Here is a 59,962-nt window from a genome sequence, read left to right on the forward strand (position 1 = left end):
AAGCCAGATCTATCTATCATAGATTAACTAAAAAGCTAGAATTATTAGAATGCAATGGGAATGTGCAAAACCATGCAGCTGCACTCATGTAATGAAGTATGAAGTAAACTCATATTTTTAGTTCAGGAATTCTCAAATGTTCATTTCAGACACATTAAAAATTTCCAATGGAAGGGCACAACCATGGGGAACAAATAGAAACCTAGTGATAGTAGATCTGCTCTTTAAATTACTTTTTGTGGATTCTTCAGAAGGCACCCACAAACCTCAAGTTGAAAGCCATTAATTTACTGCTTCTGACCTTGCAAAGACCTCTGCTCACCTCAAAACTTTATGCCACAAGCTTTGTATGGGTCTTCAAAAACCTAGTTTATTTTTAAAAACCACAATACATGAAAGCTGAAAAATATCCCTGCACGTTTACTGGTAAGCAGGTTTTACTTAATTTTTACCAATGCTAGCAGTCCACTGGATTGTATTACACTGATTTCTCAAGGACTACACAGCAATTCACAGGAAAAACTTCAGTCCGACATTTCAACCAAAGCCTCCAATAGAAACCCCAACATTATACTAAGAAAACGAAGTCAGCAAAAGTCCCACCTGAACAAATAACTCAAATCCAAAGAACTACTGAACGGATAGAAGGCCTGTATTCATTTACTAAGTGGTGAAATACAATAAAAATGTTAAATTAAGTACTTAAAACTACTAAATAGTCAGAATTGTTGTAGACCGAGGCTATTTTTTCAGTCTAAATACCATATGGGTGGATGTGTTTTTCTTTCATTTACTGGAAACAAAAGTCATGCTATGTCAGCATATGGGCTGCTAAATAAATCAAGGAGGTTAGTTAAATACATGTTAAAATGTTAGAGAGAAAAAGGACATTCCTTAACATATTTAGTCTTCCTGCAAAGTTGCTGAAAAAAAAAAACAACTAGTTTACAGAAAAAAAAAAATAAAGTAAGTAGATCTGATGAATTTATGAAGTCAAATAGTCAAATTGAAAAAATGCAATATGAAAACTAAAAGCAAACACTGAAATAAGAGGGAGAATTCAGAAAAAGAATGAAGAAAAAAAAAAGGTAACTATCCATGTACAAGTCTCCCTCAGTAAAGCATGCAAGGATGAACAGAATGACGATCATACAAAGAAAAACACTGAAAATATTAATTCTGCAGCTACCTCACTCAAGGGTGATTTTTTAAGTTAAACAGAGGTGCCACATTGTCTTATCAAGAAGTCTTCTACAAGAAACATGTTACTTCTGAAAAACCAAGTTGGGGCTAAATTGCAGAAGTGCAGAATTGCAAATTTGGCACATGTAAAAGAAAAATAACTCAAAGCAGAATTTACTGTCATTAAATCTGATGTTAGGTTGTCCTCTTCAACCATGAATTTGAAGGATTCGTGTCCTTTCTCGAATAAATGCTTCAGCATTTGTAAACCATCATGAAAAGTGAAATTACAGAAGTCTGAGGTCTATCAAGAATTAGTGTTCATTCCAGTGTAATGGTATCAGACATGAACCCATTTCTGAGTGAAAGCTCATCACAGCCCATCCTTAGTATGGACGTTCCTATGCAATGAGAAGAATGCACAGAGGATGTGCAAGTCTGTGAACTATTTCAGAAGCAGTTTGAAACTGCCATACTTGGGCCATAAGATTCTCTTCCTCCTTCTCTCCCATAGCTCAAGATACAAAAGATAAACAAAAATGCTACCTCTGCTTACTTCTTGCTTACTTGCTCTAAGAATGGTATTATGCTGGTAATAATTTTTAAAGAACACACACATGAGGAAAGGAAAGCTCAAGTCGTTCTTAAAAAAACTATGCAGAATTCAGGAGATCTCTGTCACCTCCTGAACTGTGTCCTTCATGAAAGGTGAAAGACTTTCCCAAAGCCTGGCCTTTGGAACTCTTTCCCCCCCCCCCCCCAGACCATACTCATTCAACTGGCGTCTGAAATGTGGTACTTTATTTTAAATTTGATTCCGTACCTTCTTACCTGGCTACAACTTATGAGTCAGAAATAAACAGCAGCTCAGAGACAGAGGATTAACTTCCTTAGAGCAATATTAGATTAAGTGACAGCGTTTAACAGACTCCAGAGGATAAATCAAGAACTTCAATACACCCAGTAAACATGGAAATGCCTAAAGCTCACAAAATGTGTGGACATTTCACAAACAAATCTGGACAAGCTTGGTTGCTGTTGCTATATAGCTGCTGTGACTGTGCAGTATACTCTATTGAGCAACCCGTATATCAGATGGCTCTCCTGTAGCCATCTCTCTTCTCCTTCTCTCTAGAAAGCAAATTTATGCAAAATAGAAAACTACAAAATTAGAATTGTAGCACTCAAGTGCTGCATTGGTACAAATGGTACAATTTATCTTGCATCACAAAACCTGTGGGGACATAATCTGTCTCAATGCAAAAAAAAAAAAAAAATTTGAAAGTCTGACTCCTAGAGAACTCTGACCTGTATTATTTTCAGACAGATCAAATTCTGTAATATTTCAGGAACGCATTACTCATTCAGCAATGTAGCAATTTTTTTGCTAAGATCTGGCAGGGCAAGGAAGGAATAAAACAAGTGATTCCCAAAACGCAAGTGATTCTACTAGAAGGCTTAAACAAAGATAATCTATAGATTTTTCTGAGTATTGAACAGCATGTGTAGCCTGACGGTTTCCTTCTTTTAGCTTCAGACTTACACTATAATTCTATTAAGCCAGTTCTCTAAGGCTTTCCTGTTTTTCAGAAGAAACAAATTTGTACTCTGAAGTAACATATCAACAAAATCATAATACGTTACCCTAGCAATTGGAAGTGTATCAACATAATAATCCATACTGTGATAACTGTAGTCACAGTTAAGTATTTAATCTTGTAAACTATCAAATGAACATAGCAAGCAATAGAAAAATTGAGGACAACCTGATAAGAAAATGCTTTCTCAGTTCCCCTTTGTAAATTAAAGCAAAAGACAGTCCAGCAAGGGGAGGTGGTGGAGCTGCTCTTTATGTGATGGAGTAACTGAAATATATCAAGTTCTGCCTAGGGGTGGATGAAAAATGTCAGAGGTTATGGTTAAGCATTAAGGGGTAGGCTAATATGGGTGCCACTCTTGTGGATGTTTACTACAGACCACTAGATCATGAAAAGGAAGTCAATGAGACCTTCTACAGATAGCTGGAAATAGCCCCACGATCACAGGCCCTGGTTCTCATGGGGGACTTCAACCACCCCGTTATTTGCTGGAAAGATAACAGAGCCAGGCTTACACACTCCAGGAGGTTTCCGCAGAGCATTGATGGTAACTTTTTGACACAGGTGGTGGAGGAGCCAACAAGGAGAGGTGTGCTACTGGACCTTGTACTAACAAAAAAAGGACTGGTTGGGAATGTGAAGGTTGGGGACAGCCTTGTCTGCAATGACCACAAGATGGTGGAATTCAAGATTCTCCATAGAAGAAATGGGGCGATAAGTAGGATTACAACCCTGGACTTCAGAAGAGTTAACTTTAGCCTCTTCAAAGACCTACTTGGAGGAATCCCATGGGTTAGGACTCTAAAAGGAGGTCCAAGAGAGCTGGTTAATATTTAAGCACCACTTCCTCCAAGCTCAAGATCTGCATCCTCATGAGTAAGAAATCAAGCAAAGGAGGCAGGAGACCTGCATGAATGACCAAGATGCTTCTGGAAAAACTCAAATGGAAGAAGAAATTTTACAGAATGTGGAAAAAGGCACTAGTCACTTGGAAAGAATATAGGAATGTTGTCAAGAGTATACAGGGATGCAACAAGGAAGGCTAAGGCCCTTAGAATTAAATCTGGCAAGGGATGTCAAGGACAGGAAGAAGGGCTTCTTCAAGTTCATCGGCAGTAAAAGGAAGACTAGGGAAAATGTGGGCCTGCTGCTGAATGAGGTGGGTGTCATGGTGATGGAGGATGCAGAGAAAGCAGAGCTACTAAATGCCTTCTTTGCTTCAGTGTTTACTGCTATGGCCAGCCCTCAGGAATACCACACCTTGGAGGTTAAGAGAAAAATTCTGGAGAAAAGAAGAGTTTCCCTCACTTGAGGAGGATCAGGTTAGAGATCATTTTAGCAAACTCAACACCCACAAATCCATAGGTCCCAATAGGATCCACACACAAGTTCTGAGGGAGCTGGCTGACGTTATTGCTAAGCCACTCTCCATCATCTTTGAAAGGTCATGGAAAACAGAAGAGATGCCTGAGGACTGGAGGAAAGCCAATATCATCCCAGTCTTCAAAAAGGGCAGGAAGGAGGACCCAGTAAACTACAGGCCAGTCTGTCTCCCTTTCATCCCTGGAAAGGTGATAGAACAGCTCATCCTGGATGTCAGCTCTAAGCATCTAGAAGAAAAAAAAAGTCATTGGGAGCAGTCAGCATGGACTCACCAAGGGGAATCATGCTTGACCAATCTGATAGCCTACTATGATGGCATGACTAGCTGGCTGGATGAGGGGAGAGCAGTGGACTTCGTCTACCTCAATTTCAGCAAAGCTTCTGACACAGTCTCCCATAACATCCTCACAGGTAAGATTAGGAAGAGTGGGTTAGATGAGTGGGCAGTGAGGTGGACTGAGAACTAGCTGAATGGTGGAGCTCAGATGGTTGTGATCAGCAACTCAGAGTCTAATTGGAGGCCTGTAACTAGTGGTGTTCCCCCAGGGTCAGTACCGAGTCTGGTCTTGTTCATCATATTCATCAATGACCTGGATGAGGGGACAGAGTGTACCTTCAGCAAGCTTGCTGATAACACAAAAACTGGGAGGTGTGGATGAGACACCAGAAGGCTGTGCCTCCATTCAGCAACACCTGGACAGGCTGGAGAGTTGGGCTGAGAGGAACTAGTGAAGCTCAACAAAGGAAAGCGTAAGGTTCTGCACCTAGGGAGTAATAACCCCATGCACCAGTACAGATTAGGGGTTGATCTGCTGGAAAGCAGGTCTGCAGAGAGGGACCTGAGAGTCACGGTGGACAAGTTGACCATGAGCCAGCAATGTGGCCGTGTGGCCAAGAAGGCCAATGGTATCCTGGGGTGCATGAAAAAAAGGCATGGCCAGTAGGTTGAGGCAGGTCATCCTCCTCCTCTACTCTGCCCTGGTGAAGCCACACCTGGAGTACTGTGAATAGTCCTGGGCCTCCCAGTTCAAGAAGGACAAGGAACTACAAGCAGAGGGCTACAAAGATGATCAAGGGACTGGAGCACATCTCTTACAAGGAAAGGCTGAGAGACCTAGGTCTATTTAGCCTGAAGAGAAGACTGAGAGGGGATCTCATCAATGCTTATAAATATCTACAGGGCAGCGACAGGACAAGAGGCAACAGGCACGAACTGGAACATGCGAAATTCCCATGAGGAAAAACTTCTTCACTTTGAGGGTGACAGAGCACTGGAACAGGCTGCCCAGAGAGGTTGTGGAGTCTCCATCTCCAGAGATATTCAAAATCTGCCTGCACACAATCCTGTGCAACCTGCTCTAGGTGAACCTGTTTTAGCAGGGGGTTTGACTAGATGATCTCCAGAGGTCCCTTCCAATCCCTACCATTCTGTGATTTTGTAATTTACTTTCCATTTCGCACTTCAGCCATGGAAACAGGAAATACAACACATTTCCTTATGTAATAAGGAGTACCAAAACTTCAGACCACTGTCTATCCCAGTTTAGGCCCCCAAATGTAAATAGCCAGAGCAAGAAACAGCCCTCTGCTTTAATTTAAAAGCATTCATAAATCTCTCCTTGCCTTGAGGACAGCACTTAGTACTCCCAAAGCTCAGGCCATCACATCATTAATTCTATCCTGCCGTCTGCAACAAATATTTCTGGAGTGACAGGTGGTAACTAAGTAGTACAAGCCCCAAAGCCTTTACCGCAGGCAGAATTGAGAAATTCAGTTTTACCTTTTAACAGGCAAATGATAATGCAACAGACAAATATATAGTCAAACACAAACAGATAGTTTGCAGGGAATTAGCAGAAAAAGTAACTTTAGTGAAAGCAGGCAGCAGACACACAGGTCAAAGCATTGCAAGGGAGATAAGTCACAATTCACTTGGTCAAAATCTTTTGCCTCCTCTTCTCCTTTATAATCATTCGGGGAAGGACTCTGCTTGATTAGCTAATTTCCGCTTTGTATGGTCTTTTTCAATAGAAATCATGCCAGGTTTCCATTGTCTGAGGTTCCAGTTTTATGGCCTTGGGATATTAAAGTAAACTCAGCCAGTTTAGATAAAGCCACTGTAGCCCTGTCCCATCACTGTGTAATAACACTTTAATCAATGTAGAAAGAGTTTAGTGCAATTTTACAAGATGCACTATGTTACACTGCAGTGAAAGGCTGAAAAAGATACCTTACCAGAAATCAGTACTCTTCAATACTTAACAGTCTCTATGTTTACAGCTGTGCCTTTCCATGCAAGGCTGAAACCATCTCTCCTTTGCAGACTCCAGAGTGGATACATTTGCCTCTTTCTTTTCCTGCTTTGTATATATTATCAGGATGTAACTATTCAACTGCTCCATATCAATTCCTCAGTGTAGATTTGTATTTTACACTCTCCTTCCTCCTCCCCTCCCATCAAAAAAAAAAAAAAAAAAGAAAAAAAGAGCCTGGGTACATGTGTAACTGAAGACTATACAACCCAAATATCTAACTTCTCTTCAAGTCACATACTATAGTCCAGCAAACATGCTTTCCCAATGCCTAATAAAATATCACAGGCTTTGTATTTACCTGAAATTGCAGGGTCTCAGCACTTCTCTTGGGCTGAGCTAATTTCAGTACTGGTAACGATTGCCTAGAAGTCAGGTGACAATTCCCTAGACTGTTTTAGCTGCATTCTATGGGTATCCTATATGCAAAGGTCTCTCAAGCTTACATAGTCACTGCTTAACAAACAGTCTGTATATTAACTGTGGCCAAGGGAGGCTAACTATGAACTTTGACTAACTGCTAATGGGTGAAAACAGGCAAACCTTACCTGGGAACCAAAAGACAGACCAACTAAGCAGACTGTTACAAAATAGAGTTCCACAACCACATTAGAAAAGAAAAATGTCATGGTAGTGCCAGTACCCCACTGCAAAACAGTATCAGCAAAAAGACAGGGACAGCTTGCTTCACTTTCAAGGAAAAGCCATGCAGCAATACCATGAGTTTGAGACCTTGTCAGATGGCGCTGCTCAGAAAAGTAGAGGGGGGAAAAAAGAAGCCTGATTGAAAACCTTCCTCCCAATCTAACCATAAATTAAATGGGGTCGAATCAGATTTAACCAAGCTAGCCAGACCAACTAGCTCTGGAATCAGAGACGGTCTTCATGACGCATTCAAGTAAGCAACTCTCACCCGTACCTTATCTAAGCTTTGAGCACACGGAAGTGGTGACACATCACTGCCAAGCAGGTGACTTTTGAAACCCTTCCTCAGAGAGGTTAGGAAAAATCATGGTCATTTGCAAAGGCTTATACCAATAACTGTTCTGTAAGAGCTCATTTTCTGCAGATTTATCTTTAGGTAACAAGTTAAATAAAAACACATTAATATAATCAAAGGCTGCACTTGTGTTAATGAATAAACAACTTGTTACATTTGCTTGATTTGTTACATTCATCTTTAAAAAAAAAACAAACACATTCAAGGCTGAGGTGTAAAACTGGTATCATCACCATACTCAATCCACATCAGTTTGATGTACACAGCATTATGCCTACTTGGCATACATAATGAAGACATTTGGGCACCACGGCTCATTTAAGAAGTCACTTGCACAGCACTTCCAACACCAATAACAAATGCTATGTAGGATCCAAAAGAATGCACATATTAAGTTCGCCAATTTGAGCATTTTAACTTCTACGTATATTCCCCTTAGCAGTAGTGAACCGTGTTTTATACCATCTTCCATATTAAAGTTTGCCACTTGTATAAAACTTTCTCATAATTTTTACTAACGACATTAAGCCATTTAACTACACCTTTCACTAACCTTTTGCACTTTCAGATAACCAGTGTACTTCAGCTATTTTAGTGAATACATGTCTCCAATCCTGGGGCTGTATTCATGTTAATCTTATCTTTAACAGGTGAAAGGAAAAGCTGAAAATTTCAGGACCAAACCAAACTAGATATTTAGAATTCTGTCTCTGGTGTAACTTCCAAGATTTTTGCTTCACGTCTTCTAGAATGTTTCAAATCATAGGCCCACACAGTGTCTATTCCCTCTCCAGTAGTATGATCCGGGATCCAAGAAGGGAAAGGAAAACGACAGGCAATGATTCTGGCATTGCATTCAAGTTCTTCTTCTAGCTTCTTCTTCAACTGTGGCATCTGTTGAGCAACAATAAAAAGCTTTCAGAAGCAGTAAAAGACAGGCATTCTCTTTAGAATCTAATTCAAGCGTTTAAGTCCCAAGATTTGAGGAATTTTTGGAAAAAAAATTAGGAAAGTACTTATATACTTTTTGGCTTTGATGCATTGACAAATAATATCTAAAACTAGAAAATGGTTATTGTGCCCTGACTGGTGAGATCAAGGAAAATGTAACTCTTAAGTTCTAAAAATTCAATCAAAACCCATAGATAATCCCTTACATTAAAAAAAACAACCCATAAATACTTTACATGTTCCAATTCATGATTCTCTCCAATAGGATTCTTCTCTACAGAGAATGAGAATTCACCCCCCTGAATTTATGCTATTTATGACAACCCAAGTCATATAAACTATTATGTGATAGTCAAAGGCCAATGCCTCTCATAATAACCAGCCTAACCCCAAAACAGATCCTGCAACACTCAAAACATCATATGACCAACAACTGAAAGCAAACATTCTGCTGTCACCATATGGTAAAGTTCTGCTATGTTACATACTATTGAAATTGACCTTTGTTGGTTCCAGTCTGTCAACATATGTGCGTCAATCCCTGCAATAGTACTATATGAAACAGCATACAGAATCATAGAACGGTTTGGGTTGGAAGGAACCTTTAAAGGCCATCTAGTCCAACCCCTCTGCAACAAGCAGGAACATCTTCAACTAGGTCAGGTTGCTCAGAGCTTCATCCAACCTGACCATGAATGTTTCCAGGGCTGAGGCATCTACCACTCCTCTGGGCAACCTGTTCCAGTGTTTTACCACCTTCATCCTAATAAATTTCTTCCTTGCATCTAGTCTGAATCTACCCTCTTTTAATTTAAAACCATTACCCCTTATCCTATCGCAACTGCTGTAAGCGCCCTTTAAGTACTGAAAGGCCACAATAAGGTCTCCCTAGAGCCTTCTCTTCTCCAGGCTGAACAACCCCAACTGTCTCAGCCTGTCTTCATAGGAGAGGTGCTCCAGTCCTCTGATCATTTTTGTGGCTGTCCTCTGGACCTGTTCCAACAGGTCCATGTCTCTCCTGTGCTGAGGGCTCCAATGCTGGATGCAGTACTCCAGGTGGGGTCTCACCAGAGCAGAGGGTCACCTCCCTTGACCTGATGGCCACGCTTCTATTGATGCAGCCCAAGATGTGGTTGGACTTCTGGGCTGTGAGCACACATTGTTGGCTCATGTCCAGCTTTTCACCCACCAGTACCCCCAAGTCCTTCTCTTGCAGAGCTGCTCACAATCCCTTCCCCAGCCTGTATTGATACCGGCGACTGCCCCAACCCAGGTGCAGGACCTTGTACTTGGCTTTGTTGAACCTCACGAGGTTCGCATGGGCCCACTTCTCAAGCCTGTCCAGGTCCCTCTGGATGGCATCCCATCCCTCAGGCATATCAACCACACCACTCAGCTTGGTGTCATCTGCAAATTTGCTAAGGGTGCACTCAATCAAGTGCACTATGTTATTGATGAAGAGATTAAACAGTACTAGTCCTAGCAGGGGCCCCTGAGGGACACAACTCATCACTAATCTCTATCTGGACATTGAGCCATTGACCACTATTCTCTGGATGCGACCATCCAGCCAATTCCTCATCCACCAAACAGTATGCCCATCAAATCCATACCTCTCCAATTTAGAGAGAAGGATATTGTGGGGGACCATGTCAAATACCACTACATAACTCTTCTTGGTTGAAGAGCTACAGTCTAGTTTTCCTCCATTTGAAAAAATGAGCAGATATTAAAGTCAAGAGAAACATCACTACTCTTGCAAAACAGAGCAACACCCTGCCAAGTCAGATACTCTATCTCCAATAAGTACTTTCAAATTCTGCTATGGATTAAATGAGAAATGAATTAACACATCTAGACTTCAAAGAAATTTCTTTCCCAACCCAGACAGTGATTAGGTTTTGGAAAAAAATGAAACTTGATAGATTTAGCCATTTTTGTCCTTTAGAAAAGTCTGATGTTACGCTTAAGTAGATCAGTGCACATCCATTTGGAATTCCTTTTATTCTTACATACTGTAGCTATCTCAGGGAGTAATTATAATAGCAATAGTTTACTTCTATTACACGTAAAAAATCTATTTACTTTGATATCATGACATAGCATTCAGCTACTAAAAAGTCAAAACAAATACAGCTCATTTAAGTCACAAAAGACACAAACTAAATTAAGAAAAAAAAAAACACAAAAAAGAAAACAAACCACAACAGAACTTTATTAGAAAACAAGAGCGACCTGGAAAATGTATTTCCAAAGGCTGCAGATAGCTTCCACTATCACATACATGCAGGGTGTGCCTTTGATGTAACATCCTATTATAGCTACATTTAAGCTCACAATGGAATATTTTAGGAAAATTATAGTCATAGATCTAATATATCAAAGAGTGACCACCGAATATTTTTAAGCATTCTATACTCTGATTTAATCCATACAGCAAATGCTTTTAAACATTTTTGCTACCACACCCTAAATAAACTAGAAAAATAAGCCCATTTTGGTATCTCAGACTGAGCTGAGACACCAGAAAAGGAAGGACTAAGCTGTTACAGAAATTACTAATATTAAAAATTAGGCTATGTCTATGAGTAATTATGAAAATTAATGGCAACTCATGTCTATATTAGCTCAAATTGGAAAACTTCATTAATAGTTCAGCCAAAAAGAATCATATCCTTGAACCAAACAGTCAAAATAGCTTTTAAGCTAAATGTCTCAGTAGCACTAAGTGTTATAATCATACTGTATTTTATATCACGCCAGGGTTGGGTTTTTTTGTATGTCTACACAGATAAACAGTTTAGTAAACCTTTTTTTACAGTATATAATCAGTTAAAATACACAGAAAATGAACATGAACACCTGCAAAGAATTCTGTCATCCCACCTTGAACAAGTAAAAGTCTCTCTGCAGTGACTCAGACTTTCCCCAGTTGTTGCAAGAACAGAGAACTCTTAGTCTTCCCTGAAGATCAATAAATCCCAGTTCTGTAAACTAATCTTGAATATGACATAAAAGCACTGTGTGACAGCATCAAATCAGACCAGTATTATTAAAAAAAGCTAAAGAGATCTATTGCCCTCAGTAAAAAAGACAAAATGCATTAAAGTTTCTAGAAAATCAATTTAGTCATTCAGGAGGCTAAGCATTCACAACTCTGGAAGTAAATTTAAAGGGCATCATGAGCAGAAAAAATGTTCAGGAAACACAGTAGTTCATATGTTTGGATCTGTTACACTTATGAGAGTTTTTTTATTGCAATAATTTAGCCTAGTATTTACTGAGTTTACTGAACTTACTCTGAGCCCTCTAGCTACTCTTTCTATCATAGCTGTTACTAATTTATCCCACTTTATACTATTACATTTAAAGTTAAGCCAGTATTTCTGCTAGGTTTACTCACATTTTCCCAGGGCATTTATTTCTAGTTTACTGAAATATCTTTCTTCACCTGGCCCTGAGTGCCACTACAGAACTTGTGACTGCAAATTCAAATATTTATACTGCCCCCTCCTGGAATTCAAGCTAGAGAGCACATAATACCCAAACTTGGCAACATCTGTAGCACAAGTATCATCATACCCACAAAAGTAAGGGGGGGGGGAATGCATTTTCACTTCAGTTTCCAACATGAATTACAATTTGAACCTCAAGTAGGTGTTTTATTCCAACGTTGTTAAAGACAAAGCAGAGAAAAAGGAAGTTATCTTATGGTTCTTGTTGCATCTTCCTGCTACTACTACAGAAATAGTGGTGTACATTGTATGGTATAGCATCACATAAAGCTCTTTACTCATTTCATGCCACATCTGCCTTAGCAGACGAAGAACCAATAAAAAAGCATTTATAGGATATTTCTGTTTCACTCCTCCACATGCATTCAACCTATGTAGAATATTTTAATAATAACATAAGAACATTTAAGATTTTTTTTCCTATTCCAGTAAAAACAGAAAAAGAAAACTAGATCAAGCTGAAACACAAAGTGAATGTAAAGTCTGACTGAACTTATCGATTATATCACTAAAGCAGTCACTATGCAACTCAATTTCTACACCAGTTTTGAAGAACACATTTTTCCCAGGCATACAATGAGCAAAGGCTACAAAACCTTCCTAAAAGACAAAGAATTTGTAGACCTGTACTTTAGCAATTATACTTGAAGTATTTGCCTCCCTTCCCAAACCTTCACAGTCTAATATGGGCAAAGGATTATTTCAATACGCCAGCTGCTGGCCTATTTGGGGTGACCCAGTTCTTGTAGAACTTAAGCAAAGCTCAATCCTCTAACAAAGCCCCCCAAATCAGCTGTAGCCCATTTCCTACTCCATGGTTTTTCAGTATGAAAACCAGAAATTTTCAAGAACCAATCTATCGCCTTCCCTCTAAGCAACTTGAGCACAGCAGTTTTCATTTTGGTTCTGAATCAATGCACAGAAAATACTTCTCAAAAAAATATTTCAGAGGTCCAGTCTGCATGTTGTCCCAAGTTTTATCATGGACATTAATAAGCAACAATGAAATATCAAAATATTAGTACCAACTAATCTATGAACTACATTCTGCAGGTTGATTCATTTTGCAGACAAATGTACTAACACTGAATGCCTTAGTATTAAAATAATTAAACAATGCAAAAATAGTAGACTTACCATTTGAGGTACCCCAAAAACAACAACATTCGTATAATGGGAAAAAGAAACCTAAAATAGAATTTGAGAACAAGTCGTAATGAAAATGGCATTTATATTTGGAGAAGTTCTCACCATTCTTTTCCCCTAATCCCTCTTGCTGCCCTCCTTTCAACAGGGATTTAGACCAAGATTAAGAAAGAAGATCCCATATCAACTTTGCATCACACTGATTTCCACATAAAGACAACTTTATACTGCTGAACAGCAAAAAACTTCTACCGCCTGACCAAGACTATGGCATCAATTCTAGTAGCACAGAAAATATTAAGAAAATACCAACATGATTTTACTCACAGCTGTTTTTCCACAACTCCTATATATGTTGAAATGAGGTATGTTTTCAAATCCCCCCCACTTTCATTAAATGTCAGCTAGCTATAAAGACTTGCCAGGCATTCCAACGCCTGGGTTCTTCCAGTCAGTGCCTGAAGTTTTGCTATGCTCCTCTCAGAAAAAAAATAAAAACAGTACATTCACACTTTTCCCCAAAATTACTGGTGCTCACTTTACCCATTAAAAAATGCCACTCTTAACCAAAACAAACCACCACCAAAAAAACCACAAACAACCAAACAACACAAACAAACAAAAAAAACCAACCACAGCTTTGACAGGAATAGCAGGGGAGAGGCCCACATAAATAGGACCCAAAAAAGTACCCCTCATTAAAGAAGCAATTGTGACTCAAATGACTGAAAATTGTGAAAAAATCTGTCACATGTAAGTTACCTTAAAGCAACACTCAAAACCAGGTAACACATTGCACAGCTAGAAAAGAACATGTCTAATGAAACGTCAGATGAGATTGTGGTCTTGCACATTAAGTGAATAAGAATCTTGTTACTGACTCTGCAGAATCAGCTGCCAGTGAAGCCTGACATCACAGCACCCCACACCATTCATCAAGCACAAGCATGATATTGCTTGAGGAGCCTGTACTGAAAAAGGACAGCACGTCACTGAAACACAAAACCAGCTAAGCAGTGTATTGTGCTGTGAGTCTAGTTTCTATGGGCTCAAGTACTCTTCTCAAAGCCCAAAACAGCACCTTGTGGCCAGACAGCATTCTGGTTCTTACAAGAAAGTATCACCAAATCATGGAAATCTCTCAAACATCCCAGATTCATTCTCACATACTTCACCACCTACCTTCCATAGGTCTGAAATATAGAATTTGGTATTCTGATGTACCCCATCTCTCCATGCACGGTATCTGGAGTACCAGACTAGCCAGGGATTTAATTCATAACCAACAGCTTTGAATCCCCTTTTTGCAGCTGCTATCACCTACAAGGAAGAAAATACATCTTCACTTAGAAACAGAGAAAGCGTATTCATCTAAATAGGAGCACAGAGTTAGTTTTATTTACAGTACAAATCAAAGGAATGCACTTTTTAAAGTCATTCAGGTTTTAATCTCCAACAGATCAGCAGTATAGTGAACGAAAACTCAAACTACATTTTACTGTTATGAGTAGTCCCATTGAAATTAATAGATATATTCAGATGAACAAAATGAGCCACTTAAACATTCACAGGGCAAAGCTGTAAGCTCGTAGTACCTCTATAATTTATATAAAAGTTTAATTTAACATATTCCTGACACTACCTTGGGATTAAAGAGTACCAAAATTGAACAGTGAAATACTCTTATTTGAAAAGCAGTGATGGGTAGGTGCTTGAGAGACCCCTGAGTCAGAGCCAAAGTGGCCTACCAATAGAATGAGTATGAATGTAGGTCAAGAATTTAAACGTGGGTTAAAAAAACGGGAAAAAAAAAAAACCCACATATAAATCTCACAGTACAGCTTTCATCTAATTGCTAAGCTTCATGTATTATTTTAAAAGGCAAAAGGTAATTCAGATAACAAATAGATTTTCAGACATTCCTCTAAATTAGGCACTAAGATTTAGAATTGTTAAACTGTATCGCAAGTCTCTTCAAACAAGATCAAAACATATTGATTTTTTAGAAAAAGAAAAAAATTAATGAAAATACAGAATGGCACCAGTTGTTAGAATTAAAGTTTAACTGATAATTTAAAAGGTTACTGCCAAGTTTCTATCAGAAAAAAAAAATTATGAACTATGAATTACAGAAAATCAGAAAGAAGCACACATTTCTTAATAGAACTTATCAAACAGCATTACCTGCACAGTGTTTCACTCTATTAAAATAATGTATCTTGCATCACACACACAGCATTTGCACAGATACTAAGAAAATCTCACATTTTTGCCATACTTGGAAATAAAAAGATTTATCCACCAATTGCACCCCAGTTAAGTGCTAAATATTTAAAAACATCACAACAGAAGCTCAACGTTTTTTAAGACAGATGCATTAAGGCAACACCAACCATTCAATTTCAGGCATCTCACTCTCCACATAGTCTTCAGTCTTCATTTAGGCACACAGACATATACAAAATCAGAAATAAATGTGCAGTACCTAGTCAAATTAGGTGCCTCAGATGAGGGTCAACAGCCAGATGCTGAGCAGAGAGGGCATCAAAAACTGCAGTTCCCTTGTACCTACATGCTTTTCTCCATTTCCTACTCGGGCACTATTCCTTCTAAGCCACCTTCAGAGATTTAGATTTCCAAATCAATTTTTTTAGTGTGGACAAATGGTTGACTCATTCATACGAAATACGGACAATGGTAGCATTCAAGAACTTACTTGCTTCCATCAAAAACTCACTTAGTGCACCATCCTGTCGCTAGAATGGACTTGAAGCAGACGTTTACTAAGTGGTACACAAAACACCACAACTACAAAAAACCCCACACCATGCTCTACTATACACCACCACATTTCACAAATAAGGGTTCAGACAATATCTGGGAAACACAGTATCACTTTGGCTTTGGTGATTCTCACCATTTCTCTTGGCAACTATTTAGTTTCACCGCACTCATTTTGAAGCGAGGCAGCCAGCACTGCACAAAGCCATATAGCCTTCAGTTCTAACAATACCAGGAATTTTATTTTTGTAATCCATTGCTCATCTCTCATTCTCTTTTGCTCTTCTATCACCTTTATACAATAAGCATAGAGCTGCAGCTCCAAAAGCACAGTGCTATTAAATCTCACAGCCTTATGTGCTGCAGCTATAGACCTATGGGGAATCAATTTCTTCTGAAGTATACCAATACTTCAATTGCATCTTTTCATGTGAATGCAGTACGATTCCGTCCAGCCAACAGGATGAGGTTATCATTTTGTATACTACCTTGTCAAGCTGCAGGTTAAGACTGGCACAAAAATATTGATTACTCACCTAAGCTGAATGTAAACCTTTCTCAGCTTCGAGCCTAAGACTCGAACAAAAACACTGGACACCAAAGACAAGACATTCGTATGTATAAAAAAAAACCCAGCAGCCACAGCTAGAGCATTTTACATGTGTTTGAGAGGTGATATAAAAAGAAGGTGATGTCCATAACTTACAATGCGGCCATCACCGCTACCAATGTCAACTAGGGAACCGCTTCTGTTTTCTAACATTTTCAGCACATTCTGGATCTGGGTGGAAGTTGCAGGAACGAAGGGCAGGCACACTCTCCTCAGCGCAGGCGTCACGAAGGGGGTGACCACAGCATACAGGGCCACCAAGGTCCCACCAACACCAGCAGTGACCATCAGCCCCCAGACCCTCCTTTGGGAGCTGGCCTCACACACCTCCTGTGGGTCTGCTGCCTGGCTGTCCTTCACCAGCGCCTTCGACATCACACCTGAAGACAGATATTAGAAAGACTGCTTTCTCCAATCTGTCTTTATTATGTACTCACTTAAAACAAAGCAGTGTATTGTATCATAGATCACGGAATTGTCAGAGTTGGAAAGGACCTCTAGAGATCATCTAGTCCCAACTCCCCTGCTGAAGCAGGATTGCCTAGAGCACATTACTCAGGACTGCATCAAGGTGGGTCTTGAAAATCTCTAGAGAAGGGGACCCCACAACCTCCCTGGGCAGCCTGTTCCAGTGCTCTGTCACCCTCACCGTAAAGAAGTTTCTCCTCATATTTAAATGGAACTTCCTATGTTCCAGCTTGTGCCCGTTGCCCCTTTTCCTGTCACTGGGAACCACTGAAAAGAGTCCAGCTCCATCATCCTTCAACCCACCCTTTAGGTACCTGTAAACATAGATAAGGTCTCCCCTCAGCCTTCTCTTCTCCAGGCTAAAGCCCCAGCTCTTTGAGCCTTTCCTCATAAGGTAGATGCTCCAATCCCTTAATCATCTTAGTTGCCCTACATTGGACTCTCTCGAGTAGTTCCCAGTAGATAGGACAGCAGGAAAAAAAAAATAAAAATCAACTTATATCCCTCTAACTATTCCTAGATCCTAGGGAAACGTTACCATTACTGCTTTTGAGGAGCTGAAGCACCAGGTTAGTTTTTCAGGGCAGTTTCCTTTTAGGCCTATAGCTCTCCCACCCCGGCCAGGCAGCAGCACGCCCGGAACAGCTGAGGGGCAGCGCAGACCGAGCCCTCCCCACCTGGGACTGGCCACAGCCCACGCTCAGGGAAGCGTCCCTCAGCAGTTATTGTCCTTGCCTTCTAGAGGAGCTTTTCTTCAGAGCACAACGTTCCCCAGCTGCAGGGCCGTCCTCCCACCCAACCCCCCACTTCCCACAGCGAGCTCCGTCAGAAGGAACGCACCGCTTCCCCCCCATATTTATAAGACAGGGCAAAACCAATTCGCCAAACGGGGGGGAGACGAAAACTTCCTGAAAGCGCTTATGAGAGGAGCGGCACACACCCTTTCGCCGTGCTTCTGTCCCTACTGCTTCGCGTCACCCCACACAGCCCGCTGCTGCCGCCGCGCTGGGCGTCTGTTTTCTACCTAATGTAGTATCCCCCGCCCCCTCGACTCCCCTCCCGCAGCTGTGGGAGGGCCCCGTCGCGCAAGGCCCACCCTGGCGGATGCTTCCAGAAAGGTCAGCCGGAGGCGCCGTATACGTCCCGCCCGCGAAATAGGTCGCGCGGCTGCCGGCTGCGCAGGCGCGGCGCTCGCGCGCCGGGCGAGCGTGCCGCGTCACGGGGCGGTGTCCGGCTCGTGCTTGGCCGGAGCGGGGAGCGGCGGCAGCCATGTCGGCCATGGGGACTCTGGCCTTTGACGAGTATGGGCGCCCCTTCCTCATCCTTAAGGACCAGGAGCGCAAGACGCGCCTTATGGGGCTTGAGGCGCTCAAGGTGAGCGGGGTGAAAGCGCCGCCGATCCGCCCGCGGGCCCTTGCTGGCCGGGCCGCGCCGCTCGCGCCATGCCATGCTGCCGTTAGGGGTGGGCGGGGAGCGGGCGCCGTTAGGCCTTGGCGGGAGGATGGAGCCCTTTGGGACAAGGTTTTCCTGGCCTTGATGGTCTTGTGCCCTGGTGTCAGGCGCGGTTCGCCTGAAGTCTGGTCTAGGCCTGTAGGCGCGGAAGGAACGGAGGGGGAGAAGCAGCCGTCGCTCATGGGGCTGGGAATCCGCCACCCGCGGCGTAGAGTCTGTGAGGTCTCCGTGCCCTGAGTCGTGTGACTTCGGGGTGGTCTGCCCCGCAGGTGGGGCGCCCTCTCGGTGGATCCTGGTCGCTGCGGGCAGGGAGGTTCCCCTCCTCCCCGAGCCCCCCTTTAGACCTCCCCCATCTGCAGCTCCGTCGTTGTTCTCAAGAAAGGCGGCGGCTGAGCGAGTAGGCAGCCTTGTGTGGATGCGTGTGATTTAAATACTGATGGAAGAGTGGAGCAAAATTAAACTGGCTTCTCGTTGCTTGATTTTGTTGTTTCCCCGCTTTAAACCTTGGGGCTGTCATTTTACCTGCTCCGCTTTTGTGTGTCTTGGCGGTGCAAGTGCAAGCCCTGCAAGAAAAGGCACGGGAGGTGTTTCTGGGGTAAAAGGAATGCACATATATTGATTTTGTTACTTTTTTAAATCCTAATATGCTGTTGTCAGTTAAATTACAATATTTGCGCTAGCTTTTTTCCCTCCTGTATTTTTCTTTAGCTTAATATTATGACTTTGGGATGCATGATAATGATTTAACTTATTTCTCCTTTGCTTTATAGTCTCACATAATGGCAGCCAAGGCTGTGGCAAGTACTCTGAGAACATCCCTTGGGCCTAATGGTAATTGTGGAATAATTTTAATCATTCTTTCTCAGTAATTGTTTTGGGGGATTTTCTAGATTTTCCTTCATGCTTTGAATGTTATTACCTCTAGGCTTGGATAAAATGATGGTGGACAAAGATGGTGAGGTAACTGTGACAAATGATGGTGCTACCATCCTGAATATGATGGATGTGGATCACCAGATAGCGAAACTTATGGTGGAGCTGTCTAAATCTCAAGATGATGAGATTGGGGATGGAACTACTGGAGTTGTTGGTAAGAAAAGATTTAAATTTAACTTGGCTTTTCCAGCTTTAAAATCAAGCTGCTTCAGCTGTTTTCAAAAATTTTGAAATTTTGTGTGAAGGAATAGTAGCTTTTCCATAGCACATTTTTAGAATACTTATTGCTTAAGTATTCTTGTCAGTTCTTGTATCAGAAGTCTTTTAAATAAAAGTATACTTTCGTGTCTTTTCTAAGTATGGTTACATTTGAAGTCAATGTTGAGACTCCTCTTTGTACTTTCAAAATTTTTCTGCACAATTTTCTTCCATAATTTTCTACCTGTCCCACCTTGGCGCCGCCCATGCTTCTTTTTAATCTAACATAATGCAGTTTTCTTTCCAACCATAGCAAGTAGGAGGTTGTTCACAGCTGTTTTGTAATCTAAGAAACCTTGAACTGTTAAAATACTACAGAAAAAAATTAAAAAGCATACTTTTTAATTTTTTGATAACTTACTAAAAATGATCCTTTAACCTGTCAAAGAGTAATTATTTTAAAATTTTGTTTTATAGTTTTGGCTGGAGCATTATTGGAACAGGCTGAGCAATTACTAGATCGTGGTATTCACCCTATCAGAATAGCAGACGGTTATGAGCAGGCAGCCCGCATTGCTATTGAGCATCTCGACAAAATCAGTGACAGTTTTCCAGTTGATCCACAGAACATTGAACCTCTGATCCAGACAGCAAAGACAACGCTAGGCTCTAAAGTGTAAGTCACAAAAACTTCAGAAGAATATTTACGTTTACCTTAAAATTACTTGGAATTGAGAGAAGAAATCCTGGTTTTTACTTGTGTTTTCATGGATTATTAAATTGTTTGTATTATTGGAGTGGCTGCTGAAGGTTCTTTTATGTTTGATTTTGGCTAATTTCTCAATGAATCCATGTCTCAGGATAAGAAATTGCAAATCCTTTTTCTATAAAGGGTCAACTCCATGAGATGGAACAGATGCAAAATTAATTTCATTCTAACCTGTTCTGTTAGTTCCAGATTTCTGCTTCATAGCAAATTCCAAGAGTAATGCACACCTCTTAAAAATAATAATTATGTATTATATTTCAAAGGTTTGTTTTGCTGTGTTTTCTTAAAAAAAAAAAAATTAAAAACTGTAGGATAGTTCCATAAGGGTATTTTTCATTATGTGATCTGTGTATATTTTATAAATTCAGGCATTGTAAGGGCTTCCTTTGCAGAGCTGTCTTAAAAGTGATTTCTGTGACCCAAATGTTCGGTAGCAGCTAGTTCTCCTCACTTGTTTTGAATCTGTATCTTGAGACTATGGTCACAAAGACTACTTACACAAACGGTAATGCATGTTCTGTTTTCTGCCACATTTAGCATCTTTTATTTCTGTGGTCTGGGTAGGACCCCTTCTGAATGCATCATATGAAAGTCATTAGCTATAGTGATTCTTTTCTGTTCAAGATTGATAGAATCACTTTTTTTCTTCCAAACTGTGGAAATATAACATGACTTTGGTTTTGTTTTGTTAAATGTAGAGTTAACCGTTGTCACAGACAAATGGCAGAAATTGCTGTAAATGCTGTACTGACAGTAGCAGATATGGAACGTAAAGATGTTGATTTTGAGCTGATCAAAGTACAAGGCAAAGTTGGAGGTAGACTGGAAGATACACAGTTGGTTAAAGGAGTGATTGTGGATAAAGATTTCAGTCATCCACAGATGCCTAAAGTAAGTGATGTCTCTGTAATGGCTTAAATAAGATTGTCTAGACCAATTCAAATGCTGTCCTAGCATTTCTTAAGTATTTAAACAGTGTTACGGTTTGGCTTGGTTTTTCACCCATATACAGAGAAAGGGGAGAGGAGCATTATTAAATTCTTCATGTTGGAAGAAACCAAGTAAGAATTTACAAGAGTCTTTAGAAATTGAGAATTAGCTGGGGGGATTACTGTACAACTAAATGATGACAAGCACACAGTTCTATGTTGAAGCAGAAATAATCATCCGTAGCGTGTAATATGCTTAAGGTGCTTATGCAGCTCAATATCAAGAGATGCTTCTGCTGCTCTTAATCTTTGAGTTACCATGTTGTCTTGTTGGGAACGCTCCAGAAGCTGTCCTTTTACTATATTCGGTGTAGGTCAGGACTCCAAATCTTTGTTCAGCCTACTTCAGGAAAGATGGAGGCAATTTTGAGTTTCTACTAATCTGAAGTACCTTTCTAGTATCTGACACTTTATCCTATGAAAAGGAAGGCTGGTGGAAAATATCAGTCTTGTCATACATCAAACTTGGCTGTGAAGATGAGCCACAGTGGATAGGAGGGCAAATAATGGTTTCGTTGAAGTTTTATTTGTTGGGTTTTTTATAAACCTAAACTATAAAAAGGCACCACTGGTAAAGATTAAGTTCTTAAACAGTGTCTTGAAGCTGTGGAATTTCTTCTAAGTGGTTTAGAGAGACTTTTGATGGAATTGTTTGGGTACAGTTAGTTTCACTTCAGAATCAATCAAATTATCTTCAGAAACACAGCAATATGAAGGTATGTCTGTATGTTGTGCAAATCTGAGAAGGAGGTGTTACTGAGGTCAAAACTTAACTTGATTTTTTTTTTAAATTGTACAGGAGCTCAAAGATGCTAAAATTGCAATCCTTACTTGTCCGTTTGAACCACCTAAGCCTAAAACCAAGCATAAGCTTGATGTCACATCAGTGGAGGATTACAAGGCACTGCAGAAATATGAAAAGGAGAAGTTTGAAGAGATGGTGAAACAGGTAGTCTTTAGGATTATTTCTTTGTTTTCGGTGTTTTTCGTAGCGTTTACACAAAATAGCGTAGTGCATAAATTTATTTCTGGAAATGAGCTAATGATCCTGATAGGAGCAACATACAAGCACTTGTAAAGCTATGAAGAGAAGTTAAGTTTATGTAAGTAAGAGATACAGTCCGCTTTGAAATTTACTTTCATCTCTATGTATGGCAGGTAATTCTTTTTCAGACTTGTGTTTTGAGAAAATTAGGAGAATTAAAACCATGAAGAAATTGTTTCTCGTTCCTGGGTTAGTTCTGATCAGAAGATTGATCTAGTGTGTTCTTTCAGATAAAAGACACTGGTGCAAATCTTGCTATATGCCAGTGGGGTTTTGATGATGAGGCAAATCACTTGCTGCTCCAGAATGAGCTGCCTGCTGTTCGTTGGGTTGGTGGACCTGAGATAGAAGTAAGTAAAATCTTCTAAAATTGGGCTTTGTACCAATTCTCAAACATTTGTTAAGTAATATGCTCTACCAATAAAAAGTTCAGGCGTTCTGGCTAGAGCTGCATAATTGTGCATATAGGAAAGTGATTGGGGATCTGTGGGAAGAAAGTGCAATGAATGGGATTATTGTTTATAACTGGAGTGTATGTGTATTACTTGTTAAAGTTTTATGTGGCTAGAAATATCTCTGGTTTAGTCTCATTGCTTGCAGGAACAAGGCATCATTTGAAATACTTTGAAGTGGTGGGGAGATAACCTTTTGGACTGGGCATTTGGAAGATTTTCTTCCACTAACTTTATGTTATGAAAAACATAATGGAAATGGAAAAGTCTTCTCAAAATAATTGATGGTTATTTAACTTCAGTTAATCGCCATTGCCACTGGAGGACGCATTGTTCCTCGCTTCTGTGAACTCACAGCAGAGAAACTGGGTTTTGCGGGCATTGTCCGAGAGATCTCCTTTGGAACGACAAAGGACAGAATGCTTGTCATTGAACAGTGTCAGAATTCCAGAGCTGTGACCATTTTCATTAGAGGAGGAAATAAAATGGTGAGATGCCTAGTTTGTTACTAATACTTGATGCATACATTGCTGAATGTGTAGTTTCTTTCAAAAGCATAGTAATTTTCTTGGTTTTGTCTAAATTTTCCGTGGTGTGGACAGATAGTGGGAGGGGAGGGCTGTAGGCACTGGTGACTGTGTTAGAAGTCACTTTTTAGATTCACATTCTATGTTTTTGAATGAAAACTTTCTTTTTTCGCTGTTAGACCATATAGTTCATAAATATAGAAAAATAAATATAAATATAGTTTTATCTTTGGATGCTCTCATTTGATTTTTCTCATAAGAGGGTCACTTTTATGAGTAAAGACATACTACCATTTCTGAAAGATGTAGTTTTATTATAGACCTAGATACATGAATTCTGATTTAGTCCAGTTAAAATACAAACAAAAAACCCCCCAAGAAACAAAAACGCAGAATGAGACCATTTTAAATGCGTATGTACTTCACCTGGTTCTTGGTTGTACTGTTATTGTTAAAATTATATTTAGTATAGGTCAAGTCCTCCTTTGAGTCAAAAACCTTAGGAAGAAAAAATCATAACCCCTAGTCTGAAGAGTTCTTTAAGAAAGCAAGAATGCTGCTTTAAAGGTCAGCATACCTTGTAAAATCCTTCTATGTCTGTTGAAGTTAGGAGTTGACACAAATTGCAGTGTGAAAATAATGTTGGCTTTTAAATTTAAGTGTTTTGTGTCTTGGAAATATGCAAGATCTAAAGCGTTATCATGTAAGTTTTTGTTTCAATTTCTAGATTTAACAAATAACATTGCACACGTAAGTGGCTTTTTTAATTCCTTCTCTGCCACTGGTTGTCTAACACTTTATATTTTGAAACAGTATAGCAGCAGTAGAGCTGTGTTAGACCCATGAAAAGATCCTACAGTTTATTTGCGTTTCTGTATTAGGAAATATATCTTCATAGCCTTCAGTTGTGTATATTGTAAAATATATGCTATTTTATAATTTCAGATTATTGAAGAAGCAAAGCGATCTCTTCATGATGCATTGTGTGTAATCCGGAATCTTGTTCGTGATAATCGTATTGTATATGGTGGTGGTGCAGCTGAAATTTCTTGTGCCTTGGCAGTCAGTGAAGCAGCAGATAAGGTAAGAAAGGAACAGTTACAACTTGCTTTAATTTATGAAGGGAAAGTACGGAAGTCCATTTTAAGAGATGCCAAAAAAGACTTCAGGGAACTTCCAGAAAGTGCATATTTTGGCACTTCCTGATATTTTCTGATAACCAGTGTTAAAATGTTGTCTTCCTCTGTAAAAAGTCATTATGAGCACCTTTTACCTTTTATGATAAGAGCAATTTAAAATTGTTTTAATTTGCAAGTAGTTACTATCCAAAGGTATTAGTTCAGTTATTGAGATATATATTCCCAAGAAAATCTGCATATCGTGTGTATTTTGTAGCTAGCATGACTATCTGCTTTTGCTAACATTGGAGTTAATAGCTATAAATGTAAATGTCTTTTCCCCTAGTGCCCATCTCTGGAACAGTATGCTATGAGAGCTTTTGCAGATGCCCTGGAGGTAATTCCCATGGCACTGTCAGAGAACAGTGGTATGAATCCTATCCAGACTATGACCGAAGTGCGGGCGAGGCAAGTGAAAGAAAATAATCCTGCCCTCGGCATTGACTGTTTGCAGAAAGGAACAAATGGTAAGAACTGCAGCATGGGGAAGGAGGAGCATAACAGGGTTTTCTTTCTTAAAAGACCCAAAGGCTCACTATTTTGCTTCCTCAGCCTTTTCTTCTTGTTTTAACCTGTGCATCACTTGAGCTATGAACTGTTCTCCCTTGTCGTAATAAATGGGGATGCAAGCGGAGAGACACATGTTATGCGTACCAGGTAGAAAATGTATAATTGCTTGAACACCTTTATTTGGTGGCAAGATAAGTTGAAGATGTTGGTTGACCTTGTGAATATGGTAATAAAAGCTACTCGGTATGAGGCAAGAGCAGGCTGTGCTTTCAATACTGCAGTTTCAGTGATCTAGTTTATACTGCAGCCCTAGGAAACAGTTGTTCTGAGAAGCAGCTTGTGAAAGAAGTAAACAAAAGTTTGGAAATGTCTTTAGGTAGTGTTGATCACACCAGTATGTATGCAAATGCAGACCTATAACAAGCAGAAGAAACCAATAGATGAAAACTTATTTTCATCTGGACATACGGTTTTTACACTGCTATTTTGTTGCTTTTTTCAGGAAAGAGTGCGGTTAAGTTTTGGAACACGATGTAAGGCATTGTGTTTAAATTTGTGACCTTCTTTGATACCGTGTTTCTGCTTTACAGCATTTGAACTTTCACTTCTTTAGTGGTTGCTCAGCCCTTAGGATGCTTCTACTATTTATAGATGGAAACTGTACTTTTCATAAAGTAATGCAGAAAGGTGAAAAGCTGTGATTGGGGAAGACTTAGTCGGGAAAAGAGTTTAGATCTTAGTGTTCTAAGATCTTTGATAAGAACCCAGACACAAAACCCTAGTTTGTACGAATTGTTCATCAGCTATGGTGGCCAAGAGTAATACTTTTAAAACATTCTTTAAAATTACGTGTAAATTACTATCGGGGTTAAATGTTATATCTAGATTTGAGGAGGATGTCTAATTCTTCTGCTTCTTTTTGGCAGATATGAAGCAGCAGCATGTTATAGAAACCTTGATTGGTAAGAAACAGCAGATTTCTCTGGCGACTCAGGTGGTTAGAATGATTCTGAAGATCGATGATATCCGTAGGCCTGGAGAATCTGAAGAGTGAAGGTTGAAAAGAAGGAAACATTAAGGGGGCCACAGCAGTAGCGAAGACGGTAGTATTCTGATGCTTCATCTTCGGCTATTTATTTTGGACACTTTTTGTTTCAGATACTGTAATGGCTAATTGTTGGAAATAAAACACACTTTAGCACTGGTGGTTTCAAGACTGGTTTCAGAAGTATTGTTGTGTCTTTTCTTAGAGAGGTGTGAATATTCATAGAAAACACTTCCTGAGTGTATACCAGAAAAACATTCCTAATACAGTAATAAAATTCCATTGGTCGTTTTCCATTGTGCCTTGTGAGCAAAGCCCACAGCTTCTCATTTTAAGAGGTCTGTCACTCTTCAGTGAAGCAAGCAGAACATTATTGTAGCGTGCAGTAATTCTTATATGTTGAATTTATCAAATCTCAGTGGTACTCTTTAGGTGTGTTCCTGATTTATGTGCAAGGAGAAGTTTTTTCAGGGATGTGCACCATCAGCCAAATGGGGTTTTTTCCCAGAAGTTTTGTCAATGCCACTGTAATTGAGTGCCCTTAACGATCTTAGAATAGTAGAGTAAAACTTACTAGTAAGGTGCCTTGCTTGTGAAATTATTAGCAGGTAACAAGTTGTGGACCAGAACTAATATACTTTTTTTTTTTTTTACAGATTTCAAAAGATAGGGAGGTCTTGAAAATACAAACATTACTTGTATTTCATTTAATGTGTATAGTTTTTTAAAGTTTCAAAGTGTAGTAGTAGAGAGGAAACACTTTTTTTACTGACCCCAGTTAGCTAGCAGATCTTTTTCTAATTATTTGCTATGATTATACATCACTTGAGTCAAAGTCGTTCAGTGAGTATTGGTAGAGGAAGAAGGGTAGAAATAGCAAGTTTGAGTTTTATGGTGGGAGAGTTCCCAGACTAGTTATAATGAAGTATATTTCCAGAACTGTTTCGAGAAAGAATCCTGCAAAGCTTTATTTTCACTGTTAGAAAGTGAGTACTGGGTGTTTTTTTTGTTATTCTTTTGCCTTTTTCCAAATTGGCTTCATTTACATGCAGTTCAGTGAACAACAACAGTTAACCCATTCTACTGCTGCTGAAGTCTGGCATCCTGAACCAATTATGGTTGTAATTGTGAATCTAAAATCCCATAAATACATTGGCTGATGTTAAGCCATCTCTTTGTTGAGTAATGGAAAAAGAAAATGAGTGTAGCTAGAACTTTAAAGGGAATAATTTAATCGTACTAACATACCCCTACCACCTGATGGTGAAGTTGTACATGTGATAGTAAGGAAGTGAGAAAAGTTACTCACACTTTAGTTTTTCCCTTCAGCTCCTGTCCCCTGTTGTGTCCTAACCCCAGTAGGCAGATCAGCAGCAGAGAGCTGCTCCCTCACCCTCCTGCAGGGGATGGCGGGGAGAATGGGAAGAGTAGCAAGTGAGAACTGATGCGTTGAGATAAAAGTTTAGTAGGGAAAGCAAACGCTGCGCACGCAAGCAAAGCAGAAAAAGGAATTCATTCACTGCTTCCTATCCTAGGTGTTCAGCCATCTCCAGAAAAGTGGGGCTCCATCAAATGTGACAGTTACTTGGGAAAACACCAAAACTCTGAACGTCTTCCCCTCCTTTCCCTCAGCCTTTTATTGCTGAACACAGTGTTACAGGCCCTGGGCTATCACTTTGGTTAGTTCGGGTCACCTGCCTGGGTGTGCCCTCTCCCAACCTGCACACCCCCAGCCTGCTTGTTGGGGATGGGGACGGAGTGAGAAGCAGAGGCTGTTTTGCTACTATGCAAGCACTATTCAGGGTGTTTTCAGCATTGTTTCAGTCACAAATCTGAAGCACAGCACTGTACCAGCTACTACGAAGAAAATTAACCCCATCCCAGCCAAGGCCAGAACGCCTGTTCTGTCCACACCAGTGGATCCTACTACCAAATCATTTCAAAGCTTCACCTATCAACTTTTCTTTAGTCACGGGTTTTTTTTTCGGTATAGCTTAGAAAACGTGTCTCCTTTAAAAGGTGAGAGGCTACACACCTCTTCCACTACTCTGCTTTTGGATGTCCTGACCAGGAGATGAGGAGGCAGAGGAGGGAGCGCTCTCTGGAGGCAATGCTGCAGCCGGAGGGAAGAAAGGCTGTGATGGTGCTCTGCAGGTGGTGTGTGGGGCTGTTTCACAGCAAGTTGGAGCTTGCAGTCGGAAACGTTGGACAGATGTTCAGCATGACGTGCTGGTGGTTTCTAAGGATGTGTGAGCTGAGACCTGGCCAGAATTAGGTGGTGGTGTGTTGGCTTGGTGGTGGTTTTTTTCTTCCAAGGGCAGGTTTTGACTAAACTGCTGCCTAATTCAGAGGCCTCTATGAACATGGGAGAATTTCTTTTAAAAATTGTGAAATCATGTGGTTTTGCTGATCTGACTTATGGAAATAAAGGTTTTGTGCTCTGCGTATAAATATTTAATCTTAACCAGATCTTAGCATGGAAAGTCTGAAGTGATGCAACTTTGATAAAATTGTGAGAAAGAGGGGGTTTTTTTTCAGTCTTGTACTTCTGCTCTTCAACATAACAAATATGTAGCGTTAGCGTTGTCAATAATTGTTGCGTAGAGGCAATTGGAGGACAAACGACTTTCATCACAGCATGCAACTCGCAACTGAAAGTATTAAGCCAAATTAATTAAAGTAGTGCAGTTCAAACTGGTACACTGTTACAGAAGGAGTAACTGAATTTGTGCTTTGGCAGAGCAGCGGGAATACCAGTATTGTGATTTTGTGCTGTGGCTTTGGCTCAAATAAAACAGAGCAAACGTATCTGAGTAATGAAATTAGGATTAATCATGGTGTGTTTGTAACCATCAGGAAACAAAAGCCTTGCCTAGCCGTGTGTTTGGGGCTGAGGGCCACGGTCCCTGCAAGTACTACTTCCCTTACTCCAGGGAAAAAGCGAGGTGCGCCACTGGAGGGCATCATAGGCGTATCTGCCGGAGCAGGCTGCGGCCAGATCTTGCACAAACGAGCTGCAGCAGCCCGGCAAGGCTTTCCCAGCATCACTGACATGGCACACACGTGTCATCAGCAAGACCTGAATCTTTCCGAATTCCCTTCAAGGGCTCAGTTACTTGAGCGAGTTTCATGACTGGCCCCATGTGCCCTCTTAAATAATAGAATCATAGAATGGTTAGACTTGGAAGGGACCTTAAAGATCATCGAGTTCCAACCCCCCTGCCATGGGCAGGGACACCTCCACTAGACCAGGTTGCTCAAAGCCCCATCCAGCCTGGCCTTAAACACTTCCAGGGATGGGGCATCCACAACTTCCCTGGGCAACCTGTTCCAGTGCTTCACCACCCTCACAGTAAAGAATTTCTTCTAATAGCTAATCTAAGTTTCCCCTCTTTCAGTTTAAAACTGTTACCCCTCACCCTATCACCACACTCCCTGATAAAGAGTCCCTCCCCATCTTTCCTGTAGTTTTCATATTGTCCTAGGTCACTTACCCTGTTTCTTTCTCTTTGTCCCACTCATTCTTGCTCCCCTGTTACCAGCTGACTTTCCCCAGCCTTATTTCTTAGTCTCTCCTGCTGCATTCCTGGGCTTGGGCTCCTTCTCTGACCTCTCGCATCTCCATGCTGACACGACATGCGCTCATCTTTCCAGCTGCACAAGGTGAGGCTGCCAGGAGCAGGCAGAATTCTCTCCGTCCCTCCTGGGCACAGCCAGCCCACAGCAACTCTGGGGTGCCATGCACCCAGGGCTGGGCTTCTGACTTTGGGTGCTCCGCGGTAATTCAGACAAACTGGGTCTGAGTGGATTTTTTTTAGGAATAGCGTTAAGCAGAGCTGTGAGACAACATGCTTGTTTCTCTACAAACTGATGTTTTTTAATACAAATGTATTTTTCCTTTGCTTAGGAAAAAAAACCCCAAACCCTGCTGTCTGATCATCTTTGACTGTGTTCTGCATGGGAAAAGATGCCTCGTAACGTGAGCAGTTCCTGCCTGAAAGATCTGATTTGACAAACTTACAGGCAATCAGAGATAGGGTCTTAAGTGAGGCAAGTCAAGCAGCCTTGCTAACATACCTAAACTAAGCCGAATGGCCCCAGAACCTGCCCGGGCTGTACGTCTCTGTGCTAAGGCTGTACAGAAAAGAGGGCACCGTGGGAGCTGCTCTCCTCCATAGCAGAATGGCATGACCATCCCTCACACTGTTAAGATTTACTGTTATATTTGCCGTGGGGATGGTTACTACGCCCCCGGACTCTTACCGTCATCCAAGGAGGGATGGGATGATTCAGTTGTGAGGTCTGGGTCTGGGAGACTAGCCTTGTTTGTCCTCCCTTTGTAGAAGCACCTCTCCATTTCACATCTTGGAGGGTTTCCCAGGAACTCTCTGCCAGGGAACATTTCTCACCATGTTAAAGAGCCAATTAAATGGACTGACAGTGTTTGCTTTGTAAACAACTCATCTCTGTGATACAACAGACACAGATTGCTAAACTCAAATGACTTGGGGGAGGGTGGGGGTGGGATTAAGCTTTAGTACATTCTCTCTAAGACGCAGACCCTGAGATACCTGCCCACTGTACACGCGTTACAATCTGCATCCTCCTGAGATTCCTCCCTGGGCTACTTGGGACCAGGGAGGCTGCCGCCCCGCAGTGCAGAACAGCAGCAGCTCGGGCACTCAGAGAAACAGGTCTCAGCCAGCTCTCTGCGGTCTGGGTGCTCATTGAACATAGGACACTGCTGTCAGGGCCCTGAGTGGGCTCTACCCCAGGGGTTTGGCTACCCCAAAAGTTCACCCCAGCTCTGGCATGGCACTCTTGTGTAACCTTGAATCAGACTGCTGGGGAAAACGCTAGGGGTGAGAAAGACTTGGGAGAAGCCCCCCTACTTTCTGTCCAGAGCTGTGTTTAAGCTCAGGCCCATGCCCTTGCTTCTTGCCTGAGCTATGGTTCAGCTGCACCTGTGCCTTGCTGATACTGATGCTGGTATGATGTCCTGGCTTGTCCTTAGCCTTGCCTTGTCAAGTTGGACCTGCCTGGTGGTCTTGACTCTTCAGTGACCCTAGTCACCATGGCTGGACCAGCTCTGCTTTTCTTGCTTGGGTACAGTGATGTCAAGGAGCTCTGGAGGAGAACAGTGGCCAGAAGTTGTCTGGAAGGAGCACCTCAGAAGGCCACCCTTACTCTTTGGGATGGGCAGTGGGGTGACATCTCTCCTGCAGTGTACAAGCAAGAAGGGCTGTGCAAGCAAAGGTGGAGTGAGCAAAGGAAAGCTGAGGAACCTCAAGGAAATTTAAAGTTTCCATCTATCTGCAGGCTCCTCTTAAATGAAAACTCACTGAAAGCTGGATAGTGTCTTTGAGGAATTATCATCATATACTTGCTCTGTTCTTATCTTTAGTTTTTTAAGAGACAGGATATGGGATTGTATTAGACTTTTGGTCTGATATGGTACAGACATTCTTATTATCTAAGTACAACTGTGTTGAGGCAAGCTTTTCAAACTTTGTGTTGTAGATAAAACTAGCTGATTTAAAGGACAAGGAATGACTGGCTCACACTAGTGAACTGGCAGACTGTTTCTGATTCTCACAAGGCAATTGTCAAAACTATGTAGCTGCCTAAGACTTTTAAAAAGATCTTTAAATGTGCCTCTTTTCCTGGAACATAGTGAGAAGTTACAGGAAAAATACATTCTTCCCATATCCTAATTTCTGGCAGAAAACAAATAAAACTGTTTTATATCTGGGTGAATATTGTACTGCTTTAATAAGCAAAAAAGATTTAACTCATTAAAATTTACACAGATGCCACTGAAGCAGCATTGCTTTCCCTCTTTAAATCCTTTTATTAGTTGGATAGTAAATGAATAGTTTTGAAAATATTTTCTTGAATTCATATTTAATTTGAAATTATTTTTTAGGAAAAATAAATATGACTATTTAAAACCCAACTATTTAAAAGTCTGGTTTGAATCTAAAGATTTTGTGATTTCTGATACAGTATAGTTTTTACTATACTTTACACCATGTGAAGAAAACCATCTTTTTCTCTAAAATTCCTATGTAGCCAAAAAAAAAAAGTAATTTATTTTTTCACTCCAGATCAGAAGGGAGTGGTTTCCCTACTGGCACAAACAGAGCCCATGTACACAGGGGGACTATCTAGTGTCACCTCAGCTGCTGTGATCTCAATGCATCAGGGCTCAGACTGTCTCAGTTTCAAGAAGCTGCTTTGATTTATGTGCCTTATGACACCTAGTTCTCAGAGTATCGTAAAAAACCTGTCCAACATAAAAATTGCTGAGTTCCTGCTCTCTTGCCGGACTGTCTCGTGGTGAATTTCTCTGCCAGCTGCTCATATTCATCACTCACTGACCATTCCCATCACCCAGCTCACAAGTGAAAAGCCCTCTGCAATCCCCTGACCTTTCTCCCACGCGTACACCACTGACGACTCTGCTGCCTGCTGCCAGGTATGTGTCCCCGAAACCCACTGGCAGGAGCTGATGGTCCTCACACTCAGCTGGGTTTTCCAGTGAACATAACACTTTTCCAAGGACCGTTGTACCATCTCTTGATGTGTTCAGTCCAGGTGGTCGTCAGTTCTCCCTGCTCTCTGCTGCTGTTTGAGTCTTGGTCTGAGCTGACATTAGCTGGTTTCCTGGTTTTCACATCCAGCTACCGTGCTGGCTGGCATTTTGCGAGTGCCTTGACTAGACAGTTAGACATGAGGTCTTCTCATTAACACGTCTCTTGTAATTGGAAGAAGGCCAAAGGCCGGGAAAGGCAAGTTTCCAGCACTGCCTTTGACTTAAGGGCAGCACTAATAGTTAAGGTTAAGTGAGTTGTGAGCACTAGTGACTGGGAATGAGCTCAGAGAGACAGAAGGTGATGTGTGGTGAACTCAGGGGAAGCAGGAGTGACTGAAATGACTGAAACCCCACTTAGGAAAGATCCTTTGCTGAGTAGCTTCGGCACAAGGTTGCGATGGCACATCCTCTTAATACTTGTCACACTGCCTCTTTTTTCTGTTATGTTGACTCACTGCCTAAGAAAAGCTACACATCCCATGGGAGCTCCATTCTGACTCCTCAGGATCTGGGTCAGGTGCTCTCTCTTACTCCTTCACGCTGGGACTATGCGAGCGCCCAGTAGATGGACAGATCAGCACAGCCTTGTCTTCGCTTCCTTGACAAAGAGAAATTGCAGTGATTTCTTCTCTTTTGCTAATACAAAAAGTATGTACCCTCCAGCTCCCTCTTGTTTAGGAAGAGGAGAGAACATAAGCAGAGATGTGCCTTTTTCAAAGCCGAGTACTGAGTATTATTGCTTTTGAGCAGAAGTGCAGAAGCTATGGGGCCAACAAAGTTCAGTGGATGTTTAGCAGTGATTTCATTTCTTGGCTGAAACTAAGCATGGGAGAAGATGAAACTCAGTTCTGGAGAGAGCAGTTTAGAGCTGGTGGAAAACAGGTCATGTTACTAAGTCCCAGGCAAATCTGGATTCCTGAGGCAGGGGTTAGTGGGTATGGGTGTTTGAATCCTTGGCACCCTCCCAGCACTGGAAGCTTCAGCTACTGCAACGCAGCAGTGTGAGCATCTGAGGGACTGAGACGTGGTAATGAGAATCCCTGTAGTGAAACAGTCCCTTTAAGGTATTGCAAAAACCAGATCTCACTTTGCTTCAAGAGATTGCTCTGCGGATGAGGCAGAATGAGGACAGGACCTTTGCACACCAAGTAGCAGCGCACTGTGGGATTATAATAATCCTTACCTCCAAGCCTGAGCTGTAGGCTGTGCTCTAGGTCATTAAAGGAAGACAGGCTAGCTTCTATAAGGGTTTAAGTAGTGCCATAGATGAGATAGCAGAGATCTTGGTGAGCGCACAAAGAAGCTAATTCAGCAGCCCCGGTGTCCTGATTGTCCAAATCAGAGGCCTGGTCCTGATGGCTTCTGGTCTATATGTTGGGATTTCTGTGGAAGACAGGACCTGAGTGACCAGTAGCAGTGCATGCCCAAGCTGTGCACCATCGTGGAGCAGGGATACAGAAAGGGTGTGAAGAAAATCATTTACACATATCCTAGTTTACGTGCTGCCAAAGTTTACCAGCCCCTAATCCAGGCATGTTGAATTTATCTTGTGTACAGTTTACTCACTGACAGGAAACGTGCACATTTATCCTCTCTGTGTACTAACATAACTGAATCTCATGGTGAAGCTGCAGGCCTGAAAAAGTGGATTTGAGGTTATAAAGCCTTTTCTCAGGAAGTATTTATAGCTATTCCCTAATCATTAGCCTACTCAACAGCACTGTAAGGAAAGAAAATGTGGGGATGTGAAGACAATCCAATTGATTCTCAGCTCTGAGGCTGGGAAATCTGTCTCAAGACATGTATTGGCTGATTTTCTGTTCTAAAACGCCTCTTTTCAGCCTCAGGACATAGGCAAGAAATTACCTTCTTTGGTGACTGCCCAGACATGACTGGTGTGTTAGTACTTGCCTGACACTGAAGGGTGCATTTTTGTCTTTTAATCTAAGCAATATGTGCCTACATAAGTTCTTCCCTTGTCTGTAAGCTGACAGTTAGTAGCCCTTGGTTCTTAATTGCAACAAAATGATCTGGCAATGAAATGGTGAGCAGATTTATCACCAAAGTAAATACATGTTTAAATCACAAAGACCATGAAGCTAAAGCTAATGAGGGAGATTTGTGAGTGAGCGTGGAAGTTTCTGCCAGCATCCCATGAGACTCTGGAACAAAGGGAAGAGCCAGAAAAGGGAGTGCAATACTATCCATCCTACGGTGAGTCTGCCTTGCAAATGGTCTAGTTTTGCTCTTGGTAAGGAAAGGTTCTTCACCTCTAGCAAAGAGTTTCCCATTTCTCTTTCTTTTTCTTTACCGTCATCTGATTAGGATTACCTATGGGAAAATAGTGATTTCTCCATAATATTGTCCTCAGACCTGAACAAACAATCTGAAAGTTTAGAAGCATGAATGTGAAATCCAACCTAATCCAACCACTCCTGCTACTCTTCCCTGCATAATTCTAACATGTGGATGCTACCCAGCCATCCTCACTAGTAAGCCAAAAACAGTCCGAAGAACAGCAAAATCTGTATGAGTGCTTGGCAGAATGAATAGCCATGACAAAATCTGGGAATGCAGGAAATAGGACCTGGGTCCATACAGACATTATTGCCTCTGATTTCCCCAGCATTATGAATTTAGAGCCTATATGGATTGTGATGAGGTATGTGCTGACATGACATCCAAACTGCATGAATATAGACTGGTCTATTTTAATCAAGACAAGAGAAATGAATCATTAAGTGACCTAGAAAGGAACTACCAGAGCTGTTCAGAGGAAATTCATGGAATCATGGAATCATGGAATTGTTGGAGTTGGAAGGGACCTTCTAGAGATCATCTAGTCCAACTCCCTTGCCAAAGCAGGATTGCCTAGAGGACATTACTCAGGAATGTTGTGACTAAACAGAGATGTATTGGTTTTGATGCCTTTCTTTCATTGGGAATGCAATGCAAGCAACAGAAATGCCCCAAATACTTTGTTTCTGTGGAAATACTGTGTAGGGTTGTGCAAACAGATATCTTTGTTAGACTTCACGAATTATCAGCCAACCAACCCAGCAAAAATGATTGCAGCTACAGCAAAATGCTAATGTCTTTGAATGAGACAAACTTAAACTTTCATGTCATTCTCTCTATAGTGGTTTGTTCTGTGGCAAGAGATACGAAATTTGAGTTGCAAGTATGAAACTCAGGTTTTCCTAGAATTATAATTGTGTGTAGCTGGGTGGCAGGACTCTTGTCTGTATCCACACCTAGCATACTTAAACCATTCATTCCCCTGGTGGTCCAGGAACTCCCTGTCTATTTAGTTGCATAGAGGAGGCAATGGACTGATCTGAGAGTGTGGACCGACTTGAGACCAAGCAATCAACTGAACTCCTAGCTACCTTCTTAATTAAGTGTTTGACTAATTGCTGCAGGAGTCCTCAGATGGGAATTTTGGACTGCCCTGGAGATCCTGCCAGGGAGCTCCAGCCAGGGAGCTCCTGCTGTCCCCAGAGTAACTGATAATATTTCAGTGTCTAGATTAACATCCTAGGTGGACAATATAGCCATTCCAGAGACTTCCAGGGGGGTTCTGAGATAGCATTTATCAAACTGTATATAAGTCCTACTTAGGTCTTATTGTCTTCCAGAGCTGTGAGACTCATTACAGCCCTCTACAGGAAGAGACTAATGCCAGATCTCTCATGATGAGCTCTAAGGAAGGCTACAGTCTGCTGCTGGACTCAGGTGGTGAAACGCAGAAAGCCCTACTGAAATCCTTCACGTTAGCTGACATCACATAGTAGTGAAAGCAAAGAAGACATATTGGTTCTGACCTCTGGAGGCAGTGGGGTGTCAGTACACACAACGGGAAAGCGATGGCGACTGCAATGCAGGCAGAGCAAGAGGTCCAGTGAATTGTAAACTGAAGGCAAGGTGGAAGGAAGTCAAGGCTTTTGTTTCAAAGAACACTGTCCTGAGCTGAAGTCCGAGGGGTGGGAGCTAATGGTAAGAAGGGAAAGGGTGGAAGGGAAAATGAGAACTCAGGGTCAGGACTTCTGATTCTTTGCTGGACTCTGGGAGAGCAGTGATATATCTGCTGGTTAAGGACACCTGAAGTCAGGATTATGGAATACTGTTCCCAGCTCCTGGCTCCTGGGTGACCTGAGTTACAGCTCAGGACTTTGCTCTGTGTCCAAATTTCTCATCAGTGAGCTTTCCACCCATTGAACCAAATTGATTCTTGGTGGTGGATAGCCAGTCACCTTCCCCTCTTGAGGTCCCATCATTGCTTTGGACAGTGCCACCTGGCAGCCTTCACATACCACGTGCCATAAACTCATGTCTCTCCCGCAGTGACGGAAGGAAAGGAAAGTACAGGGGCATCCTGTTACAGCCAGGTCTCTGCCAGCCCCGTCCAATTCCTGACATGCCCTTGTGCAGCCAGGAACCAGTGGGAGGGTGACAGGCTGCTCAGGAGCAGGGCAGAATCGCTGCCTATCATGGCTCCCACTTAATCCCCAGATTTCCATTATAGAGCAGTACAGAAGAGACCAACCAGTTCAGCATTTCCTGGGTTAGCCCAGCAACAGTAAACTCAGAGACTGGCAATATGTACCTTCAAAGGCAGGGACAGAATCAACAGAAGGTCCAGCTTCTGTCTGCCCTAACCTTCTCCAGCACTGGGAATAGAAGCCACCCAACCTGCCTGCTGAAGGCCACTCCTGCTACCAGCAGGGCCCAACCAGCAGCTGCTCTTTGTGGAAGTGTTTTCTTATGTTTCTAGCGGAGTGATAAACAGTCCTGGTGGCATAAAGGTGCAGCAGTCCTCTCAGAAGTACTATGAGCAGTATAGGTATGAGCAAGGGGAACCTGAGGACATAAGTACATGCCTCTTCTTGCTACAGCTCCCCAGACCAGTGGTGCAAGGAAATGAACTGATTCAAATGAGTCATGAGGGAAAGAGGGTAGCACCTCTCCCAGCTGGGTGAAAGGAGCCATTGAGTTGTACGCTGAGCACCCTGTATTGCTTCTTGACAGCATAAAGTTTTCCAGGGTTTTGTATCAAGGGATACTTCTTTTGCAGCAGGATGACTCACATGAAGGTAAATAGTGGATGGGCAAATGATACAGAAAAAGGGCTGAAGGGGTGAGAAAGATGGAGAAAAGAGTGAGAAAGGGAAAGAAGAGAAACAGTACCACACAAGGAAGATCCCTGAAAGGTCCTCAGGAGCTGAAGGAGGAAAGAAGTCCCTGATAAGTGCCTTTCTTCAGCGTGAGGGATGTTAGTCCATAGCAGCATGAGCACTGTAAAGTTACCAAAGCCTCATATACATGGAGCAGCTCTCACCCCCCAGCTAGGGTAATCTATACCCTTGAGCATAGCACAATTACAGTTGCCATGCCTCCATGACACATATGTGGCTGTGTGCAATAATGGTATGAGTCCTGGGCTAGGACGGGCTTGTGTCTGTCTGTGGTCAGATCCATTACATAAATCTGGTGTATAGTGAAATTCCTGCACTCGATCTGTATTCACCAGTCCAAAGGTATGGAGGTTTGGCATCTGCTCATCTTGCTCTGTTTCAGGGCTTTGGGCATGTAAGTACATCCACACCCATGAGCCTCAGGGAATTGACCTATAGGTGACACATTGCTTAGCATATCATAAAGGTACAAGCAATTAAATATGTTTTGGTTCCTACCAAGAGGGCTGAGCAGCCAGAAGTTATCCAGTAGCTTCAGAGAGGGTTGCAAGGTAAAGCAGAGAGAGGCTCTGCAGAAGGAATCGTCAGGAGTTAAGCCTGCACAGGATGCCCCTAGAGAAGACGATTATGAGTGAGCTCTGTGTTCGGCAATCTCTGCAAGATTTACTGTCCTGAAGAGGAAGATGAAATAATTTCTTAAGGCAGAGTGTCAGCTGCAGCAACTGTTAATGTCAGAACAAGGGGATGTGAAAGCTGTTGCCTTTTCTCTACCTAGCTTTGGAGAGAGCAGATTCAGCAAATGTCAGCCAACATCCGCAAGTTGCTGTCCCTTCTTTGCTTCCATCTCCTACTCAGCCAGTGGAAGGGAAGATAACCAGCTGAGGCAGGCACAGAGCGGCACTGGGGACAAGGACAGGGGACTCAGAGCTGCCTGATCAAGTGGCTGTTTGCGGACTTCTCAGCAGCCTCTAATCATGGTAGCAAGACTGCTTTGCCTGAAGCCAACTCTATATAGCTAGATGTCAGATGCGAACTAAAAACCAGACTGTTTTATCACTTAAGATAGATTTTCTCCTAAGCACCTCAGTTACTTAAATAAAACCATTCGGTCAGGGATTGTCTTTCTCACTATCCCCTAGGAAATCTGTCAGCAAAGCTCAGGTGAAAGCTGCACTCACTCAGAGTTAGCACAGACAGATGGTGGCTACCAGGGCGCAGAGTGGGAGCAGGAGTCTTGTGTGATTCCACCCTGAGACACTGGAGCTAGCCAGAGACACGAGTCCTTGCTGGGGAGCAACTTGTAAACAGCAAAGAAGGGTTAGAAGTGCAATTAGACCGTGTGACAACTGCGACCATCTTCTGTCGCCACTCTGGGTCAGGCCAAATTCCCCTTCCTCCCTCTCCTGCACAAAGCTGGGCCAAGGCACAGGGCTTATAAACATGCCCAGCTGCCTGTCAGCCCAGGGGGGAAAAAAAACAAACACACCCACAGCAACAGGCAGGCCTGTATATGGGCAAGCCCAGACTATTGGCTGGCATGGCTGGCTGTCAGACCTTGGATGGGTTAGTAGGGAAGCCTAGGACACTGGAGAATTGTCATGGGATTTACTAGTGGTCAGGCCTCTTCTTGTGGTCAGCACTGACACAGATAGCCCAACACAGCACAAGGAGAATTAAAATTATAGTATGGGCAGCAGGGTATCACGCAACCCAAGCTACAGAATGTGGAACACACTGAGGCAGTTCCTTTGATCTCTCTGTCTAAAGCATTTCCCCCTGATTCATGCATCTCCACTCAGGGATGCAGGATAGAGGGAAAAAAGGCTAACAGCTGAAATTCCATGAGCCACTGCACATTTTCCAGTCAGGCACCAGGTGTCTTCTGATCCAGCCACTTTGAATTGTGTATCTCTTTGTCCTTTGGCATGACAAGAGGGCTTTATGACTTCTCATGGCTTCCCACCTACAGTCAGCTCTAGAAGACATCAGCTGGGTTGCAGTTGTCACCAACATGCCTCTACATAAGTAAGAATGAAAGGTAACAAATTCCCACTGTCTTTATCTCCCAGCTATTGTCCCCCTCCAGCCCTGTGCTCAGAAGGACAGCTGTTCAGACTAGGGTCATATTTTGTGTTTTTTATCAAAGCTCTGGCCTGCTTTGTCTTTGAAGTGAAAGTCAAAACTCAAGAACAAGCAGCGTGGGAGGAGGCAGGCACAGGGACTATGCAGTCTTGCATCTGCCCTATCATATTCTCTGGCCTGAGATGCTTTCCCCCACTCAATTTTGGGATCTGGTGCTCAGTGCCTCTGCAGACTCAAGATCTGACATCTGTGTGCAGAGTGGGAAGGGTCACACAGGATGGTCAGCATGCAGTCCTGTTCAGGAGACAAGGCTATGAGGGAACTCTGGGGAATATGATAATTACTCCTTTGCTACCCTTCCTAAGAAACTTCAGTCACAGTCCTAGTAATGGGATTAATGGGAAAGGATAGAAGTATCATAGTGTCAGAGTCAGCAAGGCAGAAGGAATATTATATGCTGCAAGCTTCTAGAAATGACACCAGAAGCCTAACTGGAGAGGTGCTGAAGGCTGGACCTCTGCCCTGCCTTTGGTCACTGGGTCAGCCAGTCCAATAGAGCAACTTTCAGTAGTCTTCCTGTAGAAGGAGGAGATGACATTGACCCCACTATCCAACATGGTCCTGCCCTCCCTTTTATGTCCTCAGTCCAGCCAGCATCACAACACAGTCTATATGTTTGGGACATTGCTGACCTGTAGTTAGCCCAAATAAATTGCTTAAAGTGCTCTCTTCAACAATCAAGATTTTAATTCAGAGATGACTTGTCTGTGGCACTGTTTGACTGTTATCATGATCTGGGGCAATCAGTTTCATAGCTGCCTGCATTTTCACATCTCTGCCTAGCAAACAGCTTCCATTTCCACTGCTTCCTACTGACACTTCCTAACTGGAAGGAGTGTTATGACCAAGGTATCTGTCCAGTTAACTGATCCAGGCTCAACCCATCACCCTGCCCTCGCAATACCAAAGTGCTGACCCGTGCCTTCCTTACACCCTGCAGGTTCCAGTCTGCATCGCAATTCCCAGGCTGCTGCCGAACGTGACTATTCAGGAGCAATGTGGAGTGAGTGGCGCAGAAGAAGGAGCAGAATCTGTACTGAGGTGCACAAGGGTATCCAGAAACATAGACCACGCATCCTACCAGAAGCCAGGGAATCCATGCTCCCAGCCTGTGTGTGCAGTGTGCTGCAGGCACCAGGGGACTAGGGCCTGGATTCACACTTCTTGGGCCATAGGCACTGCAGCCAGAACTCACATAGTGCGGCGAGCTCTGTAATTACTCAATTTCTCTCTTCATTCCATCCCAGAGAGGAGTGAAGTACCACGTCTTTCCCTGCCCTTTGGAGCCACCTGATGCCTCTTTGGGGGTGACACCAGATCCACCCCATACCTTGTGCCTACACTAGCTGAAATGTTGCCCTTTATGGTGCCGGGCGCCTGGCCAGCCCTCCTGCAGCCAGCGGCTGGGCATGCAAAGGGCCAGCCTATTTGCACGCAGCTCCGTTCCGTTCAGCCTCTCCCAGCAGCTGCTGCGGGGGTGATGGGGACAAGCAGATCTTTTTTCAGACCCCCTGAAGATAGGCTTCAACAGGTCTGTTTATTCATTGATTTAAGAAATCCAGCTGCAATTATGGTTAAGCCACTGAGAAAAGGAGCCCAGGCTGGGGACTTGGCTCAGGGCAGGGCTTTTGCCACTGTGCTCACTGCTGTACTTGCTTCAGTGTAACCCTGTCTGCACCACCATCACACGCATGATGCAGTCACAGTGCTGATTTCATCACTTAGCTACATATCACACAACTTTCTGCCAGCAGAAACCCCTTCTGCCAAAGTCTCAAGGCTCTGTGATAAAGGACTCAGAGAAACAATCCTTGTGATTGCCACTGCTCACTACCAATAGCCTCTGTCCCATCGTCTTTCTTGGGCAGCACCGAATCCCTGATCTGCATTGGCATGATTGGCTCCTGCCAAAAAACAGCCTTAGCCCTGATGGAATTAGACAATTTGATCTGTTTCCCCAAAGATGTCAGTGTTCCACCAGTTCACGTTTGCCTTAATTTGGAATAAACCCTAAAATCTTGCTAATCCTTTCTTGTCAAGCCAGTTTTGCATCTTGCACTCAGCTCTGCTGATACCACTGACTGCCATGCTGAGCAGTTACAAAGCAAAGATACTGAGAGCCCCACACATCTCCAGCTGCAACACAGAGTGTCCTCAAAAGAAAAAAACATCACAGAATCACAGCATGGTTGATGCTAGACAGGACCTCTGGAGATTGCCTAGTCCAACCTCCTGCTCAAAAGAGAGAGCTAGAACAGGTTGACCAGTGCCTTGTCCAATCACCTTTTGAATATCTTCAGAGACACCACAGCAAACATTCCAGTGTTTGGCCACCATCACCATAGAGCCATTTTTCTTATGTTTAAATGGAATTTTCTGCATTTCAGTTTGTGCACATTGCTCTTGTCCCATCACCCAGTACAACTGCATCTTTTTTATGCCCTCCCATTGTTTATTTACACATATTCATTAGAATAAATAGAATAGAATAGAATAGAATAGAATAGAATAGAATAGAATAGAATAGAAGACTCTTTCAATTGCAAGGGACCTACAATGATCATGTAGTCCAACTTCCTGACCACTTCAGGGCTGACCAAAAGTTAAAGTATGCTGTTAAGGGCATTGTCCAAATGCCTCTTAAACACTGACAGGCTTGGGGCATCGACCACCTCTCCAGGAAGTCTGTTCCAGTGTGACCACCCTCCTGGTAAAGAAATGCTTCCTAATGTCAAGTCCGCATTCACTTAATGTATGCTTTATTGACTTTGCATAGTACATCTTCTTAATCAATACAGCATACTGTAATTTTCTTTATATCAATAGATCATGCCTCACAAAAATGGTGTACCATAACACTATGAATTTACTTTATCAAACACAACTTTATTATGAAATAGAATGCTGGGTGTCTCATTCCAAACAGCCACATTCCTGTTCTATAATTCTGTATTGGCAAACAGCTGTATCAGATTGTCCATTATTTTTCACTGGATAGTTGTTTGTTACCTGGCCTAGATCCATTGGTCTTTGAGCTTTAAATACAGGAACTGTGTTGGTACCTTAAAACTCCTCTGCTATTCCCATTGTAATCAAAGATAATTAAAGCCGAATCTCAGAGGGCCAGAGTTGAGCAGCATTTATTACATTAATGAAAGATTCTAAGAGATGGAAGTGGACAGAAGAAAACTGTGTCTTGAACATGGTGAGAATGCTGCTGATAAGGTAGGTTGGGGAGTTGGAAGGAAGACACAGAAGATGAGTGATGTAGGGAGCAGGAAAATTACAAAAGAGTAGTATAGACATGATGTTGCTGAGAGAGGAATGAGCAAAAGGTGTTTACCAGGTGTTGGGTAGCAGAAAGGAAATGTTAGTGGGGAAGGTAAGTAATGGTAAAATGCTAATGGGTGAGAAGAAGCTGGGAAAAGAGAGCTGGAGGTTGAGGAACTACAGAAGGGTGTGTGCAGGAAAGGATCTGAGGTGAAAGAAAAGCTGGGATGTTAGAAAGTATGGTGATGGAACTGCACGTTTTCAGAAGTTACGAAGCCACTGAGAAAGGAAACTGAGCTGGGGATGTTTCTAGCAATAGGACCAGGCTAGGAGCTGGAAAGGATTATGAACAGCATAATCCTGAGGACTGGAAACAGGTAGCAAAGTAAAAAGGACTTCTAACCCCTAATTCTCTCCTTGCTACCTCTTCCCAGGATTAAAACGTGCACCTGGAAGGACATTGGGGGATTAGGAGACGTGTGTTGCTGGGGAAGGGTTAAAGTGGTAGTAGGAAATGGGAGAAGGAAGGTCTTCTAGAGGGGTAACCAGGTGTATAAAAGAGCATGAAGGACATTGTCATAGGACCTGAAGGCAATACAAGGGAAGAGCTGTGCTTGGGCTGGTGTTGGATAGTCTTGGAAATGGTTCCTTGGGACTGAAGGATTCAGGACAACTGGAGCAGGGAAGAAGTGGCAGTGGGGGTTCATACAGAGGGGCTGGCTGTATGAGGAGGGCACAGTCAGTCTGGAGGAGGATGAGTGAGAGCAAGGCAATGGTGTAGGACTGCTGGGAGGTATTACCATGGGAATTTTGCTGGAATTATTTGTATGGATAAATTTATGCAACCTGTGGTTACAGCTCCTCTGTTAGCCTTTACCAGTGATGCCCAGGCTGACCGCCTTCACACTGCTACTGTCTTCTCAGCTGAATCTTACACGTGGATGTTCATGGCAGTGAGCTCACCCTTCCACTTGCACCTAAGCCACTCAAGGAGGGAGAGGGGTGAATTGTGCTTCAGCAGGGCTGTCCGTGTTTGCAGAATGCCATTTTCCTGGGTGACAGGAACTAGAAGGGGACACTTGTGCAAACTGACACTGAGACTCCTGCTGCTAGCAACTCTTGGTGCAGAAGACCTCATCTGTCACTTGGTCCCGAACACAAGGAAATGGGAACAAATGCATGACGGTGGGCAGATTACAACATGTGGTTCTTACAACATGTGGTTCTCTGTGGCCTTCTCCAACACCCCACCTCCATGGCTCCCACCACCTTCTCAGTGTCATCATCAGACCCCAGCTACTCTCGGCAGCCACATGCTGGGGGCTCCCCAGCACGTCCACCCCACTGGCCTGAAGCCACCCTTCAGTGGTCCCGGTGCAGGCCCAAGCAGCATCCAAGGGTGGTCCTTGCCTTGAGCAGGTTGTCCTGAGACGGCTGCAGGCTCCATCGTGCCCCTGCTCTCCCACAGCAAGCAGGCCCCCACAGGCATTTTATTATGAGGGAAAAAGAGCCACATACAGAAACACAAAAGTACATATTTTGCTCTATTTTGAGACAAAGCAGGTGCTGCAGCCCCTAGAAAACACCCTGGAGTCCCTGTGGCCAGGAAGCAAGTGGATACTTCACACGCAGTCATTTCCAAGAGAAAGAAGATGCTTTCAAGCCCCAAGGAAGAACAAGGAGGTGGCACTGGGAAGCACTGGGCCACGGGGTGAGGACCGTGAGTTGGGGAACAAGCCTGGCTCCATGGTGGCAGGGACAGTGCTGCAGAGAATCTGCTCTCTGGGTCACCATGGCCTCTCACACCTGGGCCACTGTGGTGCCCCAGACCTCTAAGCCCCTTGGCAGGATGAGACCTGCCTTCCCTCCCCACCATGGGGAGCAGGGTCTAGGGCTTCACCGCAGGCTCCTCACTGTGCCTGTCCTCCATCCGCCAAGGGCAATCGACATAGCGCAGCGCCCCACTGACGGGGCCACGCTTGGCAGGATCTAGGGCCAGCAGGCTCCGCAGCATCAGGGCAGCCTCGGCCGTCAGGCGTTTCCAATGGCGGGGCAGGTTCTCCTCCAAGCCCGTCTCCTGCCACAGCATGAAGTCCTCAAAGAAAGGGTCATCTGGCAGGCTCTGCTCCCAGGGGAAGTAGCCAGTTAGCAGGCAGAAAAGCAGCACGCCGAAGGCCCAGGCATCCAAGCTGGTGTCGATGGGCACCCCCTGGGTATTAGTGGTGTTGCTCAGCTCCGGGGCGGTGTAGGGGATTACCCCAGCCACCAGCTTGAGCTTGGTACCCTTGGGCCGCGTAAGCCCGAAGTCAGTCAGCTTGATGCGCCGACACTCGGGATCGAAAAGCAGGACGTTCTCAGGCTTGACGTCACGGTACACGAGCCCTCGGCTGTGGATGAACTCCAGGGCGCTGACGAGCTGCTTGGCACACTGCTTAGCGGCTGGCTCGGGGATCCCATCCTGCACAGGGAGAGAGGTAGGCGGTTATGGTGCACACAGGGCTCCTTGGCAGCCCTGCCAGCTGGGCTCTCACCTACGTGCTCCATACTGGGCAAGACCTTTGCATTTCTGGTCTTGCAAGCCTGAAGCTGCTGCAGGACTGTAAACCCCAGAGAGACCCACAGCCCACTGCCTTCATCTCCCTCCCTTTGACCCAGCCAGCCTGCACAAGGGCAACACGCTACAGTCCCAGTCCCCATGGCCTTGTAGCAGCACTCACCCGGGGTTTGATGATAGAGATGAGGTCTTTGTGCAGTGCTGGTTCGTAGAGGAAGCCATAATACTGGCTGGACTCAATGGCAATTCCAAACATGCCGATGATGGCAGGATGGGTGGCAAGAGAGAGGGCCACGCAATACTCATACAGGAAGGTGTGCAGCTTGGTACTGGCTTTGGGTAGAAGCTTGAGAGCCATAGGAGTCCCTGGGGATGGGAGAGTGGGTTAGACTCTCCTGAGAGTCACTCACACCAAGGCCAGACAGAGGGCGCTGAGCAGCCACGGGTCTGGACACTCACAGCCACAGGGAGTCTCTGGCCCGAAGCTTTGTGTGGACATATCCTGTGAATACCAGATCTGGGAGCAGGTTCTGCTGGTGGTGTGAGTTTTGAGCCAGTCAGTGTATGCAGAGAAGCACCGGGCAGAGCAAGGGAAATTCAGGCTATGTGGGTCCATCAGTGCGAGCTGGGACTACTTGGGAGGAGTTGTGTCAGGACCCTGTGGGAACTCATAGGCCTTAATGGCCTTGGCCAACCCCACCTAAGACCTCCACTCACACTCTGTCCATGGGCCATAGGGCACCATATAAGCTCGGGCTTGGGGCTTCACTCCCTGCCTGAGCAGTGTGCTGGGAGTGCTGCTTTCCAGCTATATCACATCCATGCCAGTGCCTAGCCATGAACCCTATTGATTCTGATTTGTGGATTGACTTTCTGGCTTGACCTTGGACCTGCCTCATCATTATAATCATGACTGATGTTCTGGCCTGCCCCCTGGTATCACCCGCTCCCTGGCTGGGTAGTGGGATGGTCCCTGGCTGGGGAAGTCCCTGTCCTGCTGATCTCCCAGGGGACCCCCCACCGAGCCTGGTGCCTGGCCCCAAGGAGCCACTAGCCCACCCAGCACCCTGGTGAGTGGAGAGGAGGCAAGGCACAGTAGCTCACAGGGCGCAGTTGGTTCCTTACCTCTCTGCCTGTGTGTCACTAGCATCACGTGGCCATACTTGCCCCTGCCCAGCTCACGAATAACCTCATAGTGCTCAGCCACCTCAGTGCGCACCAGACTCTGAGCTGTGATCTCCAGGAGTTCATCTAGCACAGTTGGTGCCGCTGTCCCTGCTGCTGCCACAGCTGAGCTCTCGGCCATTGCTGAGTGCTGCAGAAACACCAGAGCCCAAGTCAGGAACATCACAACATGCACAAAGAAAACCAGATCAGACATGCCACGCAAACCATGCCGTGGCAGGGGATATTTCTGCCACTTGGAGCCTGAGCACTCTCACAGCCGTGCTAGAGTTGAGCTTCTGGCTTTTATACACCACACCTCTGGGCAAAGCCCCTCATCATATAAAAGATCCTGTATTGAAGGGAACCTCCTTCAGCCTTCTAATCCTTTCTGTCCTCCAGACAGATGCTTGACTCTCTCTAATTGTTGTCCCTGGTGCCTCTCACTTCAAAGACCTGGATCACCTTTTTGTGTCAGCTGTAGTAAAGCTTGGCCTTCCAGGACTTCTCTTATTCTAGTCTCCAAGGTGTTTGTTAGACAAAAAGCAAAATGTTAACAGTCTCAGATTATCAAGAATGATCCAGGCATCTTGCTCTCCTTAGCCTAATGAAGTGAGACCGTGTCTCTCTACTTAGAAACCCACCCTTACTGCTTGTTGAAGAAAGTCCTTGAGGTAGCAGCAGATAGACTTAACCCTTAGGCAGAGGCACAGCTAGCCCATGACAAAAAAGGGATTACTAGTCAGAGGCAGCGTGCTCCAAGCAAGCCAAAGGGAGCTCAGTACCTCACATGCCTGCTGACATTTCTGACCCAAAGTTGCTCATCTGTGCAGCCAAGAAAATTAAGCAGGAAGGAAGCTCAGACATCAATGGCATTTTGAGCTACAGCCAGCTGCTTCAGACCCGTTTCAGAGAAATACTTTTTCAGTCCCTCTAGCCAGCTACAAGGCAGCACTTTAAGGCACCTGTGGCAGCACTCTACCCACCGACTACCTCCCTGTGCACGGAACACAGGTACCCCGAGCTTGGGAGCCTCTCCTGGCTTTGGAGCAAGCTCACAGAATGAGTCACGGGATGGTTGAGGTCAGAAGGTACCTCTGGAGATCACCTAGTGCAATCTCCTTAGAGGAAGGTTAACTACAGCAGGTTTCTCAGAAGTGTGTCCGGTCCAGTTTTGAATATCACCAAAGATGGAGACTCCACAACTGCTCTGGGCAACTTGTTCAAGTGTTCAATCACCTTTATGGTAAAATTTTTTTTCTTATGCTTAAATAGAAATTCTGTTTCAGGCCCACTGTCTCTTGTCCTCTCACTCAATATAACTAAGACAATTATGTCTGTGTCTTTTTTACAGGTATTTATACACATCAATAAGATGATCCACTTGAGCCTTTTCCTCTTGAGTCTAAACAAGTCCCAGCTCTCTCAGCCCCTCCTTATATGAGAGATGCTCCAATATCTTAATCACCTTCATGATCTGGATTCATTCCAGTATGTCCACATCTCTCTTCTGCTGAGGAGCCCAGAACTGGACTCACTACTCCAGATGTGGCCTCACTAGTGCTGAGGAGAGAGGAAACATCACCTCCCTCAACCTGCTGGTAAAATTTTGCCTAATGTAGCCAAGAGCCTGAGGGTTGCAGCATTCTTGGATGTGTCTTAAACAACGTGCGGCAAAACAGAGCTCCGGGATAAAAACAGTGGCTCACCTCTGCATCTACAAACTCAGGATGTCTTCCCATGAAACATTCTGACTCATATGATGCCTTTTTGGGGAGGGAATAGGACCTCCTGTTGCTAAAAAGGAAGATGGCATCCTGAGAATATGAGTGGGAACAGAAAGAATGAAGCCTTTTTGCTTAGTTTTTACGTTGGTCTGTCTGTGACCAGAGCTTATGACAATTCCTTCAACTTCCAGCCCCCATTGCTGCTAAATCTGATCATTCTTAAGAATCCAGTGATTTAGCAACAGAATTATTTAAACCTAGGAAAACAACAAAAAGACTGGATTTGTATAGGGGTCTGGGACTACTTGTGGAAGAGATCCCCTTCTTTTCCCTCCCCTTCTCTCCTAGACTGCAATGCTAAATCTTACCCAATTCAGAAGTATCAAGTAATTGGTCCTACTTTTCTGCAAAGACTTTGGCTTGCTGTGAGACCCAACAGCAGTCAAAGTTAGTACAGTCCGTAGGGAGTTCAACAATGAACAAGTGCGTGCATGGAAGGGGATGAATGGAAGGCTGGGGAGAAACTCAGAGGGAAAGATGGCCTGGAAAGTATTTTAGAGATTTTGCTTTGATGTCCTCCTGTTTGCTGCCCGGTTGACACAGCTTATGAAATTCCACACAGCAAGGGCATCACAGAACCCACAAACGGACCCGCTCTGCCACTAACATTTCCAAACTGATGTTAACCACATTCAGGTGTTAAAACAAATAGCTGAAAAAGCCTTTTAAAGAGTCCTAGCTAGGAATAGAGAGAAAAAACTTAAAATGTAATTGACCTTTGAAAGACATAGCCCTCTCCTTGATAATAGATATGGTAAAGCCACACAAAACAGAGAGTGGAGCAACAGGAGAGATGTCTCCTTGTCTTGTACGGAACACATTAGATTTATATTTGTGAAAAAAAAAACAAAAGATCTTTTCTGTAAGACGGTGTTTCTCCTATATCAAATTCATGGTCATGTACAAATTCTTGTCAGCAAATGGTTCATGATCTTCTCAGATAACTTAATTTCTCAAAATTGAGTTAGATAAAATTTCCTCCCTTGTAGGCTGACCACCTGTCAGTGCTAGCTGTCTCAAAGGTTAGAATCTTCTCACTGCATCCACTTAATGTATTATTCAATAATGATATTATTTTCAAATATCTATTCATTAATTTGGTTTTATTTGTATTGGCCCAAGCCATGACAATGATTCAGCTATTCTATTTTTTATATGATTCATTACTTCTCTCCTATTTACTGGGTGAAAATTTGCTTTTGTGTATGGAAGGATATTCTCTCTTCATTCTTGATTCTCACTCCAGCTTGGGAGTCAAAATATTTCAGTCAATAAGCTTTCGCAATTAAAAAAAGTCAAAAAAACTCTTCTGTCCTTCCACTCCATATTTCAAGTGAACTGCAATATAGATGGCAACGGCCCATAGAAGTAACTATGTGTGGCCCCACCAGCATGGGAGGGCAGATTGTCTGGGTATAGAGTAGAGCACCATAGTGAAAGAGCCAGCTTGGAAAAATAGATCAGCCAGTGGATATGGGTAGAGTGTCTTGAGGGACCCTGGCAATCCTGTGGGTCTGACCAGGGCTTTATATGAAGGAAACCCCAGATGCAGTCACTCCAGAGCTTTGGCCTATTGCTGTTCTTGAGGAAATTGATTATAGGACACAGTCCATACTTCAGGAAACAGTCAAAATTGTCAGGTATGACAGGTATCTGAGATACCACTGCCATTAGCTAGGAAGCTAAGTGAGGGCCAAATTTGGGTCACCACTGAGTAGAGTGTGCCTGGGTTCTCTGTTACCTACCTACCTTTGTTACCTTCTAGAGGGCCATTTGCCCTTTGCAGAGTGACAGGCACTGGGGATGAGGCCACCAGGGCCCTGGCCAGGATGGACTCACCATTTTTGGCTGTGCCGTATTGAAGGCAGCAGGCATGGTCCTTTTCAAAACTGTTTTTTCCTCCACTATCCTTCCTGTGCTTCTTCCCTGCTAGAGGTCCCGTTTCCAGGTTGTCAACATGTGAGAAACCCTAATTCCCCAAAAGAGTCTCTAATTACAGCAGTAAGAAATGTACATCCTTTTCACCACTGGGAGACGCTTCTGAACTTCCTGAGGAGGAGCTAGCCTATGGAGATATAGTGTCTTACTCTAGGTAATGTTATCCCAGTTCTTTAACCAAAATGCTTAATATATTGGGTCCAGAAAATCACTTCATACATGTCAAGAGCCAAAGACAGTGTAATCTCTGTATAGTAAAGACAGTGCTATGATGACGGAATCACAGAGGTGTTTAGGTTGGAAGGGACCTCTTGAGATTATCTAATCTAATTCCCCTGCTCAAGCAGAGGTAGCTGAAGGAGATTATCTAGGAAGGTATCCAGTCAGGTTTTAAATATCTTCATAGATGGAGACTCCATAACCTCTCCTGGCAACCTATCATGCTGTTTGACCACCCTCACAGTAAAAAATATAAAAATAAATAATAAAAAAAAGGTCTTCTTGTGTTTAGATGGAATTTATTGTGTTTTGATTTGTGCACATTGCCTCTTGTCCTGTCAATGAGCACTACTGAGAAGCGTCTGGCTCCCTTTTCTTCATTCCCTCTCATCAGGTATTTATATACACTGATAAGATGCCATCTGAGCCTTCCCTTTTCCAAGCTCAAGAGTTTCAGCTGTCTCAGCCTCTCCTCACATCAAAGATGCTCCATTAAAAATGGCCTTGAGCATATGACATGTAGGGTCCATTTTCTTGCCTGACCTTCTACAGAGCTTTAACCCAAACTAAATAACCAACAACATTTGGGGCACCTCTTACAGAAAGTCGTACAGGCTTGATCCAAAGACAAACTTTGGTCAACTATAAAAGCCGGTGTTAACGTTCTTGCTGATATTTATTTATATGATATCCTGATCCAAATTTACCTAACATGCTGCTGAAGTTTTTCAGCTAGAAAATAGATTTTTTTTAGTGCCTGTTGTATTTCTCCCAACTCTTGCAGGCTTTGTATGCACTGCGGTCAGGGGTACAACCACAGCCTATGAGAACATATTTTAAACTACTGAGATTCAGTAGTACTGAAACTCAGGCTGTGTATTTAACCAATGCTTGGATTAGCACTGTGTTTCTGTAGTGCCCAGATCAGTTAGTTTAAAAACAGATAGGATGCTTCCAGAAATTGTAGTCACATTTTGAATTTTGAATAAACATCTCCAAGCTCTCTGATCAAGACACCTCTCAGTCTTCTTATCGGTTAAATGCTTTCATTTAAACAACCTTCTGTCCAACTCTCAAAACAAGGCTTTTTGTCCAGCTCTTTTATGGCTCTTTTTATGGCTCTTTTCTGAAGCCTCACCATTTTTTCTGCCCCCCATGTTAAAACCCCAACTGCTCCTGGGAGAATGCCTCTCGTGACACATTCAGCTAGAATTACCCTCTGCCTCATGTTGTGACCCCAAGATCTCTTTCGCAGGAATGCCACGCTGCACTATCTTATACATCCATTATGACTCCAGAGTTTTTCCAAATTACTGGGGTTTTCTGGGGGGAAAAACTCCACTTCCTCTTCATCTTCCTTTCTGGGTGTTTCCTGTCTTGTTTCTACGCGAATACTTTTGCATCACCTTTAATAAAGCACATTTTGCTCAAATGGACTTAGTGTACCAAGTAACTCAGATGATTGCTTGGTGTCTCTGCTGTTATCAAACCACCGCATTCATTTCTGTCTAGGGTCTGTGTAAGGACCTTACATGCAGAGGTTTCCCATCAACATCTAAATTGCTGGTGGGAATTTGGAGCAGTTCTCAGCCCAGTATTGGTTCATACAGCACCTGCCAGAAATGTCCCATTCACTGATCATTCCCTGAAAGCTATCTGAACAAATTCATCCTGGCTTTGGTCAAAATCAATGATCCACACATTTTTAACGGATTGAAAAATAAACCCAGTATAGTGGAAATTATTGTATTCTATTGGTGTCTTTCTTTACCCTACACAATTAATTTTGCTTAATCCTGACTCCGTTATTTTGTGATTTTTACCTTTGTCAATGATGTAGAAGAAAGAACTGAAATCACACAGAAGATGTTTGCAAATGACACAAAATGGGTTTGGGTAGGTAATGCATTGCTTGATGAAACTAGTGCATGCACATACATACATACATAAGTGTTTCAAACGAGCAAAGAAGTCAGGAGTTTAGTCTGGTATTGAGTGACAGAAAAAAAAAAAGCAAAAAGAAATGTCATATTAATCAGACAAATCTAATCTTCATGCTGCTTTGTAGATAAAATGGGCACTGTGTAAACCCAGAAATGTAGATCTGGTATAGCTTCACTTCCTTTGCAGGCCTAAATATGAAGGAAAATACAGAATTGCACTAGAAATAATCTACAGTGATATAGATACACATCTTAATGATACAGATACAAGTCCAAGAGAATAATTGTACAAGGGTTAGTAATGTTGAATATTCCACTTTTGCATTGGCTCTGCTGAAGAGAATGCCCAAAAAGCATCAGATGCAGGGAACATCAGCAGTGAGAGGCGAACTAGCATTTTCCAGATGCTAAATTAAGAAAATAAGCTTCACTGTAAACCACAAAAAAGAAATAGATGTAGCCATTCAGCTTTACATAGATTAAGGCAGACCATAACAAGAGATCTGTTCTGAGATGATGTGCCTCTTACAGTGAACTCTAGTTTCTGCAGAGGTTCCTACACAGATGCCCTGAGACAGCCTGAAATTTAATCTCTGAAAATCAGCTGAGTTAGGAAAGCTGTATTTCTGAAGAGCTGGCCACCTGCTAATGACTTCTGCGCTAGAATTAAGACTATCGTGCACCAGTGGATTTTGTATTTTTATTAGAAATGCATTCCTTCCATTCACTCTGCTTTGCATTCTTCTTTATCTACTTTTTGTGATGGTTTTTTCAATGTCAAAAATACATTGATGTGAAAGCCTGGTTTCTCTAGGGTAAATTTCCTGAACTCTTCTGGAGGCCAGCTGATGGGTCAACAGAATTACTTACTGGATGTTTTGCATCTTTTTAATGGTATTGGTGAGACCACAGTTCCACAAGCTAGCACTGCTGTTCACAGTTTGATGGAAAAAGGACCAGAGGAGAACCATTAGAATGCTAACAGGGCTGACAACTGCAGGGGAAACTTCCAGGGGAGCAGACTTTTTCACTTATCAAACAGGGAGCGAAGAAGTGAGTCTATCACCTGTATGTACCTTTGTGGGTACTAAAATTTCACTAAAGAGGCCTCTACCAATTAAGTAAAAGTAATAGCTGAAGCTGAAATGAGGCAATTTCGGACCTCAACTGTGGTACAGATTTTGTGAAGAAGGATGTTTGCCCCTAAAAATCTTATGAAGCAGTATGGAAGAATATCCTTTCATGTCTGGAATTTTTAACTCAAGAACAGCACTTTTTTACCCTAAAAGGTCCACTCTAGTGGAAACCACGTTTAATACAGGGAAAGGGATCAGAACAGATTATCACAGTGGTTGTTTCTGGCCTTATCGCTGATAGATTTATGAGGTTCTTTCTAAAACTGGTCAGCAGGCTGGTGTTTAATCTCACTGCGGAGAACCGCATGACTGTCCCCTTAGCAGAACTGCGGATTGCTCTTCTTGGGCAGAAACACCCAGCAGCCTCCCCGGAGAGAGCCCCATCAGCCTCTCCCCAGCAAGCACTATTCCACAATCTCCGCGCAGCAGCCTCCTCGGGAAGAAATCGGCAGCAATCTCGCAGGGACCAAGCCACATCACACCCTCCTCCCAACCAACCAGCCGGTACCGCCACACCATCCCACTTGGACACTACCGGACACAAAGCAAACTTTCGGGGAAGAGCCACCAACGAGCCCACCATCAACCAGATGTGGGAAATGGATGTACTCCACATTGTGCCAGCACACTACGCTGGAGTCTCCAAAACTGGTTTGTGTGGGGTAAGTGCCCTTTTACAAGTCTGTCCAGTCTTGTATCCATACAGCCATGGCTGTAACTTCTCTTCCCACACTCCCTCCCCTTCCCTACCAAGCCTCTCACCTTCTCCAGCAGCGCAGCACTGCCGGCCGGCCGCAGACTGCCTCGCTTCCCCCGCCGCAGTCTCCGGGCTGGGTTCAGCCTGCGCCGAGCAGCTGGAGGGGGCTGCCAGGCATTACGGGGCGAAGCGTGACGCTCCGCCCCTTCCCCATGTCCCTGGTCCTTGGGGGCACACTGCCTCCCCGCTGAAGGTGACCTCTGGGAGGGAAGAAAAGAGGGGGAATGAGGGGAGGAAGAGGGCTATCCATCTGCCTTGTTTATAGAGGGGGAGGTGTTGCAGGGATCGGGGTGGGGTTGTAGTTTCTGCTCTCGCCATACCATCACAAGCCCCAGGGACCCTTCACCAGACCCACCCTTTTCAGCCCTTCCCTCCAGCTTGGGCTCTCATTACAGCTGAGGGAGCAAAGCCGCCCCCTGGGCTGGTGCACGGTCCTTGATCTGGGGCTGTACCAAGTAAGGGTACGGCCGTGATGGCAGGGCTCAGAACAACCGTGGGCTGCCAGCACTTGCTCTTGGACACCACAGGGGCCAAAGACACGTCAGTCACAATTGCCTGTGTCAATGATCATCAGAGACCAGGCACAAACCATAACTGCTTCAGGTTCCTTCATGGGGCCCAGTGGGTCAGGCTCCTCATGCACACCAGAGCTGAAGAGCATTACAGAGCAGGTGAAATGGTAACTACAATGACTTGCAGGAGTTTCACCTATTCCCAATCCCTCCACCTAGACTATATTCCTACACCGGAGTCCTCTCTTCCACTTGAGCTTGGAGAAGAAAGCAACCCCTGGGGACACTGACACCATGCAGGTCCTAGACCTTGGCTCTGAAGCACAGGAGTTTGCTCACAAGTAGATGGATCAACTTGTATATAGGAAGCAGTGATGCACGCAGCTGTGACACCCCTGTGTCACTGGCCTCCCTATTCCCTAGAGCTGGAGCCATGCAGGGGACCTGCAAGGCTTAAGCACCGGATAACGCTCTGTGCTCCCTCAGTATGGGGGCCAGTATGGTGAGGAAGACTGAGAGAGGACAGAGGTGAAAGACACTCTGACAGAGGAGAGCAGAGCAGCCCCCATAACCACACTTTAGGTCTCCGGCACAGGACTGAATCTCTGAAGGGAGATCTTCTTGCCTGATCTTCTTGCCTGATCTCTGAAGGGAGGGGAATTACACCAAAGGCTTGTCACTCAGTGCTCTGACCCACATAGAGGTAGTAAGGTGAGAAGCACCGGACTGCCATCACAGACCTGTGAAGAGCGAGTCTGCAGCCGCACAAAGATGGTGCATATCAGAGGGCAAGACCAGTAGCACAGTCAGCTTCCCAGCTGTCCCTGTGCTTCTGGATAAGAGGTGGGGAGTGAGGTTGTGGTGCTGACGACCTACAGGTCTTGTGCCATTCACACTCATTCTTGAAGGATGCTCCAGTGACTGGGAAAGGCCTTCAATGTGCAAAGTCCCTACAGGCAGGAATATTACAGCTGGGGGTGGTTCGAGTGCACAGGAGAAACCTATCCAATATCCAAGGATTCAGCCCTGGGATAAATGGTGTAGTGTAACCACTGCTCCCCAGGAACATGGCCCCTGTATTAACTGGGCTTCTGGGGGACAGAGTGAGTGAGACACTTGCCTCTACTGGAGACAAAAGTCAGAAGTCAAACTGAGAAGTATCTCTGGGGACGTGCTTGAAGTCACAGGTACAAGACAACGCAGAGCTGGAAATATGATGGAACCTAGACCACCTTTGTCTTTCAGAAAGTTGGTCCCAGGCTGTGGACTCGAGATTACACTGTCCCCAGCCACGCAGAACAATTTGCCTTTGGTGCCATAAGCAGATCCAGAAAGAATCTTGCAAAAAGCATTAAGTCAATGTCGGTTGTGGATCTCTATACATCCTTCAGGCAAACTCTGTAGGAAACCATTGGAGGTGAATAGAAGACGTAAAGTGGAAGAGGGATGGAAATTCAAGTAGGTATTAATGGCACTCATTTTCAGATTGCCTAATATTGTCCACTGCAAAGACTCCTTCAGATGCATGTTTATGCTTTGTGACACACACAAGCATTGGGGATGGCCTATGATATCTAACAACAAGTACTTTATGAAAATGCGTCCTTTTCCTCCTCTGAATTATTGTTGAGTTTAGCATGATAAATATCCTGTCCTTTAAATGCCTGGTTCAGAATAGGCAGCACACAGAAAAATAATGGAATGTGAACATGCCCAAGAGCCAGATGTGGCAGCCAGTGTCACAAAGCCATAGCAGTGACAACTGCATGAGGAACAGCTGGACTAAAGCAGATGCAGTGAAGGGACCTTGTCAAGAAGGATTCTCACATACCTTTTTGGTCCTTCCTTCTCTTCCTTTATCCCTCTTCCTTGGCATACACACCACAGCCCATTTCACTCCCATCAGAATAGCAGCAGTTCTTCAAGTATATACTCTAAAGGATCAGGGTTGAATTCCTATTAGTGAGTACTCAAAATCAGACAACACCAGCTGTGTGGTTGCAACTGGAACATTGCCCCTTCAAAGTGAAATCCACCAGTCTCCAGCAAGCAACCGAAGAGACACTGTGGGAACTGGCTGCTCCAACCACTAACAGGACACTCAGTTTCTCAAGTGCTGGCCTTGGCGTGAACCCTTCCTCTGCAATATCCCTGGCTAACGACACTGGTGATTTCCATAGAAGATGAGTTGGGTGGAGAGGTCTGTACTTCTGTTTCAAGTTACCCAACTCCACATGGCTCTTTAGTTTCCATTCTGTACTATCAAAGGTGCCATAAGCATCTAGGGGGATGGAAGATTTGATTCCTTTTTGGGCCCAAGACAATCTTTGACACTGCACTGGTGTGGAGGCTAATCAGCAGGGACATATGTGAGAGAAAGCTACTGAAATAGGAACGTCAAGCTCCTTTACCAGGACCTATAATGGCACTGCTCTTTTAATGTTGTAGTCTATAGGAATATTCAGGTTGTCTATATATATTCAAACTGACCATAAGCAGCTTTTCAGAGCAGTCATGATCCCTTCATTTCCAGCACTCAATTTTGCTCGGCCCTTTTCAGAACCAGCTTTGTGCCTGATGCTGGAGTGGGAATAGCTCATTGACTTTCGCCATTGCTTTCCTACTTCTTCTACTAATTATTCTGTGAGCTGCCAACATTTTCCTCCTCCCCAGCCTCAGCAGGCAGGCAAGCAAGCCAATCTGCAGGGTGCTGCAGGGTGCTACAGGGTGGGGGCTGCCTCCTGGACAAAGTGCTGGGGCCCTGAGCTTTCCTCGGCACAGGCAGGGTGCTCAGAGGAGTCCACCAGCTGCGCAGACCATTTGTGCTCTGAGGTCATTCAGCGCTACCCCATCGCTGAGGAATCTGCTGGCCGTCTTCCTGACAGTGCTGTACAATGTCCCACCTCGCCTGCCAGCTAACACAACACACTCATGCTGAGCCCAGGCCCTGCTCCCCAGGGGTGCTTCTCAAGCATGCTCACCAGCTTTAGCAGAGCCCCTCAGACCTGATACCTCTGGTCACCTGCTGATGACCATATCTGCTTCAAAACACCCTGCCCAGTCCCATTTCAGCCTCCTCCCTTCATGTTGCTGTTGGGTGCAGAGCAGTCGCAAGAGGCAGAGCTAATACATTGATATCCAGAAGCACTGATCCCAGTGCTTTGCAGCAATGCTGGGATGGTGCCCTTCCACCCCAGCACAGGGATAGGGACTCACAATAGCTGTATTTTTAACCTTTTCTGTTGTGATGTCTCCCAACCTGTCCTTCAGGGCTTAAAACACCATACAACTGCGAGTATCTGGGATGCACATCAGCCTTCTCCCTGAAGCTCGATGACTTATTTGTCACCACAGGTACAGCTAGGGACTGTCTGGGTGGCAGCTCATCTTGCAGCACCCACCCTAGTCTGATGAGATGGTGCCATCACACAAGGTTGAGTTGGCTGGGGATCTAGATGGCTTGGAGACAGATCCTGGGGAGGGAATGGTTGCAGTGGGGCTTTGCAGGAGAAGAGGCTGGACTTGCGAGGGAAGAGTGGGATTTATGTGGCGGGGCAGGGACAACATGATTTGCTGGGAAAGTTTCCTTTTGTCAAAGCAGAGAGAGGGGCCAGTTGCTCCTAAGTGACAGGGAGCCAGGAGACAAGCAAGATAACAAGGCTGGCAGGGCAGGTGCTCACCAGCCTGGGCTTGTCCTACGGTGTCCCACAATGTGGGAGCACAATGTGGGAGCAGAGCAGGCCCCAGGCTGGGAATAGGGTTCAGCTGAGAGTCCAGATCATCAGGTGAGTTCATGGTGACAAAACAGGTCCAAGATCCAGCTGAGAAGATGATCTGCAGGTCAGGGTCAGTCCCAGTGGTGGTAGCCAGTCCTAGACACCATCTAGTGATTTTCAGGCAGGTCTGAGGTTAAGCCAGGGAGTCAGTCCATGTGTCAGGGTCCAGACAAACAGTGTCTATGGCCAGAAAGAGCCAAGAAAGAGGTGGAGACAGACCACGGTACAGCTCAGGCAGGGACTAAAAGCCCAGGGCTGAAATGGGACTCCTGGTCCCATGGGCAAAGATTGGAGATGGAGGCCCAGGTGAGGTTGGTCAGGGCCATCAAGTGCCCTTGGGGCAAGGCAAAAAGACAGCTCCTGCCTCCCTCTCATTTTTTCAGCAGCTTCATATCTGCCTCTAGCAATGGGCTGGAAAACAAAGGATGCTCCTACTGCCTGAAGAAGGCTGAACCCTTCTGTGCTACCTCACCTCATTTTTACAGCTCCATCTGCAAGAGGTAGCAGGCCAGTACCCTGCAAGGCTTCTTCCACTAACAACCCCCCCAGGGATCACTGCTGCTGGAATATTGTCCCCAGTGTTGGTATCTCACTGCGCTCAGGCTTCTCCTGGGGCAATCCACAAAACTGGGAGGGAGATGCCCCCCAATGGGTGTCAGCAGTGAGCGCTTGCTTTCTGACAAGTCTGGGTGGCCAGGAGGCTGGGAGTGCTCGTGGGTGCACATTTGGGGCACACAATTCAGCTGGGCTCTGGCACTGGCTGGGGGTGTTGCAGCATCATGGTGCCAGGAGTCTCCTCTCGAGGCCAGTTTGTGTTTCCTGGTGCCAACCCCAGGTTTGCTTCAGCTAAGGTTGTTCCTGGAAAAAAGTTTTGTCCAATTTTCTCTGGAAGACATCCAGTGAGATGGGCTCCTCACTGCCTCCAAC

At 43.9% G+C, this 59,962-nt stretch overlaps 3 protein-coding genes across 4 annotated transcripts; 1 reads left to right on the top strand and 2 right to left on the bottom strand.

Annotated features, from left to right (window-relative positions):
* Nucleotides 1-7,538: 7,538 nt before the first annotated feature.
* On the bottom strand, nucleotides 7,539-16,853 carry ATPSCKMT (ATP synthase c subunit lysine N-methyltransferase). Its single transcript, XM_074146772.1, has 4 exons — nucleotides 16,575-16,853; nucleotides 14,270-14,407; nucleotides 13,079-13,129; nucleotides 7,539-8,369 (listed from the first exon to the last, which is right to left on the bottom strand). The coding sequence occupies exons 1-4, from the start codon at nucleotides 16,851-16,853 to the stop codon at nucleotides 8,172-8,174; spliced, it is 666 nt and encodes a 221-aa protein (XP_074002873.1). The 3' UTR covers nucleotides 7,539-8,171.
* Nucleotides 16,854-18,189: 1,336 nt separating this feature from the next.
* On the top strand, nucleotides 18,190-26,228 carry CCT5 (chaperonin containing TCP1 subunit 5). Of its 2 annotated transcripts, XM_074146388.1 has the most exons (11): nucleotides 18,190-18,320; nucleotides 19,169-19,229; nucleotides 19,324-19,488; nucleotides 20,010-20,208; nucleotides 21,000-21,192; nucleotides 22,090-22,239; nucleotides 22,566-22,685; nucleotides 23,090-23,275; nucleotides 24,260-24,397; nucleotides 24,779-24,959; nucleotides 25,929-26,228. In XM_074146388.1, the coding sequence occupies exons 1-11, from the start codon at nucleotides 18,216-18,218 to the stop codon at nucleotides 26,054-26,056; spliced, it is 1,626 nt and encodes a 541-aa protein (XP_074002489.1). In that variant the 5' UTR covers nucleotides 18,190-18,215; the 3' UTR covers nucleotides 26,057-26,228. The 2 variants fall into 2 exon arrangements, with proteins under 2 accessions (XP_074002489.1, XP_074002490.1); XM_074146389.1 differs by lacking the exon at nucleotides 19,324-19,488 and having other exon boundaries at nucleotides 18,216-18,320.
* Nucleotides 26,229-42,723: 16,495 nt separating this feature from the next.
* On the bottom strand, nucleotides 42,724-54,808 carry LOC141464037 (serine/threonine-protein kinase SBK2-like). Its single transcript, XM_074146761.1, has 4 exons — nucleotides 54,753-54,808; nucleotides 46,929-47,118; nucleotides 45,967-46,169; nucleotides 42,724-45,707 (listed from the first exon to the last, which is right to left on the bottom strand). Exons 2-4 carry the CDS (start codon nucleotides 47,107-47,109, stop codon nucleotides 45,138-45,140), a joined length of 954 nt encoding a protein of 317 aa, XP_074002862.1. The 5' UTR covers nucleotides 47,110-47,118; nucleotides 54,753-54,808; the 3' UTR covers nucleotides 42,724-45,137.
* Nucleotides 54,809-59,962: the final 5,154 nt, after the last annotated feature.

Source organism: Numenius arquata, chromosome 4 (genome assembly GCF_964106895.1).
Source record: "Numenius arquata chromosome 4, bNumArq3.hap1.1, whole genome shotgun sequence".
NCBI lineage: Eukaryota > Metazoa > Chordata > Aves > Charadriiformes > Scolopacidae > Numenius > Numenius arquata.

What these genes read in the sequence shown, in the direction of transcription:
- LOC141464037 (XM_074146761.1), bottom strand. Translation starts at nt 47,109, where the DNA reads ATGGCCGAGAGCTCAGCTGTGGCAGCAGCAGGGACAGCGGCACCAACT. An exon ending in AGTGACACACAGGCAGAGAG is followed by an intron (nt 46,170 to 46,928) that starts GTAAGGAACCAA and finishes TCCCATCCCCAG; the next exon opens with GGACTCCTATGGCTCTCAAG. An exon ending in TCTCTATCATCAAACCCCGG is followed by an intron (nt 45,708 to 45,966) that starts GTGAGTGCTGCT and finishes CTCCCTGTGCAG; the next exon opens with GATGGGATCCCCGAGCCAGC.
- CCT5 (XM_074146388.1), top strand. Translation starts at nt 18,216, where the DNA reads ATGTCGGCCATGGGGACTCTGGCCTTTGACGAGTATGGGCGCCCCTTC. An exon ending in TTGGTGGACCTGAGATAGAA is followed by an intron (nt 22,686 to 23,089) that starts GTAAGTAAAATC and finishes ATTTAACTTCAG; the next exon opens with TTAATCGCCATTGCCACTGG. An exon ending in TCAGTGAAGCAGCAGATAAG is followed by an intron (nt 24,398 to 24,778) that starts GTAAGAAAGGAA and finishes CTTTTCCCCTAG; the next exon opens with TGCCCATCTCTGGAACAGTA.
- ATPSCKMT (XM_074146772.1), bottom strand. Translation starts at nt 16,853, where the DNA reads ATGTCGAAGGCGCTGGTGAAGGACAGCCAGGCAGCAGACCCACAGGAG. An exon ending in ATATTTCAGACCTATGGAAG is followed by an intron (nt 13,130 to 14,269) that starts GTAGGTGGTGAA and finishes ATTCTATTTTAG; the next exon opens with GTTTCTTTTTCCCATTATAC. An exon ending in TTTTTGGGGTACCTCAAATG is followed by an intron (nt 8,370 to 13,078) that starts GTAAGTCTACTA and finishes GTTGCTCAACAG; the next exon opens with ATGCCACAGTTGAAGAAGAA.